Consider the following 72,089-nt stretch of genomic DNA (forward strand, 5'->3'; position numbering starts at 1 on the left):
TTATGTGTTCTCCATATGGATGCCTAGATTCACCTGTCGGTTCATCGATTATAACCTTTTATGTGTTCTCCATATGGATGCCTAGATTCACCTGTCGGTTCATCGATTATAACCTTTTATGTGTTCTCCATATGGATGCCTAGATTCACCTGTCGGTTCATCGATTATAACCTTTTATGTGTTCTCCATATGGATGCCTAGATTCACCTGTCGGTTCATCGATTATAACCTTTTATGTGTTCTCCATATGGATGCCTAGACTCACCTGTCGGTTCATCGATTATAACCTTTTATGTGTTCTCCATATGGATGCCTAGACTCACCTGTCGTTTCATCGATTATAACCTTTTATGTGTTCTCCATATGGATGCCTAGATTCACCTGTCGGTTCATCGATTATAACCTTTTATGTGTTCTCCATATGGATGCCTAGATTCACCTGTTGTGGTTTACTCTCCAGATGAATTTTTTTGGCATCCATGTCTCAAATATATAATAAGCGGGTAATGATTGGAGACCTGATCAAAATCCGCTGTCAATCACACAGTATTAAATGAGTTTGCAAATGATAGTCTTACGGTGATTCATGAGTGTAGCCAGAATTCATAAAGTTAAAACATTGTCATACAATGCCTGTGCCATACTGCAGACTTCTATGAATGTATGCCAAAGGAAATGTAATCACATACAGAAATAACATTGTATATATCACAGCAATAGTAATGTCTTTCGACTGCAGACAGGACCTTTTTACAGAAAGTACACAAAGACATACAGGTCTCTAAAGTAAGACTCAGATGTAGACTGAAGTAACATTCCTATACTCTCTCTCTCACACACACACACACACACACACACACACACACACACACACACACACACACACACACACACACACACACACACGCACACACATACACACACACACACACGTGGACTTGAGAGGTACATATGGTAACAAGAATAAGCAAGAACAGATTTAGAAAATTGACTTACAATACTGGAAATTTTTGAAAACAAGCTCAATGGCAGCATACATATTCAACATTTTCATACAAAAACAGGCATGGTAGGTCAGTGATAAGAACTCTGCTTCACAGTGCTGGCGGTTCAGTCCTGACTTCCAGTCATTTTCAATACAGTCCATAATGTACATTTCCAGCTGCATATGCTGTGTTATAACAATCACTGCAACAGAGTGCAGCACTTCCAATAGAAAGCAGTAGCATTGAAAAATATGAGGGTGCCTATCTCACTGATACCAGTTTTACTTATGTCACAGCTGAAACAACTCTACATTTTTAAGGTAAAGAATTAGTTGAATGTGCCCAGCGTGTAACAACACTAAGTGCAAGCAAAGAAGCAAATCCTGATGGGGCACTAGCACAGTGACTTATAAACAGATTTGGTGTTAGAAGATGACCATATCATCTATCTAGTGTTTTAATTAGTTAAGCTGGTGGCCCTACTTATCCAATATATTATTTGCCTACACCCCCCCATCTTTGTAAGTATAGCCTCATACCTTCCCCATGCATTCCTGAATTAATTGACCTGACTACACCTTCAAGAAACTGCTGCATCTTCAAAGAAGGTGTTCCTGTCTTTTATCACATTTTTTTGTGAAACAATACAATGCTTTGAGCTGCCAATATTGTGCTCTCAGTCTGTGCCTGCCCTTACTGTCTTCCACCACTTTTTGTAAATATAACAACTATCTGGACTTTGCGGAGGTGGTGCTGTGGTAGCATTGTCACCTCACAGTAAGACGCTGTCCGGTTCGGTTCTCAGCTAGAGCGTCTTCTGTGTGGAGACATGCGTAAATGGGCGTACCTTCGTTGAAGGTTGTGTGTCAGGGCTGGTAACTCGGCACGTAAAAATCAACTACCAATCATTAGCGGACTGGAGTTCCACTGTGGCAACCCCTAACCAGGAAAAACCGAAAGACACAAACAAACAACTATCTCGACTTTATAGAGTCACTTGAGGTATATGAATTTCCATTGTGTCTCCCTGCTTCATCCCACTTGCTTCTCTTAAGACTGTACAGGTTTATTTCTCATAATTTTTTTTTTTCATAGCTTCTGTTGCAGACCATGCACCACATCTGCTGCCCCTGTGAACTACCTGTTTTATCTGAGAGTACTGTAGAGCAGTGAACATCAAAAGACTGACTCACAAAATTTTGAAACATAGGAATAAAACTACAATTTTATGAAATATTGAAACATAAAATCCTGAAACCAAAAATTACAGTCATGAAATATTAAAACATACCCTTCAAGAAAAAAAATGTGTGTGTCTGTTTGTGTGTGTGTGTGTGTGTGTGTGTGTGTGTGTGTGTGTGTGTGTGTGTGTGTGTGTGTGTGCGCGTGCGCACCCTCAACACCATTTCCAAGGCTATACTACCTTGATCCATGTTATTAGGGACAGTTTCAGGAAACACAGATATAAGCTTTTTTCTCAGAATGTTGTGACTCATTCATTTTGGTCTGGGCTGGGAATCAGATATTACTCTGATGTCTGCTTTCTCTTGAAGCCATGTTTCTTCTTGAACCCAGTATAAAATATTACTGTAACATTACTTTAAAATCATGCTGTTAACTTCAACAGTTTTCAAGTTTAAATACTACATATGACAATTGAGTTTTCTGTGTTGTTAGTGTGCTAAAGATTTGTGAATCACACAACAAAGTATTAGTTTAAGGGTGTGCATACTTATGCAACCAGCGTATTATACCTTTTTTATTTTTTATATTTTTTCCCCTAACAGTGTTGTTTGTTTTTTAATTGAATTGTACAACTTATGGGTCACATTAAAGGTGGAAAATGTTTTGAAATTATTGTGGTCTCATTTTTTATATCACAAAAACCTGGCATTTTAACAGGGGTGTGTATACTTTTTACATCCACTGTAAGTTTTAATCTATTCATAGAGCTACTTTCGTATCTAGATGTATTATTGTACTCAGTGCTTTGTTTACTCGTAATTATTATTTGTATCTGTAAAAAAAGTTTGTTTTAGGAGGCTTTATCCCTGGGCTGCTGCCGAAAAATTGTTCAGTTGGACTTACCCGGTCAACAAATGTCAAAATAAATAAATACATAAATAAATAAATAAGTGTTAGCCAGATGGGGATAGAGACAGTGTAGAACTGTAAGGACCAGTGTCTAACCTGGTATGTGTAAGAGATGGGGTGCCAGATGATCATCACTGGCCATTTGCATGAGATTGGCCATTGTCAGGTATGGTGGTAGCCATGGCTAATGGTGACAGTGAAGCATTCCCAGGAACAGTGTGTATCATCTTTGCAAGCTCAGCCTGTGACCACCCTCCAAATATCTAGATCTTTGCACTGTCATTACCATTATGGCTTGCATTGGTACAATGGATGGTATTTGCCACATACCACATGGATGCACCAGTGGATAAAACACTGGCCACCAATAACATGATCAAGCATGTTTGCTCCAAGCAATATATGCCATCTTACAGGGCATGTGCTGCAGGTCATCCTGCAGTCCATAAAGGTGTTGCAGATTCTCACACATGCCATGCAGCATGTTCACTATCTCTACCATGATATGTGTAGCAGCTGTATGTGCATGGATTACTCACCTACACATCCACTGATCAATGCCAAGTGTGGTATCCCTGTTAGGAAAAGATGCAGAGTCTTGGTGGGTTACCTATCAAAACATCTACTCCTCATAACATCTAAACTCAAAACATCAAGACCATAACATCTAAACTTTAAAACATCTAAAAGTCATAACATCGAATCTAAAAACATTGAAAACTACAAAGCAACTATAAATAACATCCTACACACTGTTTACTATGTTTCTGCAGGGGGAAACCCCCCCTGCACTCCCCAAGTGGGGGGCTCCACCCCCCATAAATTAAATATACCAACTCCAAGATTGCACTACAGTGGGGGGAAAAAGTTAATTTCCTAATTTCCTAACTCCACTGTAGTGCGACCCCGGAGTTGGTATATTTAATTTACAGCGGATGTGGGGGTCGGAGCCCCCACATGGTGGGTGTAGGGGGGCTTGCCCCCCTGCAGAAACATAGTAAACAGTGTGTGGGATGTTATTTATAGTTGCTTTGTAGTTTTCAATGTTTTGAGATTCAATGTTATGAGTTTTAGATGTTTTGAAGTTTAGATGTTATGGTCTTGATGTTTTGAGTTTAGATGTTATGAGGAGTAGATGTTTTGATAGGTAACCCACCAAGACTCTTCATCTTTTCCTGACAAGGGTACCACACTTGGCATTGATCAGTGGATGTGTAGGTGTAATAATTCTACAACTCACTGCCCTGTCTTTTTACTAAATAAAGAATCCCAAGCAGTGCAAACGCAATCTAAAAATGTATCCAGGCAACTCTTGGCAATTCCATTGCTCTGTTCCACCCAACAAACAAATCACTCTTGAATTCATATTTCAGTAATGTTCACAACCTGACAGCATAAATCACTATTTTACTTCTGTCCAAGTCCTTATACAATGATAAATCCTTCCAAGTATAAGTAACTCCTCCACTCACACCATGCTCCCCTCTAGGATTCTTAACTAATCACTTCCCATAAAGCCTCATTGACACTCTGTCAGTTCAAAATCCACGTTACTTCTCAGTGTGTCGTCTCCCTTCATGGATACCATCTTCCCCTCTGACATTCCTAACTAGTCACCTCAGCTAAAGCTGCTTCAGCATTCTCCCCAGTCTCTCTTCTCCCTATATTTATCTTTCATCCAATACTACCTTTCTTTTTAACTCCTCCTCTCTCCCTGCTTAACTTCTTTCTAGACTTCCCTCTATCATTTTCTAATTAATCACCTTCTCCAAAGTCTCTTCGCTACTCAACACAAGTCCACATTTTTTTCTAGGCTGTCTTCTCCTTATTTCTATCATTATAACACGTACACTTTCCCCCTCAACTTCCCTCTCCTCCGTAAAGAAAAAAAATAAATTAAAAACAAAAATGTATATATATATATATATATATATATATATATATATATATATATGTGTGTGTGTGTGTGTGTGTGTATGTATATATATATATATATATATATATATATGTTCCCTTCATATGGTTGACATTTCAGAATGCCGACATTCATATGGCCGAGACCATATGATCAGCATTCGAAATGTCGACCATGCGGAACCAGCATCTCTGTACAGTGGGGAATGAAAAGATTTCCATCTTCCACACTGTAGTCGATCTCAGAGTTGGTATAGTTAAGTTTTGGATGGTGTGGGGGCAGAGCTCCCCATGGGTGGTGCAGGGGGGCATAGCCCCCCTGCTAGCAGCGAGAAGGTAAGTTTTTTTTGTGTTTTTTATTATTACTTCTATGGTCAACATTTTGAATGTCAATCATATGGTTTATGAATGTCAACATTCTGAAATGTCTATCATATGAAATAGATCCGTATATATATATATCTTCATTAATTAGTTAGCTGATTAACTATGATCATCCTTCCTGAATGTATATATTTGTACTGCATGCTTTGATTACAGTGCTACTACATTGTTGTTTTACTTTCCTTATGTTTATCTTAACTATATAACTTCTACTTTATTCAACTGTACTTATCAACTAAAAGATGTAATTTCTTTTGTCATATGTTTTGGAGCTTTTCTCCCTTGGCCTCTGTTGAAAAGGGGCAATATGCCTAGATAGACTTTCCTGGTCAACAAATATCAGTACATAAATAAATAAATAAATAAATAAATAAATAAATAAACCAAATGGAAGGGTTCTATGGATCAGGTTCATAAAGGAAAGGAAACAGAAACAATGCATAAGGCAGAAATAGCAACTGACACTAAAGAATAATGGTGTGCATTGCCTTTTTAATACTAGTTAGACCCTGAGATTCCAGTGTCAGTACTGGTAGGAGAGGGGGCAGTGCATTCTTCCTCATGCCAAACTGACCCTGAAGAAACTCAAGAGTTGGCTGTCCTCCTAGTATACAGATCAAGCATTAAAATGCATAATAGTAAGATGCCACTTTAAGTGGAGCATGGGAAATTATAATTAAAGTTGTAGGGAAAGAAGCCAAACAAAGCATTCCAATGTCTTACTAGTGCATTGAGTTACAAAGTAGTACATCAATTATTAATGCACAAAATTTTCAGGAACCTAGTAATTCTGTTGGCAAATTATCATGCATTAGGAAGACACCTATGAATGGATGAGACTAAAGCATAGCTCCTTGCAAGATTTTCCTGACCATGAAAATGGAAGAAGTACTAGCAGCTATCCTATCACACTGGCTTTAAAAGGTCTGTGATGATTCCAGTATCATTTGAACATATTGCTATAGACATTGTTTGGACATTGTAAAATCCCACAATGCATTTCAATACATCCAGGTTATTTTAAAGTATGCAGCTAAGTACCCTGAGGCTTTACCCCTATATAAGGCTAATGTTAAATATATAGCTAGTGAGTAACACTTATTATTTTCCAGGCTAGGGATGCCAATGGATGTAATCGCTTCCCAGGAATTTCTATAATACACCAGGTGTGCCAAAGCTTTAATGTCAGTTAAAGACCTCAGTGTACTCATCCTCAGATAGGTGGGTTAGTGTAATGACTTAACCAAACATTAATGTCTGTGCTTTGAAAAGTTGTTGAGGAATATGGTCAAAATAGGACCCTCTCAACATCCTGTTCATTAGACAAGCACCCTAAGCATAAACAGGGATTAATATCAGCCGTTTTTGAATTATTCTATGGCAGATACCCACACAGAGTGCTAGATATTGATGAAGAAACTTGGAAAGAAGAGAAAACCCCATTTGGAAGTATACTAAAACATTATGCTAACTTATGAGATAGGCTGAAAGTGATGATGGGCATCATATGGAGGCACATGCTAAGAAAACAGGCCACACAACAAGGACTGCAAAATAGAAATGAAAAGACCATGAAATTCAAAACTCTAGATCATTAATTAGTTTTGGTTTCCACAGAAGAAGACACATTTTTTGAATAAATGTCAGGGTCCTTTTGAAATGGTGGGAAAAAGTAAATGATGCAAACTACAGGGTTAGACAAGCTAGGAAGAGCTGGTCAGAACAGACATATTGTACCATTGTTGTGAAGCCATGGAAAGACATGCAGGACTGTAATAAGTTTAATGACAGAAACTGAAGGAACTGTTGGAGAACGAACAGTGACATCAGTATATGCAGGGCAGTTAGATGACATACTACCTAAGCCATAGAAACAAGAGATAAGGGAAAGGATGTATTTCTGTAACCATTCAGCACAGCAAACCTGATTTAATTCCATACTGACACCATTTCAGGAGAAAAAGTTAACTTAAATCCTTATAAAATACTGGAGTTACAGAGAAAAGGCTGAGCAAAAAGGAGTACAAAAATACTCAGAATGGGTGAGGTAAAGGAGTCAGAAGTGAGTGTTTCAGTCCCATAGTGTTAGTATAAAAGATTGATAGAACAAACAGGTTCTGCAATGTTTTTAGGAAACTGAACAGCATTTTAAAATTTGACAGATACACAATACCTAGGGTGAATGAACTAACAGAAAAGTCATGGACTGTTATTCACATTAGTGTCGCAAAAAGAGATACTGGCAAACAGAACTGAAAAAAAGATACTGGCAAATCCATGTAACAGCTGAAGCCAGGCAAAAGACAGGGATTTGAACCTCAGATAGATAGAGTATTCCAACATGATTCCTCTTCCTTTAGGGATGCGTGATGCCCTGCAACCTTAAAAAAGATTAATGGACATAGTCTTAAGGCCCCATTTGACTTAATGCTAATGCTCACCTGGACAGTATCATTTGACTAACCTGAGACTCCCATCTACTTAGGGTACAGGCTGTGTGACTCTCTACAACAAGCTAGGTTGACAGCTAATATTTTCAAGCATCAAGTCAGACAAGACAGAGGTATTTAGAATGTGCAATAGGACGGAAAATTGTGAGGCCCTAGAAAGAAAAGGTAAGCAATGAGAAGTCAGCCTATTCAAACAACTAAGAAGGAATCGAGAGTGTTTTTGGGGTGAGATGGGTAGTATTAGACAAGTTTACCCCATTTTGCATCTGTAGAATACCCTCTTACAGATCCGACAAAAGGGAAGATAACATCACTAGACCATGACAGTATCTAATTATGAGGTAAGGCAGCGCAGAACACAAGTAATACTGAGATAAATCAAACGGGACTGGTGCTTTTGAAGATCTTTATCATGATTTATTGTTACAGCCTGATCAGTATGTGCATAAAGTTTTAGCGCCAATTCAAAACAATTCATATGTTATTTTACTAGGAAATGTTTGTATAATTTTTGTTAGCTCAAACAAAAATCTTCAGATTTTGTGGTGGCCGCTTTACTGATAAGATAGCAAACAGGCTGAACAGTGGGCTACATGTCCTTCTTTCCTGATCCTGGACATAATGATAAGATTTTGGTAGGTTACTAGAATAATGTTTGATTTATGAATGTGTTAAGCATTAACTGCCGCAACCCCCCACAACTTGAAATTTTGGATAATATACCATCAGGACTGTTTGGTATGCTATCTGGGAGTCACTCACTCATCACATAGCTGCAGTATAAGATCAGGCTGTTTCCCCTTCCCTTCTTTAACTATAGTCATATTACAGTATTGCATATGTCAGAATTATACTTCTCCCTACTGGTAAGAAATAAGCTGACAGACATTATTTATTAAAATATCTCTCTATGGCTTACATCTCAGCTCGGATTAGAGAAATACTGCACACTTACATTACTTCATCTTGTTTTGCCCTTGTACTTTAATTACAAAGGTTTTATCAAAAGGGGATGAGGAGCAAAGCTAGCAGCAAAGCTAAAATTCATCACAGTAAATACTAGACAATGTGTAACACTATAAATCACTAGACCTCTAACATTAAAACAGTTCTATGATAAACGGATATTGACATATAATGGAATGGTTGTACTACTGTATTTAAAGTGCATTTTTAATTAAATTTTCTATCACAACAGCAGTAAAATAAACTGTGACTTGGACTTACTTAGTAATAACTACACCAGACAAGTTAATGTAAAAAAATGTCTTTTGACCCCCACTGTATATTACTCCATCTTAACTTATTACCTCGTAAACTTAAGGTCACTTTTACATTGTTGTTATAATAAGAATAATTGACTGTTGTCACTGTTGCACTTGGGCAGTGCTGGAGTATTTATTATTGGGAAAGTGATGGCAAGGCAGTGAAATAATACAAACACTGATCAGATGGAGACAGCAGTATGCACAGCAAATAAATTATGAATGGCTGCTATTGGCAGTAAACAGGTTACAATAATGAGCTGCAGGTGAGATGATTACATCCAGAAGACCTGAATTTAATGTGTATCCTCTATTTTCTTAGTGTATATGAGCTGATTATACTTAACCACACAGATGTCACCTTGAAAACAGAACCCTTATTTTTGACCTGTTTAGAGTCAGGCATTATGTAAATGGAAACTGAGCAAAGCAAACCCTCTGCAACTTGCAGTATCCTGTAGCCTTCTTCTTCAAAGCCCTAATGTTGCATTGCTCCTACTTTGTTAATGGAGTAAAAAGCTGCTGTACAACTGGTTGACGTTAAATTCCGTGAGCATCAGTTAGCCAAAGAAAAAGCTTGTGGATTTAGATTCAAATCCATTGAAGGCAAACAAGTATCTATAAAGCCATCTAGATCAGATTCTTCTTTCTTCTTACTGTGGGGACAACAGTACATGTGAAACCCTGTCTGAGAGGAATGCAATCATGTTGAGATGAAACTGCTTAAAGTTAGGTCCTGAGATCCGTCCTCATTTCTGGCTGCTGTTTGTATGTACACTGCACGGTCTTACCATCTTCTAGTCTGTTTTATCTCACATTCCGAAATCACACTGTATAATTGACTACAGTAAGCTGCCTATATATATATGGATATTAATAACATTTACCTTTATTTTTTGCCTGAAAAGTGTTCAAAGGGAGGTACTTCTATATAAAAAAATGCTAGTTATTAGATATTCAGAATTGTCCATACATATTAAGTTTACCCTTGCACTCCAGGTCATGGTGAAAAGTGATCCAGATTAGATAATTTAACTTCTTCAGTTAACAATTGATTAAATTAAAAAATATATAATGTTTCCTTAATGCTTCTAATATAGATAGCTATGCAAAGAATGCATTTTGTGAAAGGTTTTCAAGTAACTCTGAAAAAAGGTACTGTACAGTTAATGTAATCCAGTCCATGCAACTCAGAACAAGTCAGTTAACTTATTGATTGTCTTGGGTCATTGTTAAAAATGGCATGCAGCTGGCCTTGTGACACAGAGTGATGGGGCTCTGATTGAAGTAGTAGATACCAATGGTTCTAGACCAGAGATGAGAGGTGTATACATATGTTAATCTATATTAATGTTGGATAGGACAGTAGGTAGGGCATAACATTATTTAATGTACATTTAGAATCATGTGGGATAGAGGGTGTGGCTTGTATAAATGTAATGGGCATCGGGAATTGGGTGGGATAGTGGGTAGGGCATGCGTTTATGCACTGTACATTGGGAATTTGATGGGACAGGCATAGGGCATGTGCGTATATGTTATTCAAATTGGGAATTGGGCAAGACAAGGGTTAAAGCATTCATACAAAGAGCTGCATAACTGTCAGGAAGTTACCCAGCTAGGTTGCTCTGATCTTCTCTCTGCACACTCCTCCCTGACTGATTGCATTAATTGTATGTTTTATCAGGAGCCACACAAATTTGTGTGTGTGTGTGTGTGTGTGTGTGTGTGTGTGTGTGTGTGTGTGTGTGTCTGTGTGTATGTGTGTGCATGCATGCGTGTGTGCAGGGGAATACATGTGAGCGCACTCAGCTCCATAATGTAAGCTGTGTAAGCACACCATTACCCATATCTGCATACTAATCTGCATTTGCATCTCAGTACAGCTTTGTACAAAGTGACTGACATCACTGACTTGCTGCATTATAGAACCATTTTAATCTGTAGCGCAGGAAATTATGCCCTGTGCATGCTTGTCAATTGTAGTAGTCAACTGTGCACCCAACAATGAGACAGCAGGTTACAGGTTGGGTGTGGCTTATTATGATGCATTATTTCACCCTATATATGCATACATGTCTAGAGCAATGCCCATACACTTCTGTGTCTAGTTGCTGAATTTATACATATTTGTGTAAAATACATGACGCTGTACAGGCGTACCTGTGTATGTTTAAGGGATGACTTGTACATGGAGTTCTTTCACTATAGCATTCTTGGTTTAGTAACTGCGACACTCTACAGGCATACCTGTGTGTGTTTAAGGGATGACTTGTACATGGAGTTCTTTCACTATAGCATTCTTGGTTTAGTAACTGCGACGCTCTACAGGCGTACCTGTGTATGTTTAAGGGATGACTTGTACATGGAGTTCTTTCACTGTAACATTGTTGGGTTTAGTAACTGCTGCTCTAGCAGCTCAGTGGCTCCTTGATGGTTAGTAGAGCTTTTTAAGTACATCATACCTCTGTGTCAGATGACAGGTTTGATGTACAATATTAATGTTTCTGACATGTGCTAGCACTGTTATTAACACTGATTGCTCTTCCAGGAGTGTTTATAGCAATTCCAAAATTTATGATGTATAGTAACATATCTCTTTTGTAAGCTGGATACTGAATTTTGTATGGGTCATATGAAGGAAGACTAGAACAAGTTTTAGTTCATTAAACTGAGCTGTCATTGCAACTGCATTTTTTCTACTGCTAATGGTAGCACCTAACCATATTTTCTTTACATTTGGTTCTTGGCAAAATACCTCTGGTACTGCCTAACTCCAGGCATATGCCTTGCTCTGCATCTTCATGTCTCTGCTTTCTTAAGTTGTTTAATACGTTTCACTTACACAATAAACATTTATAAGCTCTACTGCCTTGTTATCACATCTTTTCTAAAGGAACTTACCAACAACACCATTCTGTGCTTTTGAATAGTTTTGTTACAATTATCTCATCATCATCATCATAAACACTCGTTTTCCCATTTTCTACAAGGGTCTGGGTGTCAGGTAAAGGGTCACCATCTCTCTCATTTCAGTGCCATTCTTCTTCAGCAGTCATGCCTGACTGTCACAGTCTCTGATATAATTTACACACCTCTGTGCTGAATGCTCCTGTTTCCTCTTGCCATCTATCTGTCCAAAATTTTCTTCACTAGGTTATCATCTGCTTTTTTTCTGCACATATGGCCAAGCCATGGTAATCTGTTCTCTTTCTCTTTCTTTGCAATTGGAGCTCCTTTGGCTTCTGCTCTGATTTCCTCATTTCTTCATCTGTCTCCCAGTGTGCGTACTCTCACCCTTCTCAGGCAGTTCATCTCCATCACCTCTAGCTTCCTCAACTGCTCTGCTTTTACTGCCAAGGTTTTTGGACCATACAGTAGTATTGGTTGCATCACTTATTTGTAAACCATACTTTTTAAGCTTCTTTTGCATTCTTCTGTCAGGTATTACCCCTGACACTCTGCTTCATTTGGCTACAGCCCCTCAGATTCTAGCTTTGACCTCCTCATTCAGACTTCCCTTCTTCTCAGCCACCACCTCCCAGATACTTGAAACCGTTAACCTGTTTCACTATCTTTGCTTACATTTCAATTCTCAACTTCTTCTGATTGCCTCCATTTGCCGCCATTATAACTGTTTTATCGGTACACAGTTGCATCTCACGTGCGCTCAGCTTGCATTCCATTCCCTTTTCCTTTGCTGAAGTTCTCACTCAAAGAATGCCTGTAATGCTACATTATTTGTATACAGCAACTTTGTTGATGTCTCCTCTAACCTGTTTGCTAAGTTAGTCCATCACCAGTATGAACAGCAGTGGTCTCAGAGCTGAATCCTAATATACACCCACTCCCACTGGGAACCCCTCTGTGAACCCGAACACTGCTCATACTTGAGTCATTGGTTTCTTGTACATAGCCTGCTCTAATTCTAGTAATGTTTCAGGAATTGTGAACTAAGACAGGACTGCCCAAATTAGCTTTTTTGCACCTTGTAACATGCTTTGTCCAAGTATAGGAATGCCCACTGGGAGTCTTTCCTCATCTCCAGCTTTTTCTTAACTATCTGAATCACTGAAAACATCGGGTCTATTGTGCTGCATCCTGATTTGAATATGAACTGCTCATCTCCCATTTTACTTTCTGCATATTCATTTGGCAAGCACCCCCTCCTGAACTTTTATGCAGTGTGAAAGGAGTTTGATACCTCTGTACTGCACACAATTGTGGATGTCCCCTTTTAACTTGTATACTGGCTCTAGTATGCTTATTGTTCAGTCATATGGAATATGGAAGACAGAACAGGATATGATGACTATCTGGGCCCACATGGATGGGGCAACATAAATAAAGGAAGCCATTCTAGACTTCTGTCTGGGATTCCTCACTGTCTTCTGAAGCCTCTCCCTCACCAGAGTTCCCAAACCTTTCTACTCTGTCCTCCTGTGGACCTCAAGCCAAGTGTCTTTGCTGCCCTTCCATCTGTCTTTTCCTGGATACATAGGATGTCTAGCCTCCTCTTAACCATTGTGTCATCCACTTCCATCTGTCAGTGAACCTACACTGAGTGCAGTGCTTTTCCTATCCCAGGCTGTAGTTTGCTGTATGTTATCAGTGGGCAGAATAGATCCTTAGCTCAGAGTAGGCCAGGTCCTCAAACCAATTATCACAGACAAATACCCATGCCTTGGTGACATTAGTTAACACACCTGAATCACCTAGAGCCAATGTTTACACCCTGTCATGGCATGCACTCTGCAATCCATGTTTTCCTCTGTTGGAGATACTGAGAACCACCAATGATGCCCATAGTGGTTGGTCTGTACAACTATTCTCCCTATAGGCACACAGCTTTATTCTCAGATGAGTTTAAGGTGGAAACACAAAGCATGTTTTTTTTTGGAAGTACCCCACAGAAAGGTTTAGTCTGTATTACATTATCAGAAATGCAAGCTGTTGTTAGCTGATCCTCTTGCTTCAAAAAAGGATAGTTACCATTGTTAGTTGTATATCAATTTCAAAAGGGCATGAAAGCATAATTCATCTGAGATGGTTATTTTCAGATTTCCCATCACTTTGATTCATAGATTCATTGACTGATAGATTGTTGCTAGGCTAACGACCTGGGGGGCCCTTCTAAGTCTAGCCAAGCTTTCCTGAAAGAATAATGATGCCCTGTATCCAAACTGGACATTTGGGGGCAGGCATTTATAAGCTACCTCTGTCCATATGGGGCATGGGTGCCAGGCCCAGTGTAAATTTTATACTCCCATCCACTGGTCTAGGTTGTGCTTAAACTAGGTAATAGACAAACTCCACTTCATATGGATGGAAAACCTGTTCCATAGGATAGGCAGTCTCTGAGACACATATCTGTCTCTCAAGCATGTTCTTTTTAAGTCACAGACAACATTCAGTTACCTAGACTTGTATTTCTGGTACTCTGACTTACAAACATGTAGAAGATTCATACGTGTATGTGTGTTTGTGTGCGCAGTTAGAAAACATAACCTCAGTAAGCTAACACATGGCTTGATGCATGGATTAGTAATCCAAAAAGAGGAACTGAACCTGCATGTCTTTATCTCAGATGACCTAAGAAAATAATATGAGCAAACAGCAAGGAAGGCTGGTAGAGTAGCAAGAGAGATGGATATAGCAGAGAGCAGCCATAGTAGTAAATAAAATTATATTCCTGTCAATAGACAGTTAATAAGACCCTGTTTGGAGTACTATGCACATTTCTGGAAACCTAATCATGGTAACATTATAGACATCATATGGGACAGTACATCTCGAGACTGAATAGGTATAGACAGAATCTCAAAAAAGGGGGTCTGTCATAACTGAAACTAACATTTTATTCCATACTGCACTTATCAAAGTATACCAAGGTGCTGCAACTTTTAAGTTGGCATAGTAAAGTAAAAGGTTGGGGCAGAGTGGCTTCCCATATATACTTTTCAGCTTGACACACATTATGTGGTACAACATTGATCTAAGCTCTCAAAACCCCTAGGACAAACATGATATTACCCACTGTGTAGTGGTATTTTAAATCACAAACAAATAGTACTTTGTGATACTGTGAAATCCACAAACACTGAAAAAAAAATACTAAAATGAATTCTCCTACTTTGTTTTGATTTTTCAGTCTCAGTTTATCTTGTACCACACATTTTGCCTACTTGTCATACCGTGGGCTAGATTGCAGTCTACAAAAAAAAAAAATAAAAATAAAAAAAAAGAGAGAGAGGGAGAGAGAGAGAGAGAAAGAAGAGACTATGAGGTCTTTAAACTGGTGTAAATTATTCAATTATTTCTTTAGGTCATATAAGCTCTAAATATTGGTGTTGTACTTAAAAGCCATAAATTATTAAGTGCAGGCTTGCACGTTTGGTATTTTATGAAACTATTGTATGGTGTTGGGTTCACAGTGCTGTAAGCATAATAAGTTAAAACTGGATTTACACACTTTATATCTATATCTATAAACACAGTGTGAATGTCTGTGAGGTTTAGAGTAAGGGCTAGAGAAGGAGATAGATTTGGTGTTGGTGTATATGTATTGTTGTGAAGGCTGCCAGCCCAGCTAGTTAGAATCCTATGTCATTTGTAAATATTAATATGATCCACAGGCTTGCCTTACAAGTGTAAGACAATTATATGTTACAATTAAACTATATGTTATGTCCTCAGCTTCAAAAATGTAACCACGGTGTACCCTGCTGGACAAGAGCAAAATGTATATGGACTATATGCCTCTGCAAATGTGTTTTCATAGTAGAAGTTGGGACATACAGAGTTAACTTGCAAACTTTGAGAAAATAAATAAAGGATTTTACCAGTGTGTTTACCAGAACTAGATGACAGAATGTCTGCAACTGGAAATTCTTTCTGTTGTTTGAGACAGAGATAATTATATGTTTGAAGGGTAAAAGATTTAACCTGCTGTTTCTCCCACTCTATAGATTGTCTTCCTTAGTAGTCCACTCTCTTGTGTCTTCCCACTCCGTTCGCCTTCAGGCTCACTCGGCTCCCCTACCCTGCCCCCAATTCTCACCCCCAGTGTCCCTAAACTTATACCCCCATAAACACACCCCTTTACCATAATCCAATCATATAATCCACTTCCGGCCACACCCACCTCCATCTCTTACCCCCCACACCCCCTACACTTTATCTCCACTACCCACAGGAATAAAACGCCTCCCACTACCATTTGTCTTTATCTTCCAAAAATTCCACCTCTACTCTTAAGTCCTACCCCTCTAACACCTACTACACACTCCTCTACTATGCCTTATCAATGCCAATTTTTACTAGTACTCTCACTCCTAACTACTCTAACTACTACCTACCTCTTAACCTCCTATGAACAACCCCTCCTCTCTACTCTTACCATCCCTTCCAAACAAACTCTAACACCTTTACCTGCTTTATCTACAAGCTTTCTTAATGTTATTTACAAACCCAGTTACTTTCTAGCTAAATATTATTTGACTAATTCATATTAAATATTCAATTCTAAACAATAGAAAATTATTTGACTACCATTGTAAACCTCTCCAATTCAACAACTTTATATTACTCCACTCCTTAATAGATGGAGACATTCACCCTGACCCTGGTCCAAACCCTTCCTTACCCACCACAAACTGCAACCAATACAAGATAATCCCCTTACCTTCAACCAAACCCTCCAAATCACTCTCAATAGCCCCTCTAAACATACGTAGTATTTGCAACAAAATACCAAAAGTTCATGCCCTTCTAGATGTTCAACAGTTCGACATCCTCTGTCTAACAGAAACATGGCTTAAACCCACAATAAAAGATAATGAAATTGTCCCCCCAGGTTATAGTATCTTTCGACAAGACCGCACAAACAAAAAAGGTGGAGGGGTAGCAATTCTCTACAAAGCAGGACTACAAATTAGCAAAATAAATCCTAACCTACCCTCAGAAAATAATGCAGAAATAATTATTTCTAGACTGCAGCTTAACTCACACAAATCAATTAACATCATCTGCTCCTATCTTCCCCCAGGTAAAAATCTTACAATACTAGAAGACATACTAAACTGGCTTTCTTCATACCTCCATCAGGAAACCATAATCCTAGGTGACTTTAACATAGACTGGAAGTTATGTAGCCGCACTAATCCATCCACCCTGATCAACCTGTATGGTTTCTCACAAGCTATAAACTCTCCTACCAGAACAAATAAACTTAATAATAAAGAAAGCATCCTGGATTGGATACTAACAAATAGCCCACAACAAAAATATACAACAGGAACCCTCCCAGACGACCTAAGCGACCATTCTCTAATATATATTATCAGACATAAAACAAGTTTAACTATCCCTATTTCAGTCAGAACAACCCGTACCAAAAAACATTTTGACCCCGAACTGTTTCAAACCAAACTTAAGCAATGCAACTGGTCACCTCTTAAATCTCTCCCTATAAATGAAGCAGTTAATTACTTCAATACCACTTTCCTAGCAATCTTGGACCATCATGCCCCAATTCGCTCCATAAGAAAGAAAACTAAACCATCCCAATGGCTCTCAAATCATACTAAGAAACTAATCCATTGTAGAAATAAATCTTGGGCAAAATGGCGTACCACAAAGAATACTACTGATCACCAAACATTTAGACAACAAAGAAACATAACAAAAAAAGCTATCCTACAAGATAAAAAGAACTTTTATATCCAATTACAACAATCATCCCTTAAACAACCACAAAAGTTCTCGACTACTATTAATACACTTCTATCCCCAGGCAAAACAGGCACACCTAATCCACTAGGTTCCAACCCTGACTGCCCAACACAAACAGCAAATGCCTTCAACTCTTTCTTTTCTACTGCTATACTAAATCTAGCAAACCATCAAACCCCTGACACCTCTAAATTGCCCACTCCTAACTCCATTCCTCCCCCCTTCCATCTCAAACCTATACCCACATCCTATATCTCTTCCTTACTCCAAAAATTAAAACTTACTTCCCCCTCAGCTGATAAACTACCAGCAGAATTCCTCCAAACAGGAGCCAAAGCTATTGCCTATCCCATGTCCATATTGATCAATAGAACCATAAAAGAAGGCACTATCCCTTCTCTCTGGAAAATCTCTTACATTGTTCCTCTTCACAAAGGTGGAAACTCCATTGATTTCTCCAACTTTCGCCCCATAGCTCTACTCTCTCCACTTGCTAAAATAATGGAGAAATGTATCCACAAACAATTACTAAACCACCTACTCCATTACAATCTCCTAGCTAACTGTCAACATGGTTTCCAGCCATTCCATAGTACCACCACAGCCTTGTTATCCCTTACTAACTGTATCAACAAAAATCACAATAAAATATTCTTTCCTCTGCGTTCTTTGTTGACCTATCAAAAGCCTTTGACATGGTTAATTACCAACTTCTCCTCCACCTTCTGAAGTCCCTCTCTCTTGACATTCTGCTATGAACTGGTTCACATCCTACCTTGATAACAGACAACAAGCAGTTCTCTGGCAAAACCATCTTTCAGGCCTCCTTCCCACCTCCCTAGGTGTCCCTCGGGGCTCCATATTAGGTCCTCTACTGTTTTCCATTTTCATAAATGACCTTCATCTTTCTACTCCACTCTTTACCTGCATTCAATATGCAGATGACTCTACCATAATTTGTTCTGGCACATCCCAAACTGAACTTCATTCTCTCACACAAAAAGCTTTCACCACTATAGAACAATGGTTCTATAACCATTGTCTTCTCCTGAACCCAAAAAAAAAAAAAAACTTTTGCTCTTTACACCCTCTCATTTGTCTACCCCTCTTCATTTCACACTCACATCCAATAATGGTACCCTAATTTCTCCAGACCCCACCACCAAACTCCTAGGAATTACAATTGACAATCACCTAAATTTTGACAAACACATAAATACTACAATAAAATATATTAACAGAAAACTTGGATCCCTCTATAGAATCAAACCTTTCCTTACACCAGAAGCCAGGACCACAATAGCTAGAACCCACTTAATCTCTACCCTATTATATGCTTCCCCCATATATACCAATCTTTCTAAAAATAATCTCAACAAACTAGCTAAATCTTATAACAATATTGCCAGATTTGCTACAAACTCTCCTTACAGGACTCATCACTGTCAGAATCTAAAACAACTAGGCTGGCTTGAACTCCCTCAAAAACTACAATTTAACCAACTTACAATAGCCCACAAAGCCCTATACCAACGCAACAACACCCCAATTATTTCTACCCTCATAATGCCATATATTAACCTGAAGAATCTACGCTCCTCAAACAAAATTTTGATTCACACTACCTTATCAAAAAACTTAGCAGGCGACTCCCTATTCTCTAACTCAGTTGGTAAACTATGGAATCTATTACCACATGACTTTACAACCCAAACCTCTCTCCCACTATTTAAAACTAACCTAAAACTTTTCTTCACTAACCACTGGTTGTGTTCTTGTACCAACCCTGACTAACTGTTATCCTTTAACTATCTGTTACACTCAAAACCATAATATACTTAACTATAAACCTCTTCATACAACTCTCTATAAACTAACCTTTTTCCTAATTACTAATGCTGTTAGTCTTTTTTGACTTTTTAAGTCAGTTTTTACTGTTTTTTTTTTTTTGTAAATTTTTTAACTTTATGATGTAATATTCTATGTTAATGCCATTTTTCTAGTTATTTGCTCAACAAATTATTTTGTTAGAAGACCTGAATTTAATGTGTATCCTCTATATTCTTAGTGTATATGAGCTGATTATACTTAACCACACAGATGGCACCTTGAAAACAGAACCCTTATTTTTGATCTGTTTAGAGTCAGGCATTATGTAAATGGAAACTGAGCAAAGCAAACCCTCAGCAACTCACAGTATCCTGTAGCCTTCTTCTTCAAAGCCCTAATGTTGCATTGGTCCTACTTTGTTAATGGAGGAAAAAGCTGCTGACAGCTGGTTGACGTTAAATTCCGTGAGCATCAGTTAGCCAAAGAAAAAGCTTTGTGGATTTAGACTCAAAACCATTGAAGGCAAACAAGTATCTGTAAAGCCATTTAGATCAGATTCTTCTTTCTTCTTACTGGGGACAACAGTACATGTGAAACCCTGTCTGAGAGGAATGCAATCATGTTGAGATGAAACTGTTTAAAGTTAGGTCCTGAGATCCATCCTCATTTCTGGCTGCTGTTTGTATGTACACTGCACAGTCTCACCATCTTCTAGTCTGTTTTATCTAACATTTCGAAATCACACTGTATAACTCACTACAGTAAGCTGCCTATATATATATATGGATATTAATAACACTTACCTTTATTTTTTGCCTGAAAAGTGTTCAAAGGGAGGTACTTCTCCCATATAAAAAAATGCTAGTTATTAGATATTCAGAATTGTCCATACATATTAAGTTTACCCTTGCACTCCAGGTCATGGTGAAAAGTGGTCCAGATTAGATCATTTAACCTCCTCAGTTAACAAATGATTAAATTAAAAAATATATAATGTTTCCTTAATGCTTCTAATATAGATAGCTATGCAAAGAATGCATTTTGTGAAAGGGTTTTTAAAAACTCTAAAAAAGGTGCTGTACAGTTAATGTAATCCAGTCCATGCAACTAGAACAAGTCAGTTAATTTTTGATTGTCTTGGGTCATTGTTAAAAGGGCACCCTGGCCTTGTGACACAGAGTGATGGGGCTCTGATTGAAGTAGTAGAGACAAATGGTTCTAGACCAGAGATGAGAGGTGTGTACATATGTTAATATATATTAATGTTGGATGGGACAGTGGGTAGGGGTATAATATTATTTACTGTACATTTAGGAATCGGGATAGAGGTGGCTTGTATAAATGTAATGGGTATCGGGAATTGGGATAGTGGTAGGTAAGGCGTATGCAATTGTACATTGGGAATTGATGGACGGAATAGGCATGTTAGTCTCAAATTGGGAATTAAAAGTATTGCTGCTAAAGCATTCATACAAAGAGTTGCATAACTACTGTAAAAGTACCCAGCTAGTTGCTCTGATCTTTCTCTCTCTGCACAGACTCCTGACTGATTGCATTAATTGTGGCGTTTTATTGTGGAGCCACACAAATTTTGTGTGTGTGTGTGTGTGTGTGTGTGTGTGTGTGTGTGTGTGTGTGTGTGTGTGTGTGTGTGTGTGTGTGTGTGTGTATATGTGCATATATCTGTGTGTATGTGTGTGTGCATGCATGCGGTGCAGGGGAATATGCAGAGCTTACTCTGCCCATAATGTAAGCTGTGTAAGCACACCATTACCTATATTCGTATACTAATCTGCATTGCATCTCAGTACAGTTTGTACAAAGTGACTGACATCACTGGACTTGCTGCATTATAGGTAGCCCAACTTAATCTGTAGCGCAGGAAATTATGCCCTGTGCATGCTTAAGTCAATTGTAGTAGTCAACTGTGCACCCAACAATGAGACACAGCAGGTTGTAGATGTGGGTTTGTTACAGATGCATTATTTCACTCCTATGCATACATGTCTGTAGTTTTCAATGTCCATACACAGAGATGTCTAGTTAAGTTGAATTTATATATATATATTTGTAAAATACCTATACAGTAGCAAGTGCACCTGTGTGTTTATGGACACTGTACATGAGTTTTTCACTATAGCATTCTTGGTTTAAAATCAAGTGACGCTTCTGATGTGTACCTGTGTGTATTTAAGGATGACTTGTACATATGGAGTTTTTCACTGTAACATTGTTGTTTAGTAACTGCTGCTCTAGTAGGCAGTCAGTGGCTTTTGATGGTTAGTAGAGTTTAAGTAGCATCATGTTCCCTGTGTCGTATTTAGACAGGTTTGATGTACTTTCATATTAAGCTTTGAGAGTAAAGTAGCACTGCTATTAACACCGATTGCTCTTCCAGAGTACTTATAGCAATTCCAAAAATTTATGATGTATAGTAAATATATCTCTTTTGGTAAGCTGGATACTGAATTTTGTATGGGTCATATGAAGGCAGACTAGAATGTTTTAGTCATATTAAACTGGAGCTTCGCTGTCATTGTGCAACTGCATTTTTCTACCGCTAATGGTAGTAATTCCAAATCCATATTTTCTTTTACATTTAAGTTCTTGCACAATGTTCTGGTACGTCAACTCCAGGCATATGCCTTGCTCTGTATCTTCATGTCTCTGTTTAAGTTGTTTAACAAGTTTCCACTTACACAAACATTTATATAAGCTCTACTGCCTTGTTATTTATCTTTTCTGTAAAGAACGCTCAACAACACACTCTGTGCTTTTGAAGTCAGTTTTGTTTAAATTATCTCATCATCATCATCATCATCATCATAAACACTCGTTTTCCCATTTTCTACAAGGGTTCAAAGTGTGCTGTGTAAAGGGTCACCTATCTCTCTCTATTTCCCAGTGCCATTCTTCTACCTTTCTTTCAGTAGCTGCGCTCTGACTGTCAGCAGTCTCTGATATAATTTGCCCCCTATTTACGAATGCTCCTGTTTCCCTCTTGCCAGCCCTCTATCTGTCCAAAATTCTTCACTAGGTTATCATCTGCTTTTTCTGTACATATACGCCATGGTAATCTGTTCTCTTTCTCTTCTTGCAATTGGAAGCCCTTTGGCTTCTTGCCTGATTTCCTCATTTCTTTCCATCTGTCTCCCAGTGTATGTATTCCTCACCCTTCAGGCAGTTCATCTCCATCACCTAGCTTCCTCAACCGCTCTGCTTTTACTGCTAAGGCTTTTTGGACCATACAGTAGTATTGGTTGCATCACTTATTTAAACTATACTTTTAAGCTTCTTTTGTATCTCTTTCTGTCAGGTATTACTCCCTGACACTCTGTTTGTATTTGGCTACAGCCCCTCGTAGATTCTAGCTGACCTCCTATCAGACTTCTCTCAGCCACTACCTCCGATACCAGAAAACCGTTAACCTGTTTCCTACTATCTTCTTTGCTTACATTCCCCACACTCAATCTCTTCTGATTGCCCATTTACTTACTATAACTGTTTTATCGTACACAGTTGCATCTCACGTATGCTTTCACAGCTTGTATTCCATTCCTTCCTTTGCTGAAGTTCTCACTCAAAGGAATGCCTGTAATGTTATTATTTGTATACAGCAACTTTGTTGATGTCTCCTCTAACCTGTTTGCTAAGTTAGTCCATCACCAGTATGAACAGCAGTAGTCCTGAGCTGAATCCTAATATACACCCAAATTCCACTGGGAACCCCCTAGAACCCAACACTGCCTACATTGGAGTCATTGGTTTTGTACATAGCTCGCTCTAATTCTAGTAATGTCAGGAATTGTGAATCCAAGACAGGACTGCCTAAACAGCTTTTACCTTGTAATATGTTTGTCCGGGGCTCAGAATGCCCACTTGAGTCTTTCCTCGCTCCAGCTTTTCTTAACTATCTGAATCACTGAAAATATCGGGTCTATTGTGCTGCATCCTGATTTGAATATGAATGTCATTCCATTTTACTTCTTTGGTATTCATTGGTAAGTAATTCCTTCCCTGAACTTCACACAGTGTGAGCGAGTCTGATACCTCTGTACTGCACACAACAGATGTCCCCTTTTAACTTCTGTATAATAGTGCACTAGTATGCTATTGTCCAGTCATATGGAATAGGGAAGATGGAACAGGATATGATGACTACCCAATCCACATGGATGGGGCAACATAAATAAAAGGAGGCCATTCTAGACTTCTGTCTGGGATTCTGTCTTCTGAAGCCTCTCCCCACCACAGCTCCCAAACCTTTCTACTCTGTCCTGGGACCTCAAGCCAAGTAGCTTTTCTGCCTTTCCATCTGTCTTTCCTGGATACATAGGATGCCTAGCCTCCTGGGGTCCACATTGTGTCATCCACTTCCACCTGTCAGTGAACTCCACACTGAGTGCAGTGCTTTGCTATCCCAGGCTGTAGTTTGCTGTAGGTTAACAGTGCGTAGAATAGATCCTGCCTGTAGAGTAGGCCAGGTCCCAAACCACTTATCACAGGCAAATGCACTTGCTGCCTTGGTGACATTAGTTAACACATCTGGAATCACCTAGACCCAATGTTTACACCCCTGTCAGCGGCATACCCTCCAGCTCTTCAGAGTTGAGATGTTTGAGAACTGACCAATGATGCCCATGGTGTTTTGGTCTGTGCCAAACAAGTTCTCCCTATAGGCAATTTACAGCCTTTTATTCTCAGATGAGTTTAAGGTGAAAGCACAAAGCATAAGTTTTTCGGAAGTACCCCACAGAAAGGTTTAGTCTAATGGCGTATTATCAGAAATGCAAGCTGTTGTTAGCTGACCTCTGCTTCAAAGTGATGTTACCATTGTTAGTTGTATAACATCACTCCCTGGGCATGAACGCATAATTCATCTGAGAGATTGTTATTTTCAGATTTCCCATCACTTTGATTCATAGATTCATTTATCTATAGACGTTAAGCCAATCCACCTGGGGCCCTTCTACCCAGCCAAGCTTTCCTGAAAGAATAATGATGCTCCTGACCAAACTAGTATTTGGGGCTAAAATATAAGCTACCTCATTCATATGGGGCATGGATGCCAGGCCCAGTGTAAATTTTTATACTCCCCATCCACTGGTCTAGGTTGCGTTTAACCAGGTAAATAGACAAACTCCATCTATATGGATGGAAAACCTGTTCCATAGGATATGAAGTTCTCAGATGCCATATCTGTCTTCTCAAGCATGTTCTTTGTATGTCGCCAGACAAAATTCAGTTACTCAGACCTTGTGGTTTCGGCGCCTTGACTTACAAACATGTGTGAGATTCATATATGTATGTGTGTTTGTGTGTGCAGTTAAACATAACTCATGTAAGCTTAACATGGTTTATGCATGGATTAAAAATCCAAGAGGAACTGAACTGCATAAATCTTTTATCTCCCCAGATGACCTAAGAAAATAATATTATGAGTAAACAGCAAGGAAGGCTGGGTAGAGAGTAAGAGATGTATATAGTAGAGAGTAAGCTTGGTAGTAGTAAATAAAATTATATTCCTAAGCCATTAGATGCTAATAAGACCCTTGCCGGAGTACTATGCACATTTCTGGAAACCTAATCAGTGGTAAATATTTATAGACATCATATGGGACAGTACCACCTGAGACTGAATAGGTATAGACAGAATCTTAAAAAGGGCTCCATTAAGTAACTGAAATCCACATTTGTATTCCATACTGCACTTATCAAACTATTATACCGCTGCGCTGCAACTTTTAAGTTGGGTATAGCAAAGTGTAAGGTTGGGGCAGAGTGGCTCTATATATACTTTCAGCTTCGTCACACATTATGTGGTACATTGGACTTAAGCCTCAAAACCTCCCCTAGGAAAAACATGATACACACTGTGTAGTGTATTTTAAATCACAAACAAATAGTACTTTGTGAGGCTCGGGTGAAATCCACAAACACTGAAAAAAAAAATACTGAACTGAATACTCCTACTTTGGTGTTTTATCTTCTTTTCTTGTGTCTCAGTTTATCTTGTACCCACACATTTTGCAGCCTAGTTGTCATACTCCTGGGCTAGATTGCAGTTCAAAAAAAATAAAAAAAAAAGAGAGAGAGAGAGAGAGAGAGAGAGAGAGAGAGAGAGAGAGAGAGAGAGAGAAAGAAGAGATTATGAGGTCTTCTTAAACTGGTGTCAATTATTCAATTATTTCTTTAGGTCATATAAGCTCTAAATATTGGTGTTGTACTTAAAAGCCATAAATTATTAAGTGCAGGCTTGCACGTTTGGTATTTTATGAAACTATTGTATGGTGTTGGGTTCACAGTGCTGTAAGCATAATAAGTTAAAACTGGATTTACACACTTTATATCTATATCTATAAACACAGTGTGAATGTCTGTGAGGTTTAGAGTAAGGGCTAGAGAAGGAGATAGATTTGGTGTTGGTGTATATGTATTGTTGTGAAGGCTGCCAGCCCAGCTAGTTAGAATCCTATGTCATTTGTAAATATTAATATGATCCACAGGCTTGCCTTACAAGTGTAAGACAATTATATGTTACAATTAAACTATATGTTATGTGCTGAGCTTCAAAAATGTAACCACGGTGTACCCTGCTGGACAAGAGCAAAAATGTATATGGACTATATGCCTCTGCAAATGTGTTTTCATAGTAGAAGTTGGGACATACAGAGTTAACTTGCAAACTTTGAGAAAATAAATAAAGGATTTTACCAGTGTGTTTACCAGAACTAGATGACAGAATGTCTGCAACTGGAAATTCTTTCTGTTGTTTGAGACAGAGATAATTATATGTTTGAAGGGTAAAAGATTTAACCTGCTGTTTCTCCCACTCTATAGATTGTCTTCCTTAGTAGTCCACTCTCTTGTGTCTTCCCACTCCGTTCGCCCTTCAGGCTCACTCGGCTCCCCTACCCTGCCCCCAATTCTCACCCGCCCCCAGTGTCCCTAAACTTATACCCCCATAAACACACCCCCTTTACCATAATCCAATCATATAATCCACTTCCGCCACACCCACCTCCATCTCTACCCCCACACCCCTACACTTTATCTCCACTACCCACAGGAATAAAACGCCTCCCACTACCATTTGTCTTTATCTTCCAAAAATTCCACCTCTACTCTTAAGTCCTACCCCTCTAACACCTACTACACACTCCTCTACTATGCCTTATCAATGCCAATTTTTACTAGTACTCTCACTCCTAACTACTCTAACTACTACCTACCTCTTAACCTCCTATGAACAACCCCTCCTCTCTACTCTTACCATCCCTTCCAAACAAACTCTAACACCTTTACCTGCTTTATCTACAAGCTTTCTTAATGTTATTTACAAACCCAGTTACTTTCTAGCTAAATATTATTTGACTAATTCATATTAAATATTCAATTCTAAACAATAGAAAATTATTTGACTACCATTGTAAACCTCTCCAATTCAACAACTTTATATTACTCCACTCCTTAATAGATGGAGACATTCACCCTAACCCTGGTCCAAACCCTTCCTTACCCACCACAAACTGCAACCAATACAAGATAAACCCTTACCTTCAACCAAACCCTCCAAATCACTCTCAATAGCCCCTCTAAACATACGTAGTATTTGCAACAAAATACCAAAAGTTCATGCCCTTCTAGATGTTCAACAGTTCGACATCCTCTGTCTAACAGAAACATGGCTTAAACCCACAATAAAAGATAATGAAATTATCCCCCCAGGTTATAGTATCTTTCGACAAGACCGCACAAACAAAAAAGGTGGAGGGGTAGCAATTCTCTACAAAGCAGGACTACAAATTAGCAAAATAAATCCTAACCTACCCTCAGATAATAATGCAGAAATAATTATTTCTAGACTGCAGCTTAACTCACACAAATCAATTAACATCATCTGCTCCTATCTTCCCCCAGGTAAAAATCTTAGAATACTAGAAGACATACTAAACTGGCTTTCTTCAAACCTCCCTCAGGAAACCATAATCCTAGGTGACTTTAACATAGACTGGAAGTTATGTAGCCGCACTAATCCATCCACCCTGATCAACCTGTATGGTTTCTCACAAGCTATAAACTCTCCTACCAGAACAAATAAACTTAATAATAAAGAAAGCATCCTGGATTGGATACTAACAAATAGCCCACAACAAAAATATACAACAGGAACCCTCCCAGACGACCTAAGCGACCATTCTCTAATATATATTATCAGACATAAAACAAGTTTAACTATCCCTATTTCAGTCAGAACAACCCGTACCAAAAAACATTTTGACCCCGAACTGTTTCAAACCAAACTTAAGCAATGCAACTGGTCACCTCTTAAATCTCTCCCTATAAATGAAGCAGTTAATTACTTCAATACCACTTTCCTAGCAATCTTGGACCATCATGCCCCAATTCTCCATAAGAAAGAAAACTAAACCATCCGAATGGCTCGCAAATCATACTAAGAAACTAATCCATTGTAGAAATAAATCTTGGGCAAAATGGCGTACCACAAAGAATACTACTGATCACCAAACATTTAGACAACAAAGAAACATAACAAAAAAAGCTATCCTACAAGATAAAAAGAACTTTTATATCCAATTACAACAATCATCCCTTAAACAACCACAAAGTTCTCGACTACTATTAATACACTTCTATCCCCAGGCAAAACAGGCACACCTAATCCACTAGGTTCCAACCCTGACTGCCCAACACAAACAGCAAATGCCTTCAACTCTTTCTTTTCTACTGCTATACTAAATCTAGCAAACCATCAAACCCCTGACACCTCTAAATTGCCCACTCCTAACTCCATTCCTCCCCCCTTCCATCTCAAACCTATACCCACATCCTATATCTCTTCCTTACTCCAAAAATTAAAACTTACTTCCCCCTCAGCTGATAAACTACCAGCAGAATTCCTCCAAACAGGAGCCAAAGCTATTGCCTATCCCATGTCCATATTGATCAATAGAACCATAAAAGAAGGCACTATCCCTTCTCTCTGGAAAATCTCTTACATTGTTCCTCTTCACAAAGGTGGAAACTCCATTGATTTCTCCAACTTTCCCCATAGCTCTACTCTCCACTTGCTAAAATAATGGAGAAATGTATCCACAAACAATTACTAAACCACCTACTCCATTACAATCTCCTAGCTAACTGTCAACATGGTTTCCAGCCATTCCATAGTACCACCACAGCCTTGTTATCCCTTACTAACTGTATCAACAAAATCACAATAAAATATTCTTTCCTCTGTTATTTGTTGACCTATCAAAAGCCTTTGCATGGTTAATTACCAACTTCTCCTCCACCTTCTGAAGTCCCTCTCTTGACATTCTGCTATGAACTGGTTCACATCCTACCTGTATAACGAAAAACATCTGATCCAACTCTTATCACTTCCAAGTCTCAACTTCCTGGAGTCAATTAGCTTAGTTTGCTTTTATAATCACTTCCACTTGTGGTACATTGATCTAAGCTCTCAAAACCCCTAGGAAAAACATGATATTACACACTGTGTAGTGGTATTTTAAATCACAAACAAATAGTACTTTGTGATACTGTGAAATCCACAAACACTGAAAAAAAATACTGAACTGAATACTCCTACTTTGTTTTGATTTTTCAGTCTCAGTTTATCTTGTACCACACATTTTGCCTAGTTGTCATACCCTGGGCTAGATTGCAGTCTGCAAAAAAAAAGAGAGAGAGAGAGAGAGAGAGAGAGAGAGAGAGAGAGAGAGAGAGAAAGAAGAGACTATGAGGTCTTTAAACTGGTGTCAATTATTCAATTATTTCTGCAGATCATATAAGCTCTAAATATTGGTGTTGTACTTAAAAGCCATAAATTATTAAGTGCAGGCTTGCACGTTTGGTATTTTATGAAAATATTATATGGTGTCGGGTTCACAGTGCTGTAAGCATAATAAGTTAAAACTGGATTTACACACTTTATATCTATATCTATAAACACAGTGTGAATGTCTGTGAAGTTTAGAGTAAGGGCTAGACAAGGAGATAGATTTAGTGTTGGTGTATGTATTGTTGTGAAGGCTGCCAGCCCAGTTAGTTAGAATCCTATGTCATTTGTAAATATTAATATGATCCACTGGCTTGCCTTACAAGTGTAAGAGAATTATATGTTACAATTAAACTATATGTTATGTGCTGAGCTTCAAAAATGTCACCACAGTGCACCCTGCTGGAGAAGAGCAAAAATGTATATGAACTATATGCCTGTGCAAATGTGTTTTCATAGTAGAAGTTGGGACATACAGAGTTAACTTGCAAACTCTGAGAAAATAAATAAAGGATTTTACCAGTGTGTTTACCAGAACTAGATGACAGAATGTCTGCAGCTGGAAATTATTTCTGTTGTTTGAGACAGAGATAATTATATGTTTGAAGGGTAAAAGATTTAACAGTTTTATGATTCCCAGTTCCAGGCAAGCTTCTAAGAGATAAGTGTCAGCTTCTGAGAGATAAGTATTATTAACAGAGACATGTTAAATTTTAAGTTCCTGTTAGTCTGGAAACTAAGGGCAGAGGTAGCAAGAATGATGCAATCTGAGATGACCCAGTGATGTGTATTATTAATTTAAGAACTATCTCAGAGAGAAAGCCAGTATGTTTTGTGTTTTGTTCTGGACCTGTAAACATCTCTTCAGCACTTCTCATCTATATCTGCCTGGCTCTGTAAGTAAGACATTTAGGGCATAGTATCTCTTAGTGATATGAATATAGCAAAAAGAGTAGTCTCGATATTTTCTGTATTTATAGAAGACTGCTCTGCAATGTTGTTTTAAAACATTTCCTGTGATTCTGAACTCTATTGTCACTGTGTTGAGTTAATGAGCATTATCTTATGCTTTTATAATGTATTATTAAATATATTTAAACCTTTTAATTGTGGCTGATTTTGTGTAGAGATATTTAAGCTCTTAGAGTACTTGCATATGTATTTGGTGACTCTGTATAGGCCACTCCTAAACAACCTTAATCTTGGACACACTTACCATTTGGATAATAGCAACATTACACAGTAGAATTAGTCACCCTTTGATAATGGCCCTTATAGTAGCTGATAAGGGTGGTTGGTGGCAGGTGGTACTACAGTATAGTCTGGGCAGAAGGGAGCATAGCTAGTGAACCTGTGCTAGCATTCCCCAGGAGTGCCTGTGTGTTTGTATGTAAATAAAATCTCAAAGTGTGTGTGTGTGTGTGTGTGTGTGTGTGTGTGTGTGTGTGTGTGTGTGTGTGTGTGTGTGTGTGTGTGTGTGTGTGTGAGCTACTTGGGCAGGGACATGAAGCACTGGTTGGACAGAGATGGTGCTGGAGGTTTTGGCTTGACCACTCATCTGAGATCTTAACCCTATAGTTGTGCCAGTGGGGATCTGGAGAGAGAGGGAGAAACCAGCCCCAGACTGGCTGTGATCTCTGTGTGCTCTTAAGGGAAATTGTACTTTACTGTGTGTGTACTTGTCATCCTCCCAATGTGCACATCCCTCACTGGTGTTCATGGTGAGGATTCAATCTCCTTGATTACTGGGCCAGTGCACAGGCATCACATATTAATTGTTTGGCAGTGGTGGGATATCCACATCAACTATTAATTTTTTGATAGTGGTGAGATAGCCACATCAAATATTAATTGGCTTGTTGTGGTGTGGATGTGGATAGTGAATTCTTGTAGCATGTGCACAGTGATCACTGTAGGTTTATGTACTCTAAATCAGCCACACGGTGAACATTCAGAGTTCTTATCACAATTGTTTTATTTCTTTTGTTAGCTTAGTTAGGGAGAGCAGACAAGCATGTCAGCAGAGGAGTATGGCAAGCTGACAAGAAGCCAGTTGGCTAAGATGTGCCAGATTAAAGGACTGGTGCATGGAAACCTGACTAAAGCAGACATGATTGCAGCTTTAGTCACAGCTGCATCAGAAAATAGCAACCAGGAGGATGATCAGACTGGCTGTGGAGATGTACAACTCTCAGGAAATGGACAACTCAACCTTTCCATAGAGGACTTAAAAATCTGTCTGGAGTTAAAGAGACTTGAGTTGGAGGCCAAGCATTTGGAAATGGAAGCAGCAGAGAGACTGAGACATCTGGAAGCTGAGGAGAAGGAGAAGCAGAGGCAACATGAAAAGGGGATGCTGACTCTTCGCCAGAGTCATGGAGGTAATGGGGAAGAGAGAAACCGAACCCCAGAAGCAACAGAGGTCAGTAAATATTTTCCACAATTTACAGAGGGGGATAATTTTGATTGTTTTACTCATGTGTTTGAGAGGGTATGTAAAGAGTATAATGTTGACCAAGGGCTCTGGGTACGGTTCCTTACCACCTTACTCCATGGTAAAGCTGTAACTGTTTTGTCCAATCTGTTTAATAATGACTTTTTAAATTATAATGTTGTAAAGAATTGTTTGCTAGAATTATTTAAGCTAATGCCTGAAGCTTAGAGGAAAAACTTTCTTGAGAATAGATGCAAGGCAGATGAAAGTGTGTGAATATGTTGCTGAACTAAGCATTTATTTTCATAGGTGGGTGAGGGGATGTCAGGTCACCACTTTTGCAAGACTGGCAGACCTTTTGGTGAGGGAACAAGCCTTTAGTACTCTGCCTGAGGACATGAGAATCTGGTTAGCTGATAGACAATGCCTTACTGTAGATGAGTTGGGGAAGAAGGCGAGACCTATACCTAGCAAGCAGGGCATCCCTGCACAGGAAAGGGACACCCAGTGCTACTCATGGGTCTAAAGGAACCCATGGTGGGCAATCCAAGCTGCCCCAACAGAGTTCACCAGTAGCAGGGGAAGCCACTAGCCAGGTACACATCCAGAATCAAGGGTTAAATGTTTTAAATGCAACCAGTGGGGCCATGTAGCATATAGATGTCCAGAAAGGCAAGGTGGGGAACAAAAGGTGGGAAAGCCAGTAAGTGGGAATGACAAAATGCCAACAGTAGGTTGTCTTGAGAAAACAAGGGTACCAAACTACCACCCTGCAGATGTCCTGATAAGGAATGATTTTGGTAATCCAGTGCCATGTTTTCATGCAGTTACACACAGTCAGGCTTGGAGACAAGCATGTGGGCCTGGTAGCCTCAGGGAGACCCAGACAGACTGCACACTTGCAGCCAGGACTGGTGAGGTAGTTACTTCAGGGAGGGAGCTACCCTGTAGCCGTGAGACTGAAGGTGAGCCACAGCTGCTTGTGGGTACTTATATTCCCTTGGAGAGAGGAACTGCAAGGATACCCAGGCTGATAGTAAGGCACCGCTGTCATAGGATACAAGACTTGCTGTGGAAGAGGAGCTGGGAAGAGTTACAAGAGAGAGTTGATACAGGCTCAGCTCTCAGACCCTACATTACAAGGCCTGAGGCAGATAGGTAGTGAAGCCCCTGATTCTGATGGGAAAGGGGAATCTGTATACTGAGACTAAGGGTTACTGTATAGAGGGTGGACCCCTGAGGGATGGCTACAAGGTGAGAGACTATAGCAGTTGGTAGTGCCTAGAGCCTACCATCTGGCACTTCTAGCCATAGCCCATGATATTCCCTTTGTAGGTCATATGGGCATAAAATGTACAAAGAGACATATTATGTAGAACTTCTATTGGGCTAGGATTTCTAGAGATGTAACTGGGCACTGCAGGACCTGTGAGCAATGCCAATAGGTAGGCAAGGCAGGAGACACGGTGAAAGCTCCTTTGATGCCTTTGCCTGTGATTGAGGAGCCATTTCAGAGGGTAGCTATGGGCATTGTGGGGCCTCTGAGTACACCAAGTTCCACAGAAAAAAATTATATGGTAATGGTAGTAGATTTTGGTACGAGATGCCCTGAGCAGTGGCTATGTCCTCTATTGAGGCAGGAAAGGTGACAAATGCTTTGTTAGAGATTTTCAGCAGGGTAGGTTTCCCTAAAGAAATACTGACTGACAGAGGCGCCAGTTTCATGTCAGACTTGCTGGCTTGTCTGCGGAAGTACTGTGGGGTGAAGCACCTAAAGACAACCCCCTACCATCCCCAGACTAATGATGTTGTTGAGAGGTTAAACTCTACACTCATGATGATGCTACAGGCATTTGCAGACCAGTTTAAGAGGGACTGGGACAAATATTTGCTTCATCTGTTGTTTGCTTACAGAGAGGATCCCCATGAATCCACAGATGTTTCACCCTTTGAGTTGCTGAATGGGCATAGGGTGAGGGGGTCTCTAGACTTAATTCGAGATGAGTGGGAGGGTGAGTGTGAATCTCACAAGGAGTCTGTTATGACATATGTCCTAAACCTTAGGAGAATGCTCAGGAAACTCATGGGTTTGGCCCAGGAGAACATGGAAGACACCCAACAGCAGAAAAAGGTCTGTTATGACAGGAATGCTCGAGCTAGAGAGTATGTTGTAGGGAAGCAGGTAATGGTTCTTCTTCCTGTCAGACTGCTAGGGAGGAGGCAGGGGCACAAACTGTACCATGTTAACATGATGAAACCTTACCATGATAGGGAGGCCCTTGGGCTGAGTATTTGCAGTGGATTCCAGGAGGAGTCAGAGGGAGATCTGATGACTGATTTCCTCAATGAGGCTTGGACTGACACCTCAGTGGAAGGGGTAGCAATGTTGCAGCAGTTATCTCCTACCCAGGTTTGGGAAATCTGAGCAGTGTTACAGTAGTTTGGGGACATGTTCACTGGGAAAAAAAAGGTTCATACACCTGGTGCAGCACCATGTGGATGCAGGACCCCAAAGGCCTATTAATCAGTCCCCTTATAGGGTGCCTGAGAGAGTCAAACAGACTCTGAGGGAGGAGATACAGGAAAGTTGGAACTAGGGGTAATTCAGGAGTCCAGCAGTCCCTGGGCCTCCCTAGTGGTGCTGGTATCAAAGAAGAATGGCAGCACCAGATTCTGTGTGGACTACAGGAAATTAAATAGTCACACAGAGTCAGATGCTTATCCCATGCCTAGGACAGATGAAGCCCTAGAGCAACTGGGTGAGGCTAAGTATCTTACCACCATTGATCTTACCAAGGGTTACTGGCAGGTGCCCTTGACTCCCAGTGCTAGAGAGACGTCAGCCTTTGTGACTCCATTTGGCTTGTATGAGTTCACAAAGATGTCCTCTGGGATGGAAAATGCCCCAATGACTTTCCAGAGGCTGGTAGATCATATCCTAGCAGGAGCATGAGATTTTGCCATTGCTTACCTAGATGATATTGCCATCTACAGCCATTCCTGTCAAGAGCACTTTCAGCATATCAGGGAGGTGCTGGGCAGACTACAGAGGACAGGGTTGACCATCAAGCTCAGCAAATGTCAAGTGGGTGTGGCACAGATCTCCTACTTAGGACATAGAGTGGGGAGTGGTAAGATCAAGCCAGAATCAGCCAAAGTGGAAGCCATTCAACCATGGCCGGCCCCTGTTACTAAAATCAGGTGAGGGTATTTTTAGGGACACCAGGGTACTACAGGAAGTTTCCCCAGTTATAGTACCATAGCTGCTCCCCTCACAGACCTGACAAGGAAAAACAGGACAGATAAGGTAGTGTGGACCCAAGCATGTCAGCAGGCATTTCAAAAGCTTAAAGAAGCTTAGGGAGGACCCCCTGTGTTAGTCAGTCCAGATTACAGCAAAGAATTTGTTGTGCAGGTGGATGCTTTGAACCATGGAGTGGGGGCTGTACTTAGCCAGATTTCTTCAGAGGGAGAAGAGCACCCAGTGATTTATCTCAGTATAGGCTCCAACCCAGGGAGGAATGCTATGCAGCTGTAGAAAAGGAATGTCTAGTCATAGTGTGGGCACTGCAGAAACTTCAGCCTTATCTGTATGGAAGGAAATTCACTGTAGTTACAGATCACAATCCCCTGAGCCAGCCAGCAAAATACCAAGTTGCTAAGGTGGAGCCTATGGATGCAAGCATATGATATCACAATGTAACACCACAGTGGAGTTAGCAATGCCAATGCAAATGGGCTCTCAAAACAGGGAAAGGGGTGAGGTATTCCCAGATAGACTCAACCTTCTCAAGCAATGTTTCTGAAGGGTCACTTGAAAAACTAGCTTGAGTTCTCATGGGGGGTGGGGCGATTGTGAGGGCTGCCAGCCCAGCTATTTAGAATTTTGCAAATAATACTATGTTATTTGTAAATATTAATATGATCCACAGGCTTGCCTTACACCCAGCACACTAGTCATAGGTGACTCGATAGTAAGGCACACTGATGTGCCACTCACTAGGTTGAATAAGGAGAAAGTAACAGTCAGCTGCCGGTCAGGTGCCAGCATCCACTATATAACGTAAGCACTCAGGTCCCTCAACAACAGGTACAACTATGACTCTGTCATTGTACATGTGGGTGTGAATGACCTGAGATGCCTCCCTGGACTACATGAAAAGAGACATGGAGGAGCTCTTGGATTATGTAGCCCAGGTGGGTATGACCCTAGCCTGAGCAGCATCCTTCCATCACCCAGAATGGTACCACACTACAAGGAAAAAAATATTGATTTCAACAATTGGCTAAGTTTCTGGTGGCATTCTAAAGGGATCCAGTATCAGTCTGGCTGGGATGACATGACTGGCAGACCTCAATGCTTTTCCAGAGGTGGCCTGCATCTGTCACCCCTGGGCTTCCGGATACTGGCCAAGGCTCTTGTCACCTCTATAGTCCCTTTTATATACCAAATTACCACTATAACAGCTAAAAACAAATGCCATCTGAGGGTCATGCTGCATAACGCTAGAATTCTAAATCTCAAAATGCACTCACTCGAAGCACTCCTTAAAATGGAGAACATCAACATTTGTGCTGTAACAGAGACCTGGTTCAAGGCAGCAGAAAGCACCCCTGCACTACCTGGCTATAACTCATTCCACAACTTTTGACCCCAGAACTTGGACTGAAGCTCCAGAGTTGGTGGTGTTTCCATATTCATAAAGGATGAGCACACCTACAGACTGGTAGCCCAACATAATGCATCAGAGATACTTCAGGTGCAGCTAACATTAGGTAAGAAAGCAATTCAGTTTGTAGCCTGTTATAGGTCCCCAACCATGTCCCAAGACACTCACTCCATGTTCATAAGAACCCTGGAGAATATTAGCGTCCAACCTAACACACTCATACTGGGCAACTTCAACTACCCCTCCATTAACTGGGAAAACTATTCATGTATCAATACACTTCCCCAACGTTTCCTGGAATTCATTAATTCCAATGCCCTGGACCAGCTCGTTCTTACCCCCACTAGAAGTAGCAACATCCTTGACCTGGTTATTACTAACATGGGCGACCATTGGTCTACACCAATAGTCCACTCCTCCCTGGTTAAATCTGATCACAAACTAATCACTTTGGAAATCCACATCCCCCCCCCCCCCCCGCAAAGGTAACCACCATGAAAAACTTCTCCAAAGCTAACTTTGGGATCCTAAGAACAAAGGTGGTTAACTTCATGGCATCCATGCAAATGGAGAATAGTTGCATGACCACTGAATCATACAGCAATGCACTGTATGACCACCCACACAAATGCATGGATCTTGCCATAGCCAACAGAACCAAGAAATTTTCCTCCAAAAAAAGGAAGCCAATTTGGTGTTCCCCTGCCATAAACAAACTCTACAACAGAAGGAAGAAACTGATGCAGAATAAGGTGAAGTCCCAAGACTGGAAAAACTCCCTTATCAGCCTCAACAAAATGTTGAGATCCCTCATCAAATCCTCTAAAGCTAGCTATGAAAACAGAATTGCAGTAGATAGTAAAGATAACCGCAAGTCCTTCTATAGTTATGTAAAGAACCTCCACGGCAATACCCAGATTTGCTCTGAGCTACTGCACAATGGTACCTCCTATACCGAGCCAACAGATATTGCCAATATACTAGCTGACAGATTCAGTGCCAACCTTACCCCCCCAAAGGACCAATCACAATACTAGTAGATTGCAGGCACCCAGTATTACTGCTGCACAGGTTAAAACAGCACTATCCAAGGCCAAGAATACAGCTTCTATGGGACCTGACAATATCCCTGGCTGTGTTCTACATGAACTACAGAGTGAACTGGCACCTTACCTGTGTGCCCTGTTCAATCACAGCCTCACCTCAGGCTTTGTCCCTATCGAATGGTGCACTGCTATAGTCATACCTCTCCACAAAGGTGAAGCGACTACAGAACCTAGGAACTATTGCCCCATTAGCCTGACAAGTCTGATATGCAAAGCTATGGAACTCATCATCATGGACTTAATAAACAAGGATATAGGGAATCTCCAAACTCTGGATCCCACACAGTTTGGTTTTGTGAAGGGTAGATCATGCCTGCTTAACTTATTCGACTTCTATGAGTCTGTCACCAGAGCTGTGGATGAAGGCAAGGTGGTTCATACAGCCTACCTTGATCTGGCCAAGGCCTTTGATACCATTCCCCACTCAGGAATCATAGAAAAACTCACTAAGCTAGGCATCAAGCCCTACAGTATATCACTAGATGGGTTGCAAACTGGCTCACAGACAGAACCCACAGTGTGAAAGTAGCTGACTGCACGTCAGACTGCTGACCAGTCTTGAGTGGAGTCCCACAAGGTTCGGTCCTGGATCCTCTCCTGTTTGGTATCTACTTCTCAGAAGTCCAGTCCAACATGAAGGGATTCTGGCTGACAAAGTTCTCAGACGATTGCAAGTTGGGAGCCATTACTAACTCCCCCAAGTGATGTTGACATCCTACAGAAGGGCCTCACTGAGACCAACGACTAGTGTCAGAATCATGGCCTTAAGCTCAATGCCAAAAAATGTGTCATCATTCCCTTTAGGAAAAACCCAGTTCCTATGAACTACCACATCGATGGTAGTCCACTGAACACAGAAGGCATTATAAGAGCTCTGGAAACACAGGTTGACAGCAACAAGCAACCTCTCTTTTGACCACCACACTGCCACTGTGGTCAGAAAGTCCTTCTATGTGGCACATCTCATTACTAAGGGTTTTGCATCCAGGAAGAAAGAGGTCATTGTCTCCCTCTACTTTTCCCTCATTAGGCCAATCATCGAGTACAGTGCCCTATTTGGCATGTACCTCACTAGACACCTGTAACAACTGGAGAGGCCACAGAAGTACCTCACAAAGAGGATCCTAGGCCTTGCACACTTGACCTATACGGACAGACCAAAAAATTCCAACTATTCTCTGTCTCATATCACCTACTTAGAGGCAATCTCTGCTTGACTTATAAAGCCATGTCTGACACAGTTCTGTTATAAATGCTACATCTAAAGAAATCCCAATCCCTCTGCATCACATGATCCAGAGACCTCAACCTCATTACCACAATCAACAGAACATGCTGGAGGGACAGGTTCATAACCCAGGGACTGCCCATGCTATGGAATAGACTTCCCATGCATGTCAAACTGAGCACCTCAGTGGTCCTCTTCAAGAGAAATATTGATGAGTGGATGGGAAATAGAAAATTCACCCTGGGGATCACTCCAGTGGCTCTACTCGACAGAGACACTGGAAACTAAGGTTGGGTGGGACGATGCCAATGTAATCCTATGTGCTAGGCTTGTAAAGGCTCCAGGGCCATTAGCCTAGTACATACCTATGAAACTATGAACCTATAAATGTAAGACATCTATATGTTATGATCAAACTATATGTTATGTGCTGAGCTTCAAAAAATGTAACCACAGTGCACTCTACTGGAGAAGAGCAAAAATGTATATGAACTATATGCCTGTGGAAATGTATGTTTTCATAGTAGAAGTTGGGACATACAGAGTTAACTTGCAAACTCTGAGAAAATAAATAAAGGCTTTATGAGTGTGTTTACCAGAACTAGAAGGCAGAATGTCTGCAGCTGGAAATTCTTTCCATTGTTTGAGACAGAGATAATTATAGGTTTCAAGTGTGAAAGTATTTAACTGTTTTATGATTATCAGTTTCAGGCAAGCTTCTAAGAGATAAGTGTCAGCTTCTGAGAGATAAGTATTTTTAACAGAGACAGGTTAAATTTTAAGTTCCTGTTAGCCTGGAAACTAAGGGCAGAAGAGACAAGAATGATGTAATCTGAGATGACCCAGCAGTAATGTGTATTATAATTTAAGAACTATGTCAGAGAGAAAGTCAGTGTGTTTTCTCTTCAGTTCTTCTCATTTAAATCTGCCTGGCTCTGTAAGTGAGACATTTAGGGCATAGTATCTCTTAGAGATAGATAGGAATATAGCAAGAGTAGTCTAGATGTTTTCTGTATTTATGAGAGACTGTTCTGCAATGTTGTTTTAAAATATTTCCTGTGATTCTGAACTCTATTGCCACTGTGTTGAGTTAACGAGTAATGTCTTGTGCTTTTATTATTTATTATTAAACATATTTAAACCTCTTAATTGTGGCTGGTTTTGTGTAGAGATATGTAAGCTCTGAGAGTACTTGCATTTGTATTTGATGACACTGTATAGGCCACTCCTAAATAGCCTTAGTCTTGGACACATTTACCATTTTTATAATAATAACATTACACAGTAGAATTGGTCACCCTTTGGTAAGGGCCCTTGTAGTAGCTGATAAGGCTGGTTGGTGGCAGGTGGTACTACTGCATAGTCTGGGCAGAAGGGGGCATAGCTAGTGAACCTGTGCCAGCCTTCCCCAGGAGTGTCTGCGTGTTTGTATATAAATCATATCTCAAAGTGTGTGTGTGTGTGTGTGTGTGTGTGTGTGTGTGTGTATCAACTACTTGGGCAGGGGGGTGTATATCATAAGTCCAAATGCGCAAATGTCCGAACACTGAAACTTCAAACTGGGAAGTTTGAAGTCTAAAAATAACGAAGCCGCAGAACATTGAATTCTTTCCCAGGAAAAGAATTTGGTGGCCCATTTCCACAGCTTTGTTATTTCCTCCACTGTGATGCAATCTCAGAGTTGGTTTATTTAAGTGGGGGGCACAGCCCCCCACATTGGGGGGTGTGGGGGTGAAGCACCCCACATTAGAAACAGTATGTAGTGTTTGTATTTTTCTGCATTTTGTGCCAGAACAGCAACTATTTTCCCTGGGAAAAAAATTCTGTTCTAAGTGTTCAGAATTTTCAGTTTTCGAACTTTTGGGTTTGATATTTACATAGTCAAAGTTTTGACACTTTGACTATGTGATATAGACCCGGGCAGGGACATGAAGCACTGGTTGGACAGAGAGGGTGCTGGAGGTTTTGGCTTGACCACTCGGCTGAGATCTTAACCCTATAGCTGTGGTGCCAGTGGGGAGTCTTACTGGGGATCTGGAGAGAGAGGGAGAAACCAGCCCCAGACTGTGATCTCTGTGTGCTCTTTAGGGAAATTGTACTTTACGTGTGTGTACTTGTCATCCTCCCAATGTGCACATCCCTCACCGGTGTTAGCAGTGAGGATTGAGGTTCCTTGATTACTGGGCCAGTGCACGGGTGTCACATGTTGTATGTAAAGTTTTGTGTAAATGTCTGTTTAGTGTAATTTCACAGAACATTGGAACAGTAAGATAGAGTGTAGGATTGGGGTCAGGCAGTTTTAGAATTAACACACATTAGTGAGATGGTGCAAGTGATATAAGTCACTCTGAAAGAAGCTCTTCACTAAAAGCTCCATCAAATTTAATATTTATTTTATATGAAATTCATGAATGCTTATACAGATCTTTATGCAGTACCAGGTAAGTCAAGTTAACTATATGAATTGTTTTGGGATATACTGTGTGTATCTTGTAGAAAAAGAATCAGGCAATTTTCCATTCCTACCTCCACTTTCATCAAAAACCTTTATTTCATTTTCTCTGTCATATATCTTTTCCTGCAGTAACTACTGTCTGTGTATAGCCATACATTCTGAAAAATAAATAAACAGTCTTTAAAGTATTACTGGCATACTATTGTTATTTTTTTCTTTCTTTTTTTCAGCTCCTGCATTTTGTCTTCTTTCTTTGTACAATTTTTCACTTTACATAATTCTCCCATGGCAATGCTTTCATTAAATGTACCAAGAGACACCTAGCACTAGAAAAATTGCATGCTGCTTTCTTCTTGAATATTTTATCTTTTTATTGTGAGGCATATAAGAAATTTAAGATTTTTTTCTCACTCTGGAGTTGTATATTTAATTTAAACTGCGACTACACTTATATAGTCCAACTTATTTAATCACTGTGCATTATATCAGGCCCATAACATTGTCGACCACATGTCATCTGAACCAAAGAAAACAGCATTAAAAAAAGAAACAAAAAGATCTAAGCAGTAGTTGTATGCATTTTGGTAGGGGGATAACCCCCCTATAAACCCATACTCCCTTATATATGTTAACTCAAAATTTTGTAAACCCAGGGAAATGGAATATTTTCTCATCATCCTTTTTCAATTCATTTGGTATACATCAAATATGTTTAGAAAACATTTTTTTTCAAGAATTCAACGGAATAACATGCAGAATGAAGTCAGTACTTTTCCACTGATAGACTCAATCAACAGCAGGAAGTGATTACAACTTGTTTATGAGATGAACCATGACAAGTCAGGATGTGAAAAGTTCAAGCAAACCAGTTCTACCTCATCTTTTGTGAACTGTATTATGTCAAAAGTCATTAATAAATCTGAAATATGATATTATTTTAATGTAAATGGAAGATAGAAAGTTCACCCCAGGGATCATTTCTGTGACTCTGCTCGACTGGGGCACAGGAAAATAATTTTCTTGGGTGGTGAAAGCCAGGGTACATTTTTGGCTAGGCTTATATAGGCCCTAGGGCCAATAGCCTAGTACCTACCTATGAACCTATGAACCTATAAATATTTATTTTTGTATAAATAGTCATCGTCCAGTCAACCCAAGTGATTCATATAAAAGTGAGCAAAACTAGCTGTCATAGCTTTTTTTTTTTTTGCAAATTAAAAAAACATATATATATATATATATATATATGTCTATATTGAATGATCGATATTACAAAACTTCGAACTCATATGGTCGGGACCATATGATCGAAGTTTTGTAATTTTGAACATTAAAAAAAAGACAAAAAAACAAAAGCAAATTAAAAACACATATATGCTGCACCCCCACACCCCCATATTAAAATATACCAACTCTGAGATCACACTATAGTGAGGAAAAGGGAATATCCCCATTCTGCACTGTATGGAGATCTCCGTTTAAGTGTTTGAAGTTTTAAAACTTCGATCATATTGTTTTGGCCGTATGAAATTCGAAGTTCTATACTTCGATCACTTAATCACTACAGAATGCCGAAATTCCACAATCCCGAGACTCTGAATCCCAAGGACCAGAATCTCGAGATTGCGGAATCTCGAAACTTAAAAAAAAAAAAGTAAAACATATAACAAACTATTCTAACATGTATGTAGGGGGGCAAGTCCCCCTGCACCCTCCCACCCCCTACAACTTAAATATACTAACTCAGAGATTGCACTAGAGTGGAGTGAATGGCAAAGTTCCTGTTCTGCACTGTACGGCAATCCCCATTCACTACGATCGAGATTCTGCAATCTCGAGGTTCTGGTCCTAGGGATTCAAAATTCCAGGATTGTGGAATTTTGGTATTCTGTAGTGATCCCATATACATATATGTATATTTATGATCCTGTATTGTATATGCATATACTACTTCCACACATTTGGTATGTTGTGCATTACTGTACAGATCCACAGCATCAGGAATAACCCATCCATAATCAACCTGCACTGTCTTATTTTTCCAATGAAATGTTTAACTTGTATCTCTTTATTTATGAAGACAGTAACTTAGCGTATGAATTCAGTATATCTTTATTAGCTTTACTGTTTTCTTTTCATGACCCACTATTTCCAGAGACTTTAAATGTCTTGGGGTGCATACCAGGATTCTTACTTAGTTTTGGAAGACAAATGTCAGTAATATACTATCACTGTCCATTAAATTTAATTTTGGTTACACTTTCATGTTTACTTTCAGCAGACTTTTTTTTAGAATAGTATTCACTTTTTGCTGCATTGAATTCAGATGGGTGTGTACACTTGCTATATAATTTTTCTCTTGACTTGATGTACTATAACACAAGATTGAACACTGCTATATGTATCTAATGCAACGTTTCCTCCTTTAGCTCCTTTACCTGACTACAGTCATTGTTTATCTTCATTCTTGCAATGCAAACTATTCAGATTAAATCAGCTGGTAAATGCATGTGTCATATTTGCATGTGTCATATTTAAAGTACTTTTTAATTTGCATTTTACCTCACTAACGGCTTTCTTATGGAAATAATTAATGGCAAAAGAAAGAGCAAATGGAGGAATACATTGACCCTACTTAGAGATGATTTCAGAATAAACTACATATATTTGTGCTGCTTGCATTTAAGTTATCTTAACATTCATAAAGTGACATGCTCATTAGTGGATCTAAATTTATAACATCATTTATGTCTGGTAATTTATTCAGAATTCAGAAGTACATGTAATAAGGATGAGACTTTATTACACAGACTTCTGAGTTTAAAAAATAAATAAGTAAATTAAATGCAATTTATATGCAAGCAATCTCATATTTAGTAAGGCATTATTAACATTTAGTAAGATAGTGGGTATAAATCCAAATCTTCATTTTAGCAGGAACTGTAATGGTACACGATTCACTTCTTCAAAGTGTTGTGTTAATTTTCACTCTGCCCCATTTTTCCCTGTACCATTTTTATTGTGAAGCATATTTTGTTCCAGTTGTTTGGCCCTTGAATCTGTCACATACTATTTTCTTGCACTTGTATCTATAAATCTGTATTTGGTTATATTAACTCCATTTCAACTCACTGTTCTAAGCATTTTTTTCCCCATTTTCGTAAAGAGTGGTACTTGTAGCTTATTAATAGTGCCTTTATTTTTGTCATACATGGATATATATATACTTTTGTATTCTGTTCTATTTTGCAGTAATTCTTTTGCTGCCATGCTCATGCTCACATGTTCTTCTCTTCAGTGTTGTAGTCCTTTAATTTCATTCACAACAGCACCAAACAAAAAAAAAAACAAAAAAAAAAGGAAATTCTAAATTTCCCAACAATTTACCTATTTGTAGCAGCGAAGCAGCTATTTGAAACTTTCTCTAGTTGCATTCTGTTGAAACCTGCAACATGCATGAAAAACAGTTTTGCCATCCTTTTTGTTAAACTCCATATTGTTCCTATTGGAAGTTTATCAGCATGTAGACCCCTAGACAAATATATAATTTGAAATATTTTTCTACGATTAAATGTTCTACATATAATGTAATCTCCCATATAATTTTTTGTAAAGTATTAAACAGTCTCAATATTTTACAGTCCTTTTTATTAACTTCCATATTGTTCACAAAACACATATGCTGGTGGTTTTATCAACATGTGGACTCCTATACATTATACTTAATTTTAAATATTTTTCAAAGATAAGGAAGCTTTGTGTATGAAAAGCAGTGGGCCAAATTCATAAAAGTTGACATCTGGGCAGAGGCATATGGTAATTAATCATGTGTTCTTCCCATAGAACTGTCTGTGATAAGGCATTTACACAACTGAGTGATTTAGAGAATCCCTCACCTGCATAGACTGGTATGGCTGCTCCTGCATGATGAATACGACCAAAATAATGTGTTCATCCCCCATGGTAGTGGTAAGTGCTGGAGACTTTAGTGATCAGGTAGTGTTAGGTGATGAAAGCATGTGTGTATGATAGGGGGCCACACGTGTGAATGTGTGTGTGAGTTTGTGTCTGCCTGGGACTTACCAGATAAGAGGGAGTTAGTAAGGGTGTAGGTTAGGTGTGTATGCATGGGTGAATGGGTGATTATGTTCATGACTGTGATTGGGTGGGGGAGAGGAAAATGACTGTGTGTTTGTGTGTGTGTGTGTGTGTGTGTGTGTGTGTGTGTGTGTGTGTATACATGTGAGAGTTTGTGTAAGTTTGTGTGCGTGTGACTGTGTGTGTGTGTGTGTGTGTGTGTGTGTGTGTGTGTGCACGCGTGTGAGTTTGTGTGTGTGTGTGTGTGTGTGTGTGTGTGTGTGTGTGTGTGTGTGTGAGTGTGTGTGTGTGTGTGTGTGTGTGTGTGTGTGTGTGTGTGTGTGTGTGTGTGTGTGTGTGTGTGTGTGTGCAGGAGGGAAAGATGAAGTGGCTCTCATACTTCCACACATCCCTGCACCAATAGTCACCAGGAATGACTTTGTAAACTCATACATGAATGACAGTTAATTAGAATGGGATCAGAGGGTGGGGGAACCACTAGTCTCAAGGGATAACTTTTTAAATGTATCCCCGATTGTTGCCAATTACACATAACAAGGGTTGGGGGAACAATAGACACCAGGGAGAACTCTTCATTAATGTATGGTTGGGGGGAACACTAGATAGTAAAGATGTCAGCTATGAAAGTAAGACATGAAAAAAGTGATTTGAACTCTGCACCAAAGACAGAAAACTCCATCATTATCCCACTGTGCTGATAAGTTAGTGTCATAGTTTGTCTGTCATACAATGAGGATCACAGGCATTATACAATGCCTGTAGCAGTTTGTGGTTTATGAGGGACAGGGACTGGGAATGATAAGCATATCAACCTCTCAACCTCATATTCAAGACATCAAGTCAAACCAAAAAAGCTCTGATTTTAATTATACTTCTTATAAATTTAAAAGTCACTAGGATAGCAGTGTTTGCATTACCATGCATTTAATGAAGCATACGAAGTGTGAAACTGGAATGTCTGGCATTAAGGACTGACTATAATCCGTGAATTACCAGGGCAGAGAAAAAGGAGTCATTGGGATGTTCTGACAACAAGGACAGGAGTGTTTATTTGAAGTGTGTGTGTGTGTGTGTGTGTGTGTGTGTGTGTGTGTGTGTGTGTGTGTGTGTGTGTGTGTTTGTGCTTGTAAACACAGTGTAGTCACCACTGCTAACTACTACAGGACATGTGAGTGTTTATGAGACAGGTTTAGAGTAAGGACTAGGGAAGGTGATAGTTTTGCTGCTCAGTAGTTGTGGTATTTAACTGTGATTTACATTCACACAAACTAGCCGATAATGGGGTCTTTCCTCATTACGGCAAATGTATCTCTGAATTGCAGTAATATCTCACCACAGAAACACGACCTTTTTACTGCAGCCCTTAACATGTGTGGTGGAAATCAGTAAATAATGGCATGATCAACCTGCTGCAGGACAGAGCAAAGGTAAAAGGTCCTGACAATAAGATATTCGTGCAAACTTCACAGTAAACAAAAATATTAGCAAAATAACTACAGAGACGACAATGAGAGGCATCCAAGCAAGATAAATACTGTCACCAACTAAATTAAAGCATGAAGTTCCATAGGGCCAGATAACCTACCTGGTAGTTTCATGCACAGAGCAAGACTAGGCTAAGACAATATCAGCTATGTTAAACAAAATGTTAATATGTGCATGTCACCCTGATCTATTGCAACAGACTGCAGTATATAAACTTCATAGAGTCATATGTGAATATTAGGCTAGTTTCCCTGGAGAATTATTTTAAGCCTAGCCAATAACCCAAGGTGAGAAACCTTGGTCCATGAATCTATGAGGTGAAGACCTAAACATTATACCAAACCCAATGCCCCTAATACCTCTTTGTTAACCTGGTAGATCCACTGGACACAATGTCCCTTTTTCAGGGGTGACATGGGAGCAATGTCTAGTTAAATGACTTGCTCAAGCTCAACCAGCAAGCAAATGAGGGCTGAGGGAATCAAACCCTATACCACAGGAACTAAAGCTTGCAGCCTTATCCTCTATGCTAACTGCCAAAATGGAGAATATCATACAGTCATAGCGATTCTTATCCATAGAGACACAGGGCACACATTCTGTTAGATATGGCTTTTGTTATGAAGAGATCTTGAATTTGAAAAGCTTATTACATTATTTGATAAGTCACAGCTGCACTCGATAAATGACTGATAGTACATGCTGCTGCTGCTGACTTTCTTAAGGCATTCGGAATTATTCCAGATAAAAGAATAACTGACAAATTAAAAGTTTTAAACATTGAATGTCAGTCCATATATATAATGCATTGGCTAGGCACCGGTTAAGCAAAAGGACACAAGAAGTTGGGGTTGGAGGTTTCCTGTATCTCATGATGGATGTTACCAGTGGTATAGCACAGAGGTCTGAACCAGGATAACCAAGTATGCTGATGACTGTAAAACTGAAAAAGGAAAAAAAATCAAGATGGTCATCAAAAATGCATACCTGTTGGAGTAGTAACGACTTCATATCTAATGCCAGTAGACACAGCATCTTGAGACTTGGCAAAAACAAGCATAAATTATCATTATAAAGTAAATGTTCAAATCATTAAAATTTACACCATCACTAAAGATCATGAGGAAATGGAAGACCACATTTTAAACTTGACCGATGTATAGCTATTAAAGTCAGAAAATCATACTGTCTATTCGCATGTAACTCTATAGGGTATTTATGTTCACCCCCCCAAAAGATCAGTCTACCAATTTTAACTCATGGAGCTGACACATTATTGAATAGACACTGCATTCTGTAGCTTTGGAACAACTCACCTTTAAAAGCAATTTAAATATTAATACCTTACTAGAAAAATCTTTGAGTGGTATTTATAGTCATTGCATGAATTTGTGTAGGCCATTGCCACACACACACACACACATACACACACACACACACACACACACACACACACACACACGCACACACGCACACACGCACACACACACACACACACACACACACACACACACACACACACACACACACACACACACACAGCCAAGGCACGATTCATACAGCCCTATTACACCATCACACAATGACAGTGAATGTACTTATGCACATGAAACAGCAATGACATGGAAATGAGAGATTATGTCAAATAGCATATGGTAATGAGATTTTCTCCTGCCTATTTGTAATTCATAGCCATAATTTGAGGTATTTCTGCATCATGCACAGATTCACAATAAAGGGTGGAACTGTGCCTTTTCGATATACTTTGCAGTCCACAAACATGCTACCTCTTGCTGCTCGCCTTGTTATTTCCTGGTGTGAGCTGCTTGGCTTGGCAGAGCCAAAACAGCTTGCACCTATGGTGTTCGCTGGTCAAGAACATGGTGATAATCAAGAAATTCTGTACAGATGTCCAAGTGGACAGGGATATTGTAAGGATCTTAGTGAGAACATACAGTCCCTACATGGGTACTGGGGGGTTGCATGAATATCCTAGCCCTTTGGATGCTAAGGTATGTATAGTCCTCACTATTCTTCTCACAGGATCCTTCCAGAGACAGACTGGAGACACATTGGGCATTTCTCAGGCTTCCACCTCAAATAAACTTCAGCATTTCCTGGATGTACTCTTAGCACCTGTTGATCAGTACGTCTGATTCCCGACATCACCTTAGGACCAAGCCAGGACTATGCATGTATTTTATGGGGTGGTACATTTCCTTGAAATGCTCAAAGCAGTATATGGCATCCATGTTGCAATTATGGCCCCATCTGGACCATGAGTGGAGTGTTACCACAATAGGAAGGCCTACCATTCCATCAGCTACCAGGTAGCATGCTATGTATGGAGGTGCATCATTAACATCACTGCCCAGCATACTGGCAGTGCACACAATTCCCATATCTGACACAGTAGCTCACACGACTGCCTCCTTCCTCAAGGTAGGATGCCTAGTGGTCATCTTGTTGATAGGTGTAATTTTGTAAGTCAATTAAGTATTTATTCATACTAAAATAAATAAATAGAATCATAACAGCTAGTAAATTAATAGTAATAAATAATAATGTAAATGCACTTTTTCTTTGTTTTCTCCCAACCCTTTCTCTCTCTTTTTTTTTCCAGGTGATGCTGGATATCCACTGGAGCCTCATGACACCAGTCAGAAATCCAAGTAGAGCTGCAGAAGATAATTTTAAGACAGCCTCTTTCCAGACTCAAACTTTCATGAAGAGGGTATTTGACATGCTGAAAAGATGATTCAGATGCTGATATGAGTCGGGGGTGCCCTTCTGTATGGCCTCGCAACTGCATGCGGGATGTTCACAGAATGTTACATTATACACAGCATGACCATGTGCTGCTCTGGTGGTGAAGTGACTCATGCTGTTACTGCAGCTGTCAGTTCCAGTGCTAATATGACTAATGATGACCAGCTGGCAGCAGTAGTAAGGGACCCCATGAGTCAGGCTTGTGCACATCATACTGCTGTGTAGGTAAGGAGGTGGCATCTAATCCAAAACTATGGACTGAGACATGCAGATTAGTGTTTCCTTTCTTATAAAAAACACATACAGTATAAGCGATGCATGCAATGATATATGTATGTTGTGCTGTGTGGGGCATCGTCTACTGTCATTGTACATCAGACATTCCCCCTTATCTTTAAAACAAGTGTTTTATGTGAGAACAGGTAGTCATTTGTTTAGGGACTGTACTTAAGTATGCATGTACTGAATCTGCTGAAATGGTAACTGTAATATTTATTTATTTTAATTATTTATTTATCCTTTGATAACTGAGAAAGTCTGACTGAGTCAATCATCAGTTTTCAATGGAGGCCATGGGAGATAAGCTCCACAACAGATTCAAAAACATTTAAACAATAATTGAGTAATTTTATACAAGAAGGGAAAGCCCCATAACAGATCACATATTTTACAATGAGTTTGGGAGAAAGGCCTACATAAAAACCTTTTTTGCAGTAGCTGAATAGTAATTATTTAAAAGGGGAGGAAATCTGCACAACAGATAAAAACACAAACAGATTGAAATACATTTATAAAAATATTAGGGATACAATATGCACTGCCAGTAGCAAAGCACACTGCAGAAGCAGATAACTTATGTCACGCAAACTAACACTTAGTTATTTAAAATATTGATTATATTTCTAATAAAAACCCGCGGTGGTGGTGCTGCGGTAGCGTTGTTGCCTCACAATAAGACTCTGTCCGGTTCGATTCTCAGCTAGAGTGTCTTCTGCGTGGAGACATGCGTGAATGGGCATACATTCATTGAAGGTTGTGCATCAGGGCTGGTAACTCGGCATGTAAAAATCAACTACCAATCATTAGCGGACTGGAGTTCCGCTGTAGCGACCCCTAACCTGGAAAAGCCGAAAGACACAACAACAACTATATTTATAATAATGCTTGCAGGTGACAAATAATAGAGGATTCTGCTGCCAAAATAGATAGAGGAATAGAATGAGATAAGGAGAAGTGATGAGCAGGAGGGAAAATTTAAAGAAATGGAGAGAGAGTTGATTATTATTAGAAAAAGGAAAGAGAGAGGAAAATAAATAGTAGAAAGTGTTGGCTGAAGAGGTAACAAAGCATACACTATTAGTATGATATCATTAAAGTGAGCTGCTTTTGATGTTGGGCCATTACTCCCTGCTAAGATATGAAGGTGTTAGTGAAATTAGAGTGAGAAAGGTGTGGTTATAGTGAATAGGTGGTCATGCATCTGTTTTGAAAGTTGTGCATGTACAGTTCCAGGTGCAAATAAAATTTAAAAGTTATGTCAGTGTTTGACAGCTTTGAATTTTCTGAAATGTCTAAAGTTGTATTTAACACAACTTCATTCCTTGCACTTGAATGGGAATTGAAGAACATGTTGTTTTGTATTATGCATTGTTTCCTCAATATTAAGTATTACATATTAGAAATGATTTACTGTTCTCGCAAGAGGTACTGCACATCAGAATATTTCATTTTGTCGTACGCAACAATCTGTGTCCTCAGAAGTAAATCAGCAGTTTTCTGAGGGTGAAGCATCAGCTGCATTAGCGTATATGAAAGGATACTCATGTAATATTGTTTCTCTTAATGAGTATCTCTGTTAATACTGTGTAATATTTGTTTTATGTTCTGTGTAATTATCAGCAATACCATTGATGAACTTGAAACTCTTGATAGGGGATAGACTATAAATGATGTGAATCAATGAAATCTGAATATTAGGCCCTACTCCTTTCCTTCCAGATATTTCCTTTAATTGTAAGCACTGCCATTACTGAAAAGAAATGCGTGCACATGCAATGTGTCTTAATACAGGGTTGCATTGTGCACATGGTATTCTGCATTGCATATAATTTTTAAACTCATTGCAGTTCAAGTTATATATGGATATCAGTGTTCAGACATCAGTGTTGCATTTCATATTGTAAGTACTTGAAATGTATAGCCTGAGTCAGAGTAGGTCAACGCTGAATGTGTCATACACAATCCCCCAGATTTAGTAAACTTCTGTGCAGGACTAGCTTAGTCCTGCATGGAAACGGCCATTTAGGAGTAGGACAGCAGCGCACCATGCATAGTAATGAGGTGCGCTGCCTGAGGTCCTAACTTACACAGAGAGTGTAAGAGTACAGTGGGTGTGTCTGACAGCAGAGCTCTCAGAATATACACACCTCCATAATGGAGAATAGCAGAAAGGTCTAAGAAATGAGCAACACCGCTCATAGGTAGCTGCATATCCCCAGCAACATTCCCCCAAGTGTACAACAGTTATTGCAGATACAAATAAAATGAACAAACCCTTTTTTTTAAATTTTAAAATCCAATAAAAGCTAACCGTAGGTACGCGGGTGTGCCCATTGCTTAGCTATGGTTAATGCAACTTAAATGTCTGAAGAGGATAACAAGGAAGATATATGCAAATGAAGCAGCATAGCAATAGTGTAGTGGGCTGAGCATTCGCATTACGAACAGGCATTCCCGGTTAGAGTCCCACTGCAGCACATTCCGTTTTCCATGGCAAAGCACATTATGACCAATATTATTTTTGCATAACCCACTAAATAACATATATTTGTGAACTGGAGTACTGCATTAAATGCACATGTGAGGTGTCAGTGATATAAGAATAAAGCACTAGTAGGCAAGTTTAAGCACCAATAAGCAGTAGTAAGCATTTGTAAGCACTAGTAAGTGAGTTTAATCCCATTTGCGCAGGGGTAAGCAATGTGCACACAGGTTAAGCAATCATGAAGCTAACTCTGGGTAAGCATATGTAACTGGAGGTTAGCAGTGCTTACCCTCGCACAAACCCATGCAAACCCACTTACAACTGCTCAAAAGTGCCTTAATCACTCTCTTATCCAATAGCCATGTTCTGCCCAGCAACAAAATAAACAGCCTGGCAGGACTTGAACCCAGGACCCTATACACTATAATCACAATAGTTAACCACCAAGCCATCACAGCAGTACAGAAGAATGAGGTATCACCAAACATGTCCTCACTGTAGTGAAATCAAACTGAACCTGAGAAAGGAATCAGTATACAGTCATATGTTCCATAACCGACTACAAAACATAAATATGTGAACTGGAGTACAGCAGTAAGCCAAGAAGTGAGGTGTAATAGTAATAGAGTGTTGAAGTCCCCAATAAAACACAAGGACCCCATACAGTGTATGTACACATTAATAATGAATACCAGGCAGATATATAGGATGTAATGAATAATACATTAATGCCAAAAAGAAATTATAATGCAAAGTCTAATGTAAGCAATGCTAAGCATTGCATATGCCAGCTTAGGAGGTGTAAGCAATGTGTAGGCCAGCTAACTCAGTGTGCCCGGTGGTATACCCCTTTCAACAATGCCGACCTTAGGTAAGCAGGTTTGCCCATAGCTTAGCCTTTTCAAAAACAGCCAATCATGGAAAAGTGTGGGAAATCGGCCCAATTTAAACCCAAGAGGTGGGAATACATCTCATAACTGGTTGTAGCTTCCCCTTGCAGGCACCATGTCAGGAAGGGGAGAGGGTGTGCACTTTTGAGTTCAGTGCTGGTGCATCCAGGAGTCCAGAGTCATGGCAGGACTCCTTCTCAAAGACCATGAGCAGAAACTGCTGCAGTTCCAGTACCAGGGTTCCCAATATAAGGCGGAAGCCTGGGACCATCTTGCCAGTGCCACTGGCAGACCCAGAACTGGTGAGCAGGTCAGACATCACTATGCTGACCTGAAGTGGTGTAAGTGGGACCTCTTGGAGCAGTGGATCCAAGAGGCTAGAATGGCAGAGGATGTCCCAGCTGTGTGTATTACCCCACTATGTGTGTAATAATTGCCAGCTCATGTATATCATGGATAAGTATGGCTAAATATTCCTCTTATGTCCCCCACAGCTGCAATGGAGCGGGCCGTGAACCAGGAGGCCTATGGAAGTTGCCTGGTGAGGTTGTGACATGAGGCAGGTCAGTAATACTCATGCATTTACTGTCATAGGAAATAAAACTAAACGTATTAGTAAATTAATTGCCTGTATAAAACCTGTATTGTTCAAGGCAAGTACTTCATAAACCAGAGAATATGTCAAGAAGAGTCTCATATAGTTTATATGAAAATAAAAGTGTAATAGCTTGACAATAAAGGTCTAACTGCTGGACTGCATGTGTATACTCTAGTATCATATGGTAATGTAGATTTGCAATCACGTAATAGTACTGTTGTATTAAGCACTGTTACCCACACTGTGCAGCATAAATAGAATGTGTAGGAATGCCTGTATATGACTGGTGCAATCCCCAGAGGCCATTTAGTACAACTGAGAGACACAGAGACAGAAAACAGAGAAAAGGTAGACAACAAAACCTGAATAGCACATGCAACTGAGATGTGAACTGTTGTATTTTTAGCACACACAGCTATGGTTCAAATCCTGACAGTGGGAGTAGTCTGCATACAGAATCATACCCCACAACTGAACAGATATGTCCAGAATGTTCAGTAAAGTGGCCCATATGTGGTTCCTGTCAACATGTGGGTGGGAGGATGGCATAATGGTTAAGGTGTTTACCTTAAAGACACAAGGTGCAGGGTTTGATTCTCACATGTGGTAACTGGCTAGGCTTCAAATGGCATAAAGGGGCAGTTAGCCTAGTAATAACCTATAACCTATGTCCTCCTGGGAAATCAGTGGGATCATCCCAGACGTATAGGCAGCAAACAAGAACTACAACTGATTGACACACATCTATGAGAATAAAGCTGGCACACTAGCAACTCCCCAAAATCTTATGAGAGTAAGAAGCCACCTATGTCCCATTTACACCCCCATGTTGTCAAGCTGTGGCCAGAGTGTGTACTGTAACAAAGTGAGATGTATGCATAATAGTAATGTATAATCTGGTACTGTGTGTGGCAACATTCAGGTAGTGCTAACAAACATTTCTCACACAGGTCTGTCAGATGCCAACACTATGCCCAGAAATGCAAGAATGATACCCTGTACTGGTACTGTTTACATTAGTATTCTATGGCATTGTGACTGCTGCAGTTGCTCTGAATAATGAGGTATTACTCATCACTGTCACCCACACTGTCCTACAAAATATAACTGTCTAGAAAATCTGTATAAGAGTGTTGTAATACAAGATCAGAATGCCAAAGCACAGGAGAATTAGAAGACAGAAAGCAGATAGGAGAAATACAGCAATAATCTATATAGCACACACAACTCTAATGGACAGTCTTTAAGTTGTAGCAGACACAGCCATGGTCTGAATCCTGGGAGTGGAAGTAGGCTGCATACAGAATCATACCCTAGAAATGTACAGGTAAGACCAGAATGTCCAGTATATGGGCTCATATCTGCTGCCTGTCCCCCTGCCCCCCTGGTAAGTCTGTGGGATGATCCCAGATGTTTAGCCAGCAAACATGGAATACAAGTGATTGTCAAACAATTATGAGAACAAACCTGTCACTGTAGCAACTCCCAAAACTGTTAGGAGAGTAATAAGCCAAGTACTTCCTATCTACACCCCCATGTTGTCAAGCTGCGACCAGAGTGTGTACAGTAACAGAGTGAGATGTATGTGCATAATACTAATGTGTAATCTGGAACTTTGTGTGGCAACATTCAGGTAGTGCTAACAAACACTTCTCCCACAGGTAAGTTGGATACGAACACTGTGCTGAGAAATAAAACATTTTATACCCTGTACTGGTACTGTTTACTCTGGAATTGTAGGGAATAGTGAGTGTTGCAGTTTCTCTGAATAATAAAGTATCACTGATCACTGTCACCCACACTGTGCTACATAATATAACTGTGTAGGAAAGCATGTATATGTGTGTGTCAAATCAATAATAGTTGAAGAGGGCAATAGTCTAGATATGTCCCGGTACACCTGCATGTGGTCAAGACATGGCCAGAGTCTGTGCAGAAAGAGTTGGATAGCTATGTGCACAACATCAACCTGGAATCTAAGAGTATGTGTAGAAACAGTTAGTGTTAACAAACATTTCCTCCAAAGGTATACCAGGTAAGAATTGTATACTACAGGTAAAACCAGTTCATGTGTAATGATGACGACAGCCATATCACTGTCCAAACTAAGGCTATAGGGTAGTGTAGTAAGACTTGTAAGGTACAGATAACAGCACTGACTAGGAAAGTAATGTGAACTACAGGAATATACTAGTTGTTAATTGACATCTTTATCCCCACCCCTCATATCTCCAACAATAAACTACATACCCACCTCAACCGGTATGTAATGGCTCCAATGTTCTGATTATGTTCTATTCGTTGATAAATATTCATATTTGTTTCCATGCATGTGCTATATTGAATTGTTCCAACATTGGTGGCATGGTGCCATCAATGTACCTGCATGCTGTTGCTATTACCACTGTGGTCCCATATATGCATGTGTTCTGTTTGCTATGCAACTGTTCTGTATCTGGTGTCTGGGTTAATGGGAATATCTATGCATGCTGTTATACCTAACCCTGGAATGTGTTGACTATTACTAACCCACATATGATGATAAAATCTGAACATTATAGCACGTTTGGGAAGGCTGGTCCCAGTGGACCCACCTGTCCGACCTCAGCTGGCCATGGCACCAGGCACCAGCATGTCTGGGGCCCAACTCGGGACCTTCTTGTCTGTTGGTCCTACACCATCTTTGGGTGGAACTACCTCAGGGGGTGGGGCTCACTCGCCCAGGAGTGGGTGTGGATGTGAACCTGTCACCCATCGCCAGGTCCATGTCATGGTGCGTAGAGAGCTCAACCAGCAACTTTGTGATCTTCTATGCCAGCTCAAGGGCCACATGCCGTGATTAGAGGGTCAGTCTGGCTCTGCGACTCAGCTTCCAACACAGCCACCATCAGGGCTGTGAAAGTGCAGTGGTGACTGCCCGTGGGTGGGGACCTCAGTCCCACTGTTTCCACTAGGGGGGCTCATGGGCTTCTGATTTCCCAACACCCCTCCCCATCAAGGTGTTTACCCACCACATGTGTCATATACCACCCCTGTATGTGTCTTGTTTGTCTTGTTTTTTAACCTACGCAACCTACCTCCACAAATATACCTGCTATCCGTCCCCAACATGCCACTCTCACCTGAAAAAAAAAAGGGCAATCTGTTCCCCAAAACAAAATCTCGTCCCATACATAGCTGTCCATTTCGCACATGTGTCCATTGGACACATGTAATCCAGTCTAAATGACATCACAAATTATTATTGTTGTCCTTACCCCTCTCCCAGGGGTTTGAGTGTCCAAATCTACCTCCAAATTCAGTGTATATGCACAGCTGTTGCTGTAAAAGAAATGGGCAGCTATGGACCTTCCCTACACCCTTCCTGCACATCCCTAGCTATTTTTCCTACTGTCTTTCCCTCTTAATTCCCCTTTTTCACCACTTTCCTATCAACCCTTTTTTCTTTTCTTTTAAAGAAATTAATGCGGGGTAAGCAGGAGTAAGCACTTTTAAGCAGCAAGAAGCGGTTTTAAGCCTGTTTGCATGGGGGTAAGCAATGCCTACACAGGTTAAGCAATTTAGAAGTTAACTGACTATAAGAAACTGTAACTGGAAGTTAGCGGTGCTTACCTCCGCTCAAACCCACTTACAACTGCTCAAAAGTGCCTTAATTACTCTGTATCCAACGGCCCTTGTTCTGCCTAGCAACAAAATAAACAGCATCTGTTAGGCTCAAACCCAAGACCCTGCACACTATAGCCAAAGTGACTTACTGCTAAGCCATGTCAGATATACATAACCTTGATGTTTTCACAAACATATCATCCAGCCCAGTCATACAACAGTACAGGGAATGTATTCCAGCATGTAGATGTATGTGTGTGTGTGTGTACATATATATATATATATATATATATATATATATATATATATATATATGGGTCCCCTTTACATTACCGAAACGACACTTCACCGACACGCGGAAGACCGAGACGAAGCGACCGACAGGTAAGTTGACCGAAAAGGTGATTTGCCTACAGCCGAAAGACCAACAAGGGTAACGTGTGAACGCGACTCGGTAAGTGTGCGATAGCGACGGAGTTAGGAGCGGTCAGGTAAGTGTGCGATATTGTGGGATTTTGGGTTAGGGTGTGGGAAAGGTGAGTGTGTGGTAGTGTCGGAGTTAGGGTTCGGGTAAGGTAAGTGTGTGATAGTGATGGACTGTAGTTTAGGGATGGGTTAAGTGAGTTAGGTTTAGAGTGTGGGTAGGGTGAGTGTGCGATAGTGACGGGCTTTATGTTTTAGGGTGGGTTAAGTGAGTTAGGGTTAGGGTGCAGGTAGGTTAAGTGTGCGATAGTGACAGTCTTTAGGTGTAGAGGTGGGTTAAGTGAGTTAGGGTTAGGGTGTGGGTAGGGTAACTGTGCGGTAGTGTCAGACCTTAGGGTTAGGGTTTGGGTTAGGGTTAGTGGATATGTCATTGTGTGTCATGTGCAGTTTACGTTGTTTATGTCGTGTGTAATTGTGTTCGGTTTTGTGAGTTGTCGGTGTTGTGTGGTTTCGGTTATTTGGGGTCGGCGTTTTGTGTGTCGGTGAAGTGTCATGTCGGTAATGTAAAGTAGACCCATAAATATATATCTACATAGATATAACATATCTATATATGTAGATATAGATATAATGTAGAAATATATATATATATATATATATATATATAAATATATATATATATATATATATATATATATATATATATATATATATATATATATATATATATATATATATATATATATATATATATATATATATATATATATATAAACATATAGACATACAAATGCATACCTCTATAGATGTATATGTCTACATCTATATGTGTGTATATATATATATATATATATATATATATATATATATATATATATATATATATATATATATATATATATATATATATATATATATATATATATATATATATATATATATATATATATATATATATATATATATATATATATATATATATATATATATATATATATAAAGGTATGTACGGACATAAATCTGTAGATAACAATGGGAACATAACATGAACATATCTGTCCACATGCACCATTACTGGGGTTGGGAGGCCCCAAACAACATACGTCTTGTATGAATAGGTATTCCCCCCCCACAATCAAACATGTCTGCCCTGCAATACACTACCAACTGTTGCAGATCCCATAACCAGGACCTGAGACGACATGGGTGCAAGATGTTAACAGTACACCATCCCACCTGTATGATGTCAGGCTGTTATCAGTAACATATCATGTAGAACAGTCTGGCTCCCATAGGGAATGTACAGTGTGGAAGCAATCAACATCCCTAGGATACATATACACAGACACATATATGCAGATACAGATATATACACACACATATATATATATATATTTATATATATATATATATATATATATTTATATATATATATTTATATATATATATTTATATATATATATATATATATATATATATATATATATATATATATATATATATATATATATATATATATATATATATAGGTAGATAGATATGTAACTACACATACACATGCAGCGATATGTATAGTAAGATACATATGTAGAAGGTGCACACAATATGGAACAGCCACTATGCCTAGAGTTGCCACCTTACCAACTGGACAATGTATGAGCCACCCATACAAATGACAACCATTGCCTGCAACATATAGGCACAGAGAGATCAAAGGATATAACACCAGACACTGGCTTGCATAAATGGGAAAGCTTTATTTGTGTACTATTACAGTTGTATATGCCATGTCATATAGCTGTTTAGACATGGACATCCATATAAACTGAGTAATGCAACTGTGAAACAGGTGTACTAATACAGTAGTCTGGCAAAGTTTACAAATGTTGCTGTCCAGGCCAAGGCCTTCAAGTAGTACAATAGTGAAGACAGACTGGGCCACAGGATACCAAGCAATCAACAGTAAGTAATGCAGGTGTATAGTTCAGCAGCCTCTATCTGCACTCTGTAGACAATCCCTAGGGGGTAAAGACCTTAGTTGACACAATGGGATGTAACTGTTACATAAAAAGGCATAACTGACACCATCACAAACACACTGACAAACAGAACAGTCTGTATGGCATGAGGCAGTAGGCATGCATTTACCCATGGTGGATTGCATGGTAATGCACATCCAGATACCTTAAGGCAGCTTTCCCCTGATAGCCCCACATGTTGTAACAGCCTAGGTTAGTTATGGTGCATCCCCCCCAGGCTCAATAATACAGGGCCATATACCACTTTTACATACACTAGCCTCTGGAGTGCAATAAGGGTGCACATGTATTGTGTAGGTGAAGCCCACGCATATATGGCCCCAACCCCACCGTATGTGTGGGGGACACAATGGCAGTGGAATGATGGCAGGAATGGCAGCATGACATACTCACAGCCCACTACAGAACAACCCCTGACAGCATGTCATATGTGCAAAGCCTGGTATGTAGGTGGAGGACAGAGGCTGGAACACAGGCCCATATGTGGAAAACTGTTGTCGTAGACTAAGAAAGTCACTGGTGTTACAGGATAGTCTGCAACATACCCTTAGTCAGGGATTTGAAGTTAGAAACAGAAATGGATGTAGTCATGTACTGATAGCACTCAACACACACACACTGCCAGTGAAATATCTGACACAAGACCTGTGTGGTGGACAGACAAAACATAATAGGCACACATCTGGCCATCAAGAGGACAGGCCCACAGTTGAGAGCTATGCAGACAGACTGCATTCCGAGGTAAACTAGTATCTACACACAGACCCTGTAACACCAGTACTATACAATGCATACAACTCTACTTACACTCTGTCTGTAGTTCTGGAACCTCCTATAAATATGTAGCTGACCCAAGTGTGCAGGTTCTCCTGTAAGAGGTATTGCTACCTGCTGTCTGTAACACTGATGCCCACACACAGGAAGGATGTCCATCACACAGGAAAGGTAAAGGGTCTATGCCCACATGATGTAGGGATTTATAGTAGGTGGTTGCCATGACAGTGATAATTGGAAGTACTACACAGCAAGCTGCATGCAGGCAGCAAGTGGAGGACACTTATTGGTGCAGAGCCCATCATCTGATCATGTGCATCACCTACAAAATCTATAATGCAATCTATTCAAAGCAGCTCAATCCATTTACCGGAGAGAGACCGAGTGAGAGAGAGAGAGAAAGAGAAAGAAAAAAAGAATTAAAAAAACCCTAAGGCAAAGGCAAAGCAAAAGCCAAAGGAAAAGGAAACCTATAGTAACATCCAGCAAACTATCCAGGACAGACATCATTCCCACAACAGGTATGTGAAGTATATATGCATGTAATTGAATGTAATACCTGGTCCATAATAATGGGACAGATGATGTGGAATGATTTATGTGCCATCAGGTGTTGTTGTAATGATGTTCAACTGAACAACTGCTATGGACAACAGTGTCTGTCCCTGTGGGTAGTGGGCCATAGCCATCAACTGCACAGATCAGCACTGACTGACAAGATGTAAGCCATCATAGTGTGTGTTGTGTAATGGGAAGTATGTATATTACGTGGCCAATAGCTGATGGTGGAAGTAATGCCATTATGATGGACATGTGGGATCCACAGCCCACCCCTTGCAGGATACTTGGGTTAATCTGTAATGTAGCATGCAGGAATGCCATAGGTATGTAATAGGGTTATCTTCAATCTAGTCCTATGGTTCCCCTTCACAAGATCAAATATATGAATACTCGAAACTCATAAGCCCAAGCCCAAAATCTCGAGTATTCATATACTTGAAATTGTGAAGGGGCACAAAAGGAAAGTAAAAACACTTTTTCTAATGTTTTTGCAGGGTTGTGCCCCTGCACCCACACCCCCCTACTTAAATATACCAACTCCGAGATTGCACTACGGCAAAGGAGATGGAAATGTACCAGTATGCGCTATATGTATAAGCGCACAATGGGACACTTTCCATTCCTCCGCTGAAGTGCGGTCATGAAACCTGCATATTAAAGAAGGAACAGTATAGGGGGATCCAGGCCCCTACAAAAAGATAAGTGAAACCCTTAATCTAATTTTTTACACTTCCCGTTCACAATTTCGAGTTACTGAAACTCGAATTTTGAACTCGATCTTATGAGTTTCGAGCTTTCAGTAATTTGATCTTGTGAAGGCGAACCAGTTCTACATATACCCCCCCCAATGTCAGGCTGTGTCTGTATGTGGCACCTGTCTGTGTTGTAGCAAGGCAGAACAGTGCAGCTGTGCAGGAATGTGTTGTGAGATTGTGGACCTGATGTCTGGCTGTACCCCACATATAGGTATGCATATGTGTACATATGTACACATATATAATATATAAATATATATATATATATATATATATATATATATATATATATATATATATATATGTATACATACACACATATATGAGCACATATATACATCACATATATCTACACATATATAGATATATACTTATATGCACATGTCTACATATATACAAACACACACACAAACATATATGTATGTAAGTACATGTCCCCTATATTACTACCACAGTGCTGCATGCTATGTGTGAGGAAACAGCACACATAGCAATACACACAGATATCTACAGCTGGCAGTGTGTGCAACATGGATGGGTATGTCACATGTGAACCCCTTGCTGGGACCACATATCCCTCATTTGTGAAGTATGGAATGGGAATATGGGGAAGTAGGGCAGGTATAGTTGTGGAGGTGGTCAGGGTTGGTAGATATTGAGGACAGTCTACAGGGGTGGTATGTGACACTTGTGGGTAAACACCCTGGATGGTGTGTGTGGTCTGTGATGTGGACACTCCATGGGTCCCAATATGGACACAAAGGGAACAAGCCCCCACCTACTGCTATGCACAACAGTAGTCTTGTCCTATAGATGCCTGGCCTGGAGGCTGAGCAGGAGGAGCATGTCGGCCTTGTGAATGTGTACTGGGTGCCTCAGAGAAATGTAGCACATCCCACATGTGAATGTGGAGCGCGTTATGGAACAGACCCTGGACCTTACCTCAGGGGACAGGAACATGCTGTGTGTGCCCCCAGGGGGGGGTCAACATCCCCTGGGTTGGTTTCACCTGACGGTATTGCAGGGCCAGTACATTAGAAGGCTCCATGGTGGGACACACTTGTGATGTTTGCCGGGTAACATTGGCAGATGGGTTTGGAGAGGTGGTTCTGCTGGGCAATAGTACATATACATGCTATTGTGTCACTGTTATAGAATATATATTGGTAGTAATAGTCTACACAATCCTGGAACATGTCCAACAGCATGCATAGATATAATAAAACCACCAGCACAAAAAAGGAAGAAAACAACCAGCTAGTGAATCCACCAAAAATGTATTAAAAACTGAAGAAACTTTTCTCTAACGTCTCGGCTCAACACAAAAGCCTTCAAGGAGTAAAAAACATTACAGAAAACTTGCCTCATATACTGTGTTCAATTAAACAATCAATCAATTAAATGAAATATTTCCAATTTAACTCTTCATTAAGCCCATATGGGTGTAAAGTGTTAAATTTCAAAATATAAAGCGATTCCTTTGTCAAAAACTGTTTTTTTAAAAAGACATTCATCAACAATGATACTTTAACTTTTTCTAATATAGTACCCTGTAGTCCTTCACTACTGCTATTATGAAAAGATTTAAAATGAGTTGCTATATAGCTTTCTTCTTTCTTATTATAGATATCTCTTATATGCTCAAGCATTCTAACCTTAAATGCCCTCTTGGTCTCTCCAATATAAAATAAATCACAAGGGCACTTAAGTGCATATATAACTCCCTCTGTGTTACAAGTAAAACTGTAACGTGTAAAATGGAATATGATGAATGTTGACAAAATTATTTACTACATATTTACATGCTTTGCATTTGTTACAACAAGATGCTCCTATCAGAGATATGTTTCAATTAATGTTGGGGTCAGGGGTACAAAACCTCCGCTTTACAATGAAGTTTTGTATATTTCTTCCTCTTCTATAGGAAATACCTAATCTGGCATTTAACCAAGAAGAGACATTTTTTTAAGGAATGCAAATATTTCCAAAAATATTTCACTTCTTCAATAATTTCAGAGCTAAAACATCCAAATGTAGTAACAAAATAAACCAGCTCAGAAAATTCTTTACCATTAATTTTGTACGGAACCAACATCTGAAAATTGGTATGTGGGTTCTTTATAGAAGAGCCAGAACATAATTTCTTCCAGCTTTTTTCCATCAGATTTCTATTATAACCCCTTTTCTCAAACATAACCACAGTTATTTTTATTTCCTTTCTTAAATCACAGAAATTAATACATAATCTAGATACCCTCACCATCTCACCATATGGAAGTGCTTCCAAAATGTGAATAGGATGGCAACTATCTCTATGTACAAATTGTGTGCCTTGATCCAATTTTCTGTGTACAGTACTATGAAAAACAGTACCATTATTAATGCTCAATCGTGCATCCAGAAATGGAATACATGTCCCTACTAACAAACCATCAAATTGTAGACCAAATCTATTATGATATAATGAATGGACAAATTGTTCAACCAATTCTTGACCACCCTGAGCAATAAAAATTAAATCGTCAATATATCGAAAATACCTGATCACATATTGACGAAAAATGCACTCCTGTAGATATATTCTAGTCCAAAAAGGCCCATGCTAAGATTAGCGTATATGGGGGCAAAGGCAGCCCCCCATGGCCATACCCTGTTTCTGTCTATAAAGAATATTATTAAACTCAAAGAATTTTTTTATAAGACAGAAATGTATTAATTCTATTACATATTCTGTAGCTGGAGAAATTCCTAAGAAAAATCTTACTGCCTCTATGCCAAAAGCATGGCCAATATTGGTGTATAAACTCTTTACATCTATAGTAAAAAAATACATATCACTATTCCATTGTATATCACTAATTTTATCTAAGAAATCAAATATGTCTCTAATATAGGAAGGAAGTTTATATACTGCAGGGCTTAAATAATGGTGTAAAAAAACACCTAGCGCATGTGTAAAATAGTCACATCCAGCAACTATAGGCATCCCTGGTGGTCTATTTAAATTTTTATGTATTTTCGGGAGGCAATAAAAGTGTGCCATTTTACTATTCTTTATATCAAATTTATTCCTAATGTCTGCATCTGTAAAATATCCAAGTCTATTACCTTTAGATAATAGTTCATGATATTCCTTCATTGCCTCATTATATGCTGACATATTAACAATTTCATAAGTTTGATCATCCTTTAAATGCTCCATACACATTATTAAATACTGAGTATAGTGCATAATAACCAATTTATTTCTTTTATCTGAGGGCTTAAAAATAACATTATCCATTTTACTCAATGTCCTGAAGGCTTTCCACTCCATAATTAATAAATTATAATTAATACACCCTCTATTTCTATCAAACTCCATAAAATCATTATTTAGTGCAAATTTCAACATATTTGAGAAATGAACCACTTCTTCATTAGAATATGGAGGTATAAACACACTTTTAGTATATATACTGCTTGTATATAGTTTACAATAAGCATTAAAAGAACTATCTGATTCACAAGTAAAAAAACTATTATCAGAAAACTTCATATTGTCATTGCCATCTATAAAATAAATTTCTACAGTTGTTTTTCTAAAAAAATATTTCAAATGCAGCTTTCTACTGAACTTAAAAACATTGCATTTAATATCATGAATGCAAGGTACTACAGTTGGAACAAATTTTAAGCCTCGATTCAAAACTGAATACTCATAATCCGTAAAGACATGTCCAGATAGATTTATAATATAATTACTATTAACTAGAGGTATAGCATTATAATTTATCTTGTTTTTACCCCCTATGGGGGGTAAAAGTCCCTCTGTAACTATCCTTGTGATTCACGGACTCGTTTTGTGCCTTGTTTGCCCCCTATGGAGTTGTTACTCTGAAAAGTTTGTTGATAATGCTCAGGTTGTTGTGCTGCTGGTAGAGCAGGATAATCCTCTGGGTTATCTAATTCTTCGTCGCAAGATGTATACAATCCATCTGAAGCAGAAAAAGAGGAATCATGCATACGGGAACTGTTTTCCGGTTTCTAGAACCTCACATGATTGCGAGCCTTCCTCCTATTGGTTTTGGAAATGAACGCCTTCCCATTTTCATAATCACGTAGATCTCTCAACAGCTTTTGCTTCTTTCTATCCACCAATTCCCCCTCAAAACTTTTTAGCTTCAGATTAATGTCACTTAAATAATATCAAGCAGAGAAGCATGTGTACCTATTGACAGGATATTACATATTTGTTTAATTTGTTCTTTCAATTCATTCTGTTTAACCCTGTCATGATCTATCAAGATATTCACCCATTCTGAGGTACACTTATGTGCTGCTGCTACCCAGCATTTATGGAATTGTACATCGGCAACATTTTGCAGATCAAAGGGCAGAGTAGGATCTTTATATACTCTTAACCCTCTAGGTGTGATATTTATGTCCAGATATTTCTGCAGCCCCAATAAATTAAAAAAGGTAGCAGTTTCTTTCCAAATGAGTTTGTCAAGTTGTTCAAATAAAGACTTACTTTCTTGCAGCAAGGACGATGGTAACTTCCTAACGACATTCTCAAAGGGATTGTGGCAGAGTTGATTTCTTTCTTGTTCCCATCTTTCCCAGGTAATGCAGGAATTAGGCACATTAGGTGTATTAGTAGTTGCTGTATGAGTAGGTAGATTAAGATCAGAGGCATTATTCAAAAAATTGTCCAGCGACATCTGAGAACCATCACCTATGGTTTCTCGAAATACATGAGGCAAGTTATATTGGGGATCACTGGCCATAAGAAACTATAATAAAACCACCAGCATGAAAAAGGAAGAAAACAACCAGCCAGTGAATCCACTAAAAATGTATTAAAAACTGAAGAAACTTTTCATAGATTTCATTTTGCATAGATATCCCCAATAACACAGAATGTTAGATGTGCAGCAATCACAAAGCAGCCATACCACAGGCATATATGGGACCATAGTGGCCCTGACAATGGCATGCAGGTGAATATTCTGTAACAGGCCAGCAATGATAGTGTCCACATAGGGAACATGGCTACAAACACATAGCAGAAAGTGTGGTACAATACAATATCTGTTTCACTGGTAGGTAAGCTGTAGCTATACATAATGAGTTGTGTGTACAGATTGTTGTCACAGATATGGTGGGCGGGTGACAGAGATGTGTATTAAGAACTGTGATAACATTGCTGTATGAGTTGCTCAGACCTGTTTCCATTTTTATGTCTTTCAGCCAAGATATCACATGCATGGCAACCATCATATTCAGCTACCAAAAATGAGATACTGCTCACCCATTTAATACAACACTACCCTGTCCTGTTTGGCTGGGCGATCCATGAACAGCAGCAGTGGACCGCCCTGTGGAACGACCTAGTCCACAGGGTCAATGATGTCAGCCCACACAACCGCAGTTATGAGCAGGTCAGGCATCATTGTTCTGACCTGCTTCATAATGCCCATCGGCGTGCTGCTGCAGTCTGGGGGAAATCACCTCACCACAGAGGGGCCATGCCATCCACCCCCCCCTGACATGTGGGGAGGAACTCCTGGCCAGCCTCATGGCACCTGCCCGTTGGGCCAGCCACCAACCGCCAGACACCTTTGTGGAAGTGGGTGCCATCCACACACCGGCAGAGGACCGTGCAGGTAAGGCCTCGGGGCACATCAGTAGACCACTGTTGTGTATACATCTGCATCAGTACAGGTAGATCATGCATATGTGATATGCCATAGATATATTATGTTGCTGCATAGTATGATAAACAGATGTCCATATGTGGTAGTATTGTGGTACTGTACCATTGATGTATTGTAATACTGCACCCACCCTGTAGCACTGCCACAGGTGTGGCCACTGACATTGCATCTCTCACCCTCTTATGTAGGTCCCTCCAGGCTACCACCAAGGCAGCAGCCTGTAGCTGGTGAGTATGCTTTATGTAGATGCTTCCCAACACACCGGGCATGTAATGACGATGGTATATTCTATGCACACCTCTAACACACCTACCCAGAATGCATGCTGTACATGTGCACGTATTGTTGCTGTGAAATGCACGGCATCACAGGGGTGACCATGATGGGGTGTTGGAAGGGTATTTCAGACTCCTGCATGATAACTAACATCCCGTCATTGCAGAATGTGTCCACAGGGGGTAACATAATGGTGGGAGATATGGCCTACAGTAGGGACATGTTTGGAACAACACCCATATACAGTGCAACACCAGTGTATGTTCCTGTAGGACAATGGCAACTGCTGAAGAGATACACTATAGCATAAGGCATTGTAGTAGTCCACATTATCAGCTGGGACTTGGCTATAACAAGTCATGGTCAGTGTATGGGACACTGCAAAGTGACACACATGTGTAGGGCTTACCTGTCATTCATCTACAAAAAGGCTGAAGGAGGGGGGCGTGAGTATGACACACCAGTGCACTGCAGCAGGGATCCTAATGATGCCAGGAATGGCTCTATCTGCACACAGTCAGGTTCAGGACCTGTGGCAGCTGTAACCCTACCCCCACAGCAATAGTGATGGCAGTGTGTGAACACCAAGGGATGTGAACATGAGTAGACCTTGTGATCATGCAGAATAGGGGGACATGTTTAGGGCTGACTGAACATACACTGGCAAATGCAGATGGCCCACGCTGGTATACCCCTGCCAGGAGTAGTGACTGCTGTAGTACACACAACAAGAGGTGCGATAAACCATCACGATAAGGGTGTGCACAGATATGCCCACACGGTGTGTATGCATCATGGTCAGCATCCGTACACCTAACACATTCCGTAGACACTGCATGTGAAAATACAGGACACATGTCACATATCGGGCTCATGTACTGCTAAGATATGCAGTTATGTGGTCCCATGGCGGATCAAGGATGGGTGCGTCAAATCAATAAAGGTGTGTACACTTCCCATAGCCATGGTATGCTATAATGGTTGTCAGTGTAAGAGTACTGGATTGGTCATACATGGTCCGCTGATGTTGAAAGCTATGCATTAGACATCAGACATTCACAAATGACAACTGTCCACATATCATACCAGGTATGTGTAGCTGGAAATCATAGGGGCTGTGAGCATTAAAGCTGACATAACCGACACAGTAGTACACATTCAGCAATGGGCCGTACACCTGTGAGGTGTGGTGCACAGTACATGGCAGGGTGCAGAACCGGTGCACAGAAATACCATGTCCATGGGCGCAGTGGTTTCCAGGGGCAGGGACTTCACCTAGTGACACAGCACATGCATCACACACATGTATACTGTTGCCAGCATGGATTGACAATAGCTGCACTGCATGCTGTTGGGTACCATATGTTATGCATGTTGACAGAGGGGTAATAGGAGGGCTATGCATACTTTCATTGTGCAACCTCACCTGTATGTGCGTGTGTGTGTGTGTGTGTGTGTGTGTGTGTGTGTGTGTGTGTGTGTGTGTGTGTGTGCTTCCTGGTGGGTAGTCCATTTGTCTGTAGGGTTACTCTGGTGAAGTGGAGGGAGGTTGATGCATGTAGGATGCTTGTTTGCATGTGTGTGTGTTTGTGTGGCTGGCCATGTATGCACATATGTGATTGTGGGGTGTTCCTACAGCAGTACCTCCCTCTGGGATCAAGCAGTACATGTATATAGATTGCCACACTACAGACCAGGAATACTTGTCATGTGTGTAATCACTGGACAGCTGGTTGTATAATGTAGCATGGAACAGGCATCGAGAGGGAAGGTAGACACCAGGCACACCCTTAATATCGCATTCAGTAGAGAGGTCACCTACAACCTATGTATGCAGCACAACAGATGCATTGGGGAAGTACTAGTCAACACCAGGGAGTGTATCCAGATATTACAGTTGTCACATGATAGGTAGAATGAGCAGCATATCTGGCATGTACTGAGTATTACATACACATGACACACCAGTGCATGATATTATGGATAACACATATTAGCCCACACATAAAGGGACCATGCTCATGTTGTCCTGACATACATAGAGTGCATACCGAATGAAAGCAGTGAGGACATGTAAAACCACTACACACAGGACAGGTAGGTAAAGTAGTAACAGGTCTTGTGTTGTGACCACTTGTGTAGGCATTTAGAGGACTGATATGTTAATTAGTGGTATCAATGTGCGTATGTTAACAAGTGTGATGGAGGATGGGGTACCACATGGACATATGTGTGGGACTGTCTGTAAAGCCATGGACAGGTAGGTATTACGGAGGGGTGTGTGTGTGTGTGTGTGTGTGTGTGTGTGTGTGTGTGTGTGTGTGTGTGTGTGTGTGTGTGTATACTGTCAGGCAATGCTGTACAGGTTTTAAAGTGTGTTTATTATTATCACAGGTGGTGAGGTGGGGTCCCTCCTGCATGCAATCTGATGTTGGTGTGCATGCAGACACTAAAGACTATGATAGTATTGCTGAGGCACAGTTGGAGTTGTCAGGGGCTGACACTGCACCAACATTTGACATCCCCCTTTTAGCCACCCAACCCCGCACACATTTTCAGTGCCTATACACATCCCATCACCAGTGGCCATAGCAGAGGGACAGCTGGCGTTTGGTGGCATTACACAGGAAAGTGAGGTAACCATGCCTATTATGTCTGGCCGCAGCTAGCATAGCCAGATGTCTGGCAGGGCACCACATAGGCAGATTTCCCAGGGTGCTCATGGTAGGGCCGCTGAACATCATGGCCCTGGCAGAGGCAACATAGCTGGTACCAGCAGGTGCATGTTTCAGGCTGTCATGCTGGCACAGGCACATATAGAACATTATACCAGACAGGGCCTGAGGCTGCAGAGGGCTGCTCTCACATCTGCAAGTGACAATGCCCGTGAACTGGCTGGTGCCATCCGTGGATTAACTGAGTTCTTGGATAGACAGTCTGGTGAGATGATGGCTCTCATCGACCGTGGTCTGTCTGTGCTTCAACGTGTGGTGGGAGTGTGGTGACAGCCACGTGGATGTAGGCCAGCAACACCAACAGCTGGCAGTCAACGCAGATGTACGAGGACACCAAGGGGCTCCTGTAGTGGCAGTGCCAGCCCTGGCACTGTGGGGGGCTCTGTCCACACCACACCACAGCAGACCACGAGCACATGGTCCTGGCCAGTCCCAGGAGGGACCTGGTACCAGTGGACATTTGTCATCATCAGGTGAGAGTAGCACATCAAGGCCTGTACATGGACATGCCCATGGAACCCTTGGCAGACACAGTCCACATGCCCGTGGCCAGAGGCAGTGAACTGCACACCCTGCAGTTATGGTCTGCAGCTGTCCATAAACACCTGTGTAGGGCAGCCGCATGGCAGAACTGTGTGCATGCATACCCACACACTATGCAAATACATCAAGGGCAACCCCATAACTACACACACCATATCGCCATGCCCAGCTCACCACAGTACACCCCTCACCCACACACACAGGGTGTCAAATGTATGGCCCACCCTCAGCCTCTGGCAAATCAACATCACACCCTGTGCATATGATGATACCTGTGCCACATCCCTGTCATCCATACCATCAATGCAGGGACAGGCTAATATGGTTCTGATGCACACGGTGACTGTACTACATTGTACCACAGTACTGCAGTGTAACATGTTGTAAGGAGTGAAGGGTAATGCATATATGGCAGGTAGTGTAGCCCTCCAGCAATGATGCATTATAGCTGTAAGTAACACTGGTTGATTGTGGTCCCTATAATGTTATTAATTTGTGTTGTAGGTGTACATGTGTCAGCACGAGGATGGTCTGCATTCATATTCCACAATGAGAAATGGCACTGTGGTGACACCATGGCTGTGACATATCTGGGGTACAGATGAGCACATGTTACAGGTTACTAAAATGGTTATTGCCTGTGCCACATGGACAGGTGACCTGCTGAAGCGTGTATACCCTGCAACCTGATGTAGACCCATCCACATACATGCACACTGT

This window comes from Protopterus annectens, chromosome 1.part2 (genome assembly GCF_019279795.1).
Source record: "Protopterus annectens isolate FY-2018-M chromosome 1.part2, PAN1.0, whole genome shotgun sequence".
Taxonomy (NCBI): Eukaryota; Metazoa; Chordata; order Ceratodontiformes; family Protopteridae; genus Protopterus; species Protopterus annectens.